The following is a 72,089-nucleotide window of genomic DNA, read 5'->3' on the forward strand; positions in this document are numbered from 1 at the left end:
AAGCACAAAATCTACAATCAGCTGTACACGGCGCCTGCGCCCTGGGTCCAGGTTCCTTCCCCACCATCCAAGTGGACCTAGAGGGGGTATAAAAAAGAGCAGAGTGAAGCGCCGTGGGCGCCGTGTACAGCTGATTTTCCCCTATTCATCTTCGGCTATTTCCGCCGGATGCTACTGCGCAGGCGCAGCGCCTGTGCAGTAGAGGGGGGTCCTTATCCGCCGAGCGGAACTTTCTCGGCAGAACTCCGGTATCAGACTATTCAAATGTTATATATTCTCACCAGCCCTGGGATTCTTTAAACAGACAAAGCAGCTATATACCGTACACACTAAAATATACAGTGCTAATCTGTTTGACCATACTCATGTGTCCAAACAAAACTAAAAAATTAACAAATAAATAACCTAAAGAATAATGTGCTTATATACATTATATTGTCAAAAGTATTAGGACACCTGCCTTTACACACACATGAACTTGAATGGTATCCCAGTCTTAGTCCGTAGGGTTCAGTATTGAGTTGGCCCACCTTTTGCAGCTATGACAGCATTAACTCTTCTGGGAAGGCTGTCCACAAGGTTTAGGAGTGTGTCTATGGGAATGTTTGACCATTCTTCCAGAAGTGCATTTGTGAGGTCAGGCACTGATGTTGGACGAGAAGGCCTGGCTCGCAGTCTCCACTCTAATTCATCCCAAAAGGTGTTCTATCGGGTTGAGGTCAGGACTCTGCAGGCCAGTCAAGTTCCTCCACCCCAAACTCGCTCATCAATTCTCTTTATGGACCTTACTTTGTGCACTGGCCCAAATCATTTGATGGAGGGAGGATACCAAGACATTTTGGACAATTTTTTTTGTGGGAACAGTTTGGGGATGGCCCCTTCCTGTTTCAACATGACTGCGCACCAGTGCATAATGCAAGGTCCATAAAGACATGGATAAGCGAGTTTGGGGTGGAGGAACTTGACTGGTCCTTACCTCAACCCGATAGAACACCTTTGGGATGAATTAGAGTGGAGACCTCGAGCCAGGCCTTCTCGTCCACATCAATGCCTGACCTCACAATTGTGCTTCAAACATTCCCACAGACACACTTCTATACCTTGTGGACAGCCTTCCCAGAAGAGTTGAAGCTGTTATAGCTGCAAAGTGTGGGCCAACTCAATAATGAAACCTACGGACTAAGACTGGGATGCCATTAAGGTTCATGTGCCTGTAAAGTCAAGTGTCCCAATACTTTTGACAATATAGTGTATATATATATATATATATATATATATATATATATATATATATATATATATATATATAGTATCTCACAAAAGTGAGTACATGCCTCACATTTTTGTAAATATTTTATTCTATCTTTTCATTTGACAACACTGAAGAAATGACACTTTGCTACAATATAAAGTAGTGAGCGTACAGCTTGTATAACAGTGTAAATTTGCTGTCCCCTCAAAATAGCACTGCCTTAACCCTCTTGGGCATGGAGTTCGCCATAGCTTCACATGTTGCCACTGGAGTCCTCTTCCACTCCTCCATGACAACATCACGAAGCTGGTGGATGTTAGAGACCTTGCGCTCCCCCACCTTCCGTTTGAGAGTGCTCCACAGATACTCAATAGGGTTTAGTTCTGGAGACATGCTTGCAGTTCATCAACTTTACCCTCAGCTTCTTTAGCAAGGCAGTGGTCGTCTTGGAGGTATGTTTGGGGTCGTTATCATGTTGGAATACTGCCCTGCGGCCCAGTCTCCGAAGGGAGGGGATCATGCTCTGCTTCACTATGTCACAGTACATGTTGGCATTCATGTTTCCCTCAATGAACTATAGCTTCCCAGTGCCGGCAGCACTCATGCAGACCCAGACCATGACACTCCCACCACCATGCTTGACTGTAGGCAAGACACACTTGTCTTTGTACTCCTCATCTGGTTGCCGCCACACACGCTTGACACCATCTGAACCCAATAAGTTTATCTTGGTCTCATCAGACCACAGGACATGTTTCCAGTAATCCATGTCATTAGTCTGCTTGTCTTCGGCAAACTGTTTGCAGGCTTTCTTGTGCCTCATCTTTAGAAGAGGCTTCCTTCTGGGACCACAGCCATGCAGACCAATTTGATGCAGTGTGCAGCGTATGGTCTGAGCACTGACAGGCTGACCCCCCCCCCCCCCCCTTCAACCTCTGTAGTAATGCTGGCAGCACTTATACATCTATTTCCCAAACACAACCTCTGGATTTGACTCTGAGCACGTGCACTCAACTTCTTTGGTCGACCATGGCGAGGCCTGTTCTGAGTGGAACCTGTCCTGTTAAACCGCTTTATGGTCTTGGCCACCGTGCTGCAGCTCAGTTTTAGAGTCTTGGCAATTTTCTTATAGCCTAGGCCATCTTCATGTAAAGCAACAATTCTTTTTTTCAAATCCTGAGAGTTCTTTGCCTAGAGGTGCCATGTTGAACTACCACTGACCAGTATGAGAGAGTGAGAGCATTATCACCAAATTTAACACACTTGCTCCTCATTCACACCTGAGACCCTGTAAGACTAATGAGTCACATGACACTGAAAATGGCTAATTGGGCCAAATTTGGACATTTTCACTTAGGGGTGTACTCACTTTGTTGCCAGCGGTTTAGACATTAATGGCTGTGCGTTGAGTTATTTTGAGGGGACAGCAAATTTAAACTGTTATACAAGCTGTACACTCACTTATTTAATTCATTAAAATGCAAATCAATTTATAACTTTTTTGAAATGCGTTAGTGCTCAGACCATACACCTCCATACTACAGGAGGTGGACAGAGGCTGCGGACATATTACAGGAGGTGGACAGAGGCTGCGGACATACTACAGGAGGTGGACAGAGGCTGTGGACATACTACAGGAGGTGGACAGAGGCTACGGACATACAGTCAGGTCCATAAATATTGGGACATGGACACAATTCTAATCTTTTTGGCTCTATACACCACCACAATGGATTTGAAATGAAACGAACAAGGTGTGCTTTAACTGCAGACTTTCAGCTTTAATTTGAGGGTTGTTACATCCAAATCAGGTGAACTGTGTAGGAATTACAACAGTTTGTATATGTGCCTCTCACTTTATAAGGGACCAAAAGTAATGGGACAATTGGCTGCTCAGCTGTTCCATGGCCAGGTGTGTGTTATTCCCTCATTGTCCCATTTACAAGGAGCAGATAAAAGGTCCAGAGTTAATTTCAAGTGTGCTATGTGCATTTGGAATCTGTTGCTGTCAACTCTCAATATGAGTTCCAAAGAGCTGTCACTATCAGTGAAGCAAGCCATCATTAGGCTGAAAAAACAAAACAAACCCATCAGAGACATAGCAAAAACATTAGGTGTGGCCAAATCAACTGTTTGGAACATCCTTAAAAAGAAAGAACGCACCGGTGAGCTCAGCAACACCAAAAGACCCGGAAGACCACGGAAAACAACTGTGGTGGATGAACAAAGAATTTTTTTCCCTGGTGAAGAAAACACCCTTCACAACAGTTGGCCAGATCAAGAACACTCTCCAGGAGGTAGGTGTAAGTGTGTAAAAGTCAACAATCAAGAGAAGACTTCACCAGAGTGAATACAGAGGGTTCACCACAGGATGTAAACCATTGGTGAGCCTCAAAAACAGGAAGGCCAAATTAGAGTTTGCCAAACAACATCTAAAAAAGCCTTCACAGTTCTGGAACAACATTCTATGGACAGATGAGACCAAGATCAACTTGTACCAGAGTGATGGGAAGAGAAGAGTACGGAGAAGGAAAGGAACTGCTCATGATCCAAAGCATACCACCTCATCAGTGAAGCTTGGTGGTGGTAGTGTCAAGGCGTGGGCATGTATGGCTGCCAATGGAACTGGTTCTCTTGTATTTATTGATGATGTGACTGCTGACAAAAGCAGCAGGATGAATTCTGAAGTGTTTCGGGCAATATTATCTGCTCATATTCAGCAAAATGCTTCAGAACTCATTGGACGGCGCTTCACAGTGCAGATGGACAATGACCCAAAGCATACTGCGAAAACAACCAAAGAGTTTTTTAAGGGAAAGAAGTGGGATGTTATGCAATGGCCAAGTCAATCACCATACCTAAATCCGATTGAGCATGCATTTCACTTGCTGAAGACAAAACTAAAAGGAAAATGCCCCAAGAACAAGCAGGAACTGAAGACAGTTGCAGTAGAGGCCTGGCAGGGCATCACCAGGGATGAAACCCAGCATCTGGTGATATCTATGCGTTCCAGACTTCAGGCTGTAATTGACTGCAAAGGATTTGCAACCAAGTATTAAAAAGTGAAAGTTTGATGGATGATTGTTAAACTGTCCCATTACTTTTGGTCCCTTAAAAAGTGGGAGGCACATATACAAACTGTTGTAATTCCTACACTGTTCACCTGATTTGGATGTAAATACCCTCAAATTAAAACTGAAAGTCTGCAGTTAAAGCACATCTTGTTCGTTTCATTTCAAATCCATTGTGGTGGTGTATAGAGCCAAAAAGATTAGAATTGTGTCGATGTCCCAATATTTATGGACCTGACTGTACTACAGGAGGTGGACAGAGGCTGCGGACATACCAAAAGAGGTGGACAGAGGCTGCGGACATACTACAGGAGGTGGACAGAGGCTGCGGACATGATAGTGTCCTCCTCACCGCCTCACAGTAGCCTCCTCTGCCCACCATCATATTACTTCTCCACATCAGTGTGCTGTATCCTCCTCTCAGTGCTGCCCTGACCCGTGGAGAGGTGAAAGGGCACAGGAGGAGGACACAGCACACTGATGATGTGGACTGGATAATTTTTCTGATGGTAGACAGAGCACATCAGCCTCTGTCCCCCTGCATGGCATGGCTTGTCCCCTTTTTACTACAATATCCCCCCACAGCTTCACTCTCCTCCTCATCATCACTGGCTGCTCGGCTCGGCTCCTCTGCCTATGTCGAGTGCACTGCAGCACAGGACAGAGTCGCCGGTCACCGTGGTCTCTCTCCATCTATTAAAAAATGGCGCTGGGCTGCGTAATTACATTACTGCGCATGCGCCGCCCAGCCGAGCGCCTACGAGCTTTCCTGAGCCTAGCCGGCATGCGCATTTGCCTGGTCGGCTCGCAGCCATCTTTTTTACGGGCTCCGGTGCCCGTAACGGACTTTAATGGGCAGCCTGAAAAAGGGTTTAAATTTACGGGCTGCCTGTAAATCTACGGGCCGTTGGCAACACTGCACAGGGGGCCGGGGGGCAGCAGGACCTGGATAGGAGGGGCGGTGGGGGGCTGGATATAGAGGAAACAATCCCTTCCATTTACATCCTGCAGCCACTGAATGCCTGCAGGAAGAAGAGGAGGAGAAGTGGGCTTTCAGCAGATGCAGGTGGAAAATAGAGGGGATCATTTCCCCTATATGCTGCCACCCCCCTTGTCCAGATGTACAGGGGTGTTGCACAATTGTGACACCTGTGACCCCTGTAGGTACTATGCTAATATTTGACTGTATACATACATGTTCTTGGTATTTTTTCATGACCAGAGTAGATCAGAGGTCACCTTCTTTATCACTCTGTTCAGACCACTTGCCATCCCCATACCCCCTAATAAGAAGACACACTAATCTAGAGTGAAGTGAAGCCATAACATCCTTTTATTATACATAACTGTCAAAAACCATGAATCAGAGAGAAGTACAGTTAAATCACACTTGTTTAATAATAATAATAATAAAAAGATAAACAGTAAACGTAATCAAAACATAGCCAGAGTTCAGGAACCGGAATGGATAGTCAGACAAGCCAAAACATCAGGGAGCCAGAGATGAGCGTAGTAGAACAGCAAGCAGGATCTGGAGCCAGAAGGAATGTCAGTCAAACAAGTCTTTAACAGGAACACAGGAGAGTGTCTGTAGAGATGTGGCCAAGGCGAAGGCAAAGATCATCTGGGCTGGATGGCTTAAGTAGGCAGGATTGAAGAGCAGGATATCAACAACAGGTGAGTCACTGTGGAGAAAAAGGAGCTGGCAATTAGCCAACAGCTGAGCGGCCAGCTTTGAGAAGGAAGGGCTGAGCCCAACCCTGACAATAACATACAATTTAAATATCAAAACATAACATGACAAATCAAATAAGGTTGCAGGTCATTGAAGGCACCAAATAACTGTACCAAATCCATGTGTCTGTGGCACCAGTTAGCTATGTAATGCCCCCAGGAGTAGGGATGAGCCGAACACTCCCTGGTGCGGTTTGTGGCAGAGCATGCGAACTGACAAAATTTAGTGCGAACATGGTTAAAGTCTATGGGACTCGAACGTGAAAAATCAAAAGTACTGATTTTAAAGGCTAATGTGCAAGTTATTGTCATAAAAAGTGTTTGGGGACCCGGGTCCTGCCCCAGGGGACATGTATCAAAGCAAAAAAAAGTTTTAAAAACGGCCGTTTTTTCGGGAGCAGTGATTTTGAAACAATAAAAATGAAGTATTCCTTTAAATATCGTGCCTGGGGGGTGACTATGGTATGCCTGTAAAGTGGCTCATTTTTCCTGTGTTTAGAATAGTCCCTGCAGCAAAATGACATTTCTAAAGGAATAAAAGTAATTTAAAACTGCTTGCAACTGTAATGTATTGTCGGGTCCCGCAATATAGATGAAAATCATTGAGGAAAATGGCATGGGTCCCCCTCCCCCATCACCAGGTCCTTTGGGTCTGGTATGGATAGTAAGGGGAACCCCGCACCCAAATTAAAAAAAAAAGGTGTGGGGCCCCAGGCCCTATATACTCTGAACAGCAGTATACAGGTGGTCCCCGGGTTACAAACAAGATAGGGACTGTAGGTACATTTTTTAAGTGTAGCTCCAGCCAAAAAATCTATTTTTAAGCTTTTTGGATAACATGGGGAAGGGTTATCACCCCTGTAACATTTGTTTTGCTGTCTGTGCCCCTGTTCAGAAGATTTCATCTCACTTTCTGTCCCAATGACAATTGGATTTTGAAAATTTTGGGTTATTAGGGAAACAAGGATTGATGATAAAGCATCAGTGGAGATACCTTTTTCCCATATTAACTCTTACAGGAGAGAATTTCCCTTCCTAGGGGTAGATTTCCTCTCACTTCCTGTTGTCTCCCTCCGTTTGTAGGTAGGAGTTATTTGTAAGTCAGATGTTTGAAAATAGGGGATCGCCTGTATATACTATACGGCCTGCCCTATGTACTCTGCGGAAAATTGGGCCTTAGGTGTTGGTGGTACCAGAACACTGTAAGCCCTCACAGTTACTCTTGGTGGGTGCTGGAATAGGCCCTGCTGTGAAATATTATATCAAGAATTGTAATTACATAAAAAAATGATTTTACTGCGCTATCCAAATGAAACATGTATAAGGGAATATACAATGTATGAAGTGAAAAAAGCTGCAACTAAAATGTGAGACACACACTACATAAATCATAAGAAAAAAGCTGCGCTGTGTAATAATAGCTTAAAAAAATGATTATAAAAAATTGATTATAAAAAATTGAATCACATCTAAATAAATAGAGATGAAACAATTCATACAGTATACTATCACATAAACATTTAAATGCAATCACCAGTGATATGTGCAAAAAGTAATAAAAAGTAAAACATAAAACAAAATAAAATAATAACAGACTCAAGTCCACTCCGATGGGCTATTGGAAAAAAGCCCACTAACAGAACAATCTTCCAAGTGATGACTTTGCAATCCTCAAGATAGTGATAACGTGCAACTGCAACACCATGGGGGGACCTCATCATCCCCTTCCTCCTCGTCACTGGAGCAAACTTGGCAGTATGCTGCAGCTGGGGGAACATGACCGCCAGTTTCTTGTCCTTCTTGGGCACCCCCTCTCTCTAGGCTCACGTTACTCCCTTCCTCAACCTGGGTACCATCATCTGAGCCTTCAAACCGCTGCGCATCCTCCTGCAGCATGTACCCGACACTGTGGTCAAATAGTTTGGGGGACTCCTCCGTGCATGATGGTGGGGCTAGGGAAGGAGTGACTGGAGTGACATGGAGCCGATGGAATAGGCCACTTTGGCAGCTGCATTGGCAGGCAAACTACTCTGAGCCTGGGTGACAGAGGATGAGGAGGATGAGGACGGCTTTGTTATCCATTCCACCAACTCTTCTGCATGTTGTGGCTCAATAACACGGCCAGCTGCAGAAAAAAAAGACAAGCGTGTCCCAAGGCCACTTGCTGAGGATGCACCGTGTCCACGACCAGCACTGTTGACTGTAGACACAGAGCCTGTTTGCCCTCTTTTAGTGGCCTGTGAGCATCTGCCTCTTCTTGGTGGCCTTCCGGACATGCTGTAAATTTTGTTTAGCAAAACCACACTACACTGTATTGTGTACTGTGTACACCACCAGAAAAGTAGTAGCAACTGCACTAGGGGTGCACGGTACTGTGTACACCATCAGAAGTGTAATAACAACTATGGGTGCACTGTATTGTGTACTGTGTACACCACCAGAAAAGTAGTAGCAACTGCATTATGAGTGCACGGTACTGTGTACACCACCAGAAGTGTAATAACAACTATGGGTGCACTGTATTGTGTACTGTGCACACCACCAGAAATGTAGTAGCAACTGCACTATGGGTGCACGGTACTGTGTACACCAACAGAAGTGTAATAACAACTATGGGTGCACTGTATTGTGTAGTGTGTATACCGCCAGAAAAGTAGTAGCAACTGCACTATGGGTGCACGGTACTGTGTAGACCAACAGAAGTGTAATAACAACTATGGGTACACTGTATTGTGTACTGTGTACACTGCCAGAAAAGTAGTAGCAACTGAACTATGGGTGCACGGTACTGTGTACACCACCAGAAGTCTAATAGCAACTATAGGTGCACTATATTATGTACTGTGTACACCACCAGTATACACTGCAGCTAACTGAATATCCTGCCTGCCTGCTCAATCTAAATCACACTCTCTCTCCGTCCACGCCAACAACACACTACACAGGGCTGGCGTGCAGGCAGCCTTATATAGTGTGGGGCGTGGACTTAGTCCCCCTGAGCCACAATTGGCCAAAGGCACCCTGCCTTTGGCCAATTATGGCTCTCTTAGCTGAGGGAGCTGGGATTGGCCAAAGCATGCAGTTCATGGTGCATGCTTTGGCCAATTATCTTACAGCAATGGACTGCAATCTCGCAGTGCATTATGGGGCGTTACGCAGCGCTGGAATTTTCCCCTAACGCCCCATAATGCTGGTTTTTCGACGAAACGGACAAACACCCGATGTTCAAGTCGAACTCATGTTTGACCCAAACATAAAGCTCATCCCTATCCAGGAGCAAAACACAGCCTTGGGGACTATTTAGATGACCTCAGACACATACGGACTAACTAGAGGACACCACACTTTAGATTGGTCCCCATCTATTTTCCCAAAAACACCAGATTTACACTGCCTTCAAGGCCACAAAAAGCCAACATCTGCTTTGACCTAAATCCAGAAGTGACCAGAGTTAAAAAATAGGGTGGGAGAGAGGGAGGGACGCTCACCTACGAAAAATACAGATCTCCAAATGGAGCTTACTTATTCCTCCCACATTGTCTGGTTCCCCTTTCACCTAGTCATGTAGTCCCTGCAATTATTTCACTTCCCTACTAGTGATGGGCCTGTCTTTTACGTCATTAATTATGACTCACAAAAGCGATTCGTTTAAAAGTGGATTACAGGCATAGTAAGCTAACCAGTTTGTCAGTAATATTATTAAAATAGGGAGCGTCCAGAAAAAATAACAAAGTATTATGCCTTTGAAGAGGTGTACCAAAAATAGAAGAGGAGTAGTGCCAATCATATGTCCTGAAGTTCATGGTTGTTTCAACACGTGAAGCTGCGTGACTTTTGATGTTTGATTGCAAAAACCTGTTCAAATCAAGGAATCTCTGAATACAGTAAACTGTAGGCCTCTATAGTATGTAATTAATCAAATAAGCAATAAGAGGGGGTACATCATCATCCTAATGTGACAATAGAAAAAGACCGGAGACCACCTTCAATGGTCACCCGCAAAGGAAAGAAATGGACTATCTCGGTTCCCATCATACAGAGTAGATAAAAACATTGGTAATATTTTAATAACACAAATGCTAAAAACGAATATATCCAGATATATTGATCAAGAAACATTTATCGCAAATTGCCAAAAATGAATTTAATGAATTTATACATAAAACCACACATAGCCCTAATAATGTGACACCCTCACTGATACATAGAAGCCAGAGCGTATTAACCTCTACATGTTTCACGGACACTACGACTTCTTCAGTAGGAATATTTTAAAGACATTGTCTGTAACGAACCTTAACAGTAAACCAAAAAACATTTTAGACATGGTACATAATACAAACATCCTATTACATGTGTCATATTGAGCATGTGTTCCTTAGCCACAGCCACAGTGGGAAGTGAGAGGAAATTCCTCCAAAGTTAGGGAATCCACGGTTGTCCCCAGGGTCATCACCAGAACTAGTGTTCCCATTGGAACATTTATCCTCTATCCCTGTTCTGGTGACAACCCAAAATTTGGGATTTTCTTTTGCTATCTGTGATAACGGTAAACATAACACATTGGGGGAGATTTACTAAAACTGGTGCATACACAATCTGGTGCAGCCGAGCATAGTAACCAATCAGCTTCTAACTTCAGTCTGTTCAATTAAGCTTTGACAATAAGCCCCCATTCACACCAAAGCTACGTGTCATGCGATTTGACAGGTCAAATCGCATGACAAGTGGCACCCTATTGTCAGCAATGACACTATTCAAATCAGTGCAACGCTGACTTTGCAGTGCCATATCGATTTGAAAAAGTAGTTCTTGCGCTACTTTTGGCGATTTTGGGTGCAACTTGCATAGACCTTTGTGCATGAAGCCACACAGATGTCTTCCAAGTTGCACTGACATCCGGCTTTGAAATCTTGCGAGTCCGCTGCAGCTTAACAGATGCACCCGCTCACACTGCAGGACTTCTAGTGAGTTCACATCATGTGGAATTGTTCTCTATGCCGGGGATATTGGGTACCGCTGTCTTACACGAATGTAAACAAATATATAATTTTTTTTCTTTTTCTTGATTTTAGCCTAGGTCAAAATCTGGCTGTATGCCCTTTTTTTACTTACATGGTGCCACAGCCCCAAGTATCTCCAATTCTTTTTACTCCTTTCTTGGGTCTTTCTTCATCAGGGCCTGCGTAGACACTTCCCATTTGATGTCCAGTGGCAGGGTCCTCTCAGGAGTCAGAAGAGGATGCCATTTATTGAAAAGTAGGTGGGGTAGGTGATATCCATTTTTAAACATTCTGGAGCAAAATGTTTCAAAGATTTGCCCTTTAAAACTGATTTTTCAAAACAAGAGGAGGAGGTCTTCAGATACCACTGCTAGCCTTTGATTTTTAGCCCGATTCTCACACAAAGTTACGCCATTCGTTGGCTATGAAGCCTAAAACACCAAAATTTATCATACCCCTCCCCAGTAGCATATACTTGCCTTCCTTTCACTTCCCTGCCGATCCATTTAACCGATGGGAGTGAAGGAAAGTCGTGTGTAAACTGCAATCTACTGGAGTTGTAGATTATATAAGACTATGGACTCCCAATGTGACAAGTACTGATCCCATGATGAACTATTGGAGGTTCTTGGAGACTTCTATTGATATCTAATGGTTTGCTCTTGAGTTGAATATGTTGGGTCAGCCAGTGCTGGCCAAATTGGCAGTGGCTTGAAATCTACTAAACTTTAAGATTATTTTCAATATGGTGGAATGGTTGATTTCAAACAATTTGGCAAACTTTTTAAATCTCTTTCCAGACTCATAGGCATCCACAGGCTTTTTTCTGAGGGCTTTAGAGAGCTATTTTTATCTTGGAATGATGACACCACACATACATCAATAGCAAAGAGAACACCAGACCCCAGATATCTAAGGTTTAAATAAGACAGGTTTTACGTGCTTTCTCCCCAAGGCAAATTTTACACTTGTGGTAGACCTTGTTGTCCTTCTGAAAAACAATCTGCAGTGGATTGCTTTTCAGAGGTGTTTGACAGCTGGTGAGGAGGCATTATATTGCAATATAATACAACTGCATTGCATGTGGTTGAATTTATTGCGTTTGGTTGGCAATACCTATAAGAGTATAATTTTTGGTGTGGCTGCACTCAAGTACAACCCTATCCAGCTGCCTTTGCAGCTTAAGGGGAGCGGTAAAAACGCAGCTCAACTGCCTATTTTTGCTGCACCTCCCCAACTGCAAGTGTATACAAGACCTTAGGCAGTTCTAATCATTGGCACCTAATCTGAACACTAGATTCTAATTTCACAGATTTGAAGTGGTGATAAATGTAGGGGTATACTTACTTTATCCATATGACAAACCTGAATTTTTCTTAACTTTAGATTATGGGAATAAATACACCTGGTCAATGTTTAATGTGTTGTTTGTTCAACTTTAGAAGTAAGATACCAAAACCCAATAGCTTCTACATGTATGTAATCCAACAGATGCTAAAGGGATGTAAACACGTTAACACGCAAAATTCTGGATGAACCCTCTGCAAACTTCTATATACCCTTTCTAGCAACTTTCAAAGCAAAGATCTCACTACATTCCCCAAAAATATGGAAATTGTCAGGTGCTTAAACTCTAAAGAACCTTATTTAGGTTTTAAGTAGATTGGCCATTTATGAAGACACTGTTACCTTGTCCATTAAGACCCCTTTCACACTGGTGCCGCGGCTGTGTTCGCTTTTAACCCCACTCCTGTATTGCGGCGCTTCTGAAGCGCTTTTCAGGGGCTTTGGAAGCGCTGCCCATTCATTGCAATGATCAGGGGCATTTTGGGAGCGCTGTATATATCGCTCCCAACCCACCCCAAAGATACTGCTTGCAGGACTTTTCCGAACGTCCCGTTAGAGCACCGCCCCAGTGTGAAAGCATTCATTGCAGAGATTAGGAGGCAGTTTTTAGGCGTTTTACAGGTGCTATTTCTAGCGCTAAGACGCCTGAAAACTGCCTCAGTGTGAAAGGGGTCTAAGGGCAAAGTGATAGTGTCTTTTCAAAGGGGCCTCCCAAATTTATTGATGCTCACTTTTTCTAGGGTCTAAATACATGACCATTGCTAGACCCTCCCATCCCGGAAGAAGATCATGCTGATTGGGCGAACAATGTCGGCTGTCACGACACCACGTGAGTGACGCTTTGTCATCACCCTTGATGCAATTTTGCATGTCTGCACATGCTCAATGGACTCAGTGCTCAATGATGGTTTTGCACAGTTTATTAACCCTATGTTTCACTATGGGCCATTGTGTTATTATACCTGACTTCACTGAATCTGTGCCTCCACAGCCCTGTATCCAGTGGGAAATCCCGGGCTGGGAAGACACACAGAACAGCATACTGTACAACCACTTTTACCTACAAGTAAGCCTTAATATAGGCTTACCTGTAGGTGCTGGAAATATCTCCTGTACGGTTTAGGAGGTATTTATAATATACGCGTGCGCTGATGTGCCCTTTCTAAGGCCCCTTTCACACTGGGGCGGTGGGGGCGTCGGCGGTAAAACAGCGCTATTTTTAGCGCTGTTTGACCGTTGTTTTTGCGGCTGTATTCGGCCGCTAGCGGTGCGGTTTTAACCCCCGCTGGCGGCCGAAAAAGGGTTAAAACCGCTCGTACAGCGCTGGTATAGCCGCGGTATAGCCGCGCTGTCCCATTGATTTCAATTGGCAGGAGCGGTTTAGGAGCGGTGAACACGGCCAAAGAGCCACATGCAGCCCCATCTATTTTCTTCAGAAGACACCTAGCACGGAGGGAGGAGCCGGATGTGGGCGAGGTCAGACTGCTAGGGATGTGTGACGGGAGCTCGGCGTCCCTCCAGCCATGATGCGGACCAAGAGCTCACGGAGTGAATGCTAGCCTTCCACCCCCTCATCACGGAGTGCCGTGCGGTGCATGCGGCAATCGCCCCCTCCCTTCCCCCCTGCGTCCCCTCCAGCTCCTGAGCCCGGAGGTAAGGTGGAGGAAGCGGTGTCCCCGAGCAGCTGCTCCCTGAGTAGCAACAGCATCAGCGCCGGCGTCAGCTGCAGCAACAAGTGATTTACAGCGACCACAGCGGGGAGTATGGTCGGATCCACCGCGCTATCCCCCCCTGGAGATAAAGCAGATAGTACACAGGAAGCGAGACTCACAAGCTGATGAGCGTCAGTGTGTCAGTGGATGGGCTGCTGAAATCTATGCTGCAGGTACAGAAGATACCAACAGGCTGACAGCAAGTAAAAGGGAATCTAAGCGCGGAAGGAAGCACCCAGGAGTTACAGAGAGGTAAAAGGAAAAAAAAAAAAAAAAAGGTGAAAAACTGTATAACTGGAGCCTGGAATAGGTAAGACTCTGTGTAACATTTAACTAACAAGGAGGGTAAGTAAATCCCTTTTTATGACTCATAAACGTATGGACACTCCTGTTTCTCCATTTCTTGTAGACCGCTGCCTTAACTGTGATATCATTAGCAATACAACGTGATGGATTCCATATATCTTATGTACTAAAAATGCAATATTGCTTACTTAGAGTATCAGTGAATACTTAGACATACCTGGAAGAGGGGTGAATGTGAAGGTAGGGGAGGTGGTGAGGGCGAATCTACAAGGATACCAGCACCCCCAGAGCCCCCCCAGAGCCCATCGCTTCTGGCTACACCCGGGGTTACATCCGGGGAGTGGGTTGTTAGATTCCATCCCCGAGCCCACGATTGTGTTAAATAAAGCATAATAAAGCATAATTAGCATAAATTAGCCCTGCAGTACACTTTTAAACCCGGGAATCCGGTCAGAAGTGCAATCAACGTACAAACAGGAGGAAGGCTCCCAAAAGACATTGAACATATTTCTGAGAGATCAAAGGTGGAACACATAAAACTAATAACAGGCAATTAGCTACACGGTCAACACCATTTGCGGGCAACCTTTCACCTTCTGGGTCAGTACACATCATTAGCCTGTCCCTATAGGGACCGGAAGAAACAGGGAAATGAGAGGCAAGTCAACAAGAGGGACTACGGCAAACCCTCCCAGGACTAGCTCGAGCCCTGGCACAATCAGGAGATACATGGTGAATGACGGTAGCAAGGAAAGCCCGAGCAAATCAATAGGGGCAACAGCGGCAACAGGCATAAAAAATAAGACACCTGATCGCGCAGGTAAAGCGGGAACAAGAAGACAAATGGCTGATGGGGATATAAGACCTTTAGGCAGTGATACAGGAGCAGAACTAGCAGTGGAGCCCCAGCAAGACAGAACACTTCCCACCAAGGAGGAAATAGCAGAAATGTTCGCCAGACTAGAGGTCTCAATCAAGGAGGAGATCAACATAGTGCATGAAAATATGAGCCACTTATTGAAAAGAGTGGAGGAAGTGGAATCCACAGTGGAAACACAAGGAGCCGAAATTCAAAAAATGAAGCAGCAGATGGAAGCAATGCAGGTTGAACAAAGAAATATCAAATATAGAATGGAGGACCAAGAAAATCGTAACAGAAGAAAGAACCTGCGGATTAGAGGCCTTCCGGAACCACAAGATGGAACAGAGAACCTCCCGCTCAAAATGGAAGAAATCTTTAATGATCTGATGAACCCAATGGAAGCTGGCCGAAAGCTCAAATTGGACAGGGTACACAGAATAAGAAAACCATCAGACATCAGGGGAGATTCACCACGAGATGTCATCGTGCGATTCCACAATTATGTGGACAAAGAACAAATAACCTCCAACGTAAAGAGAAACCTCCAGGCTAAATACAAAGACACAAACCTGCAAATATTCCAAGACCTTGCAGCAGAGACCCTCAATAGGAGAAGAATTCAGAAACCCCTCCTAGTAACCTTGAAAGCGCATGGAGTTCAGTACTCCTGGGGCTTCCCAGCCTGCCTGATTGGACGTAAAGAAGGCCGAAAGGCCGTGCTAAGATTCCCGGAAGACACGCAAAAATTCTGCGAACATCTAGAAATACCTCTTGTGGAAATCCCGGGATGGTGGGAGAAAAATACCAAAAATGACTCAATAGGGGAAACACCCACCTGGAGATCGTTAGAAACCTGTAGTGAACCTGTAGTAAATCAAATACAGAAAAAAGGAAGGAAAAAAAAAAAAAAAAGAAATGATGGTTCTAGGGAAGCGCCAGTATAGACATATAAGTAGCCTGGGCAGCAATGATGTAGTATGATCACGGGGCTGGTGGGGGGGGGGGTGGAGGGGGGGGACCGGGATGGGGGGGGTGAGAGGCACGAGGGAGGGAACCCCGGGACGGACAACAAACGAAAATCCCGCGTCTTCGACCAAACCCCGCACCGAGCTCAACCTCTGGGGGACAACCGAGGGGCCGGGTGGTAGAGGAGGGCCACGGTTATACCTTTGGGCTGAGTCTGGGCCCGCTATACCCCCAAAGGGTTGGGGAAGGGGGGGAGGGAGGGGGTGTGGGAAATGTGGGGTGTTCAGAGGGTGGGGGAGGGGAGGGTGACGGGGAGGGGGGGGATGGGGGAGGAGGGGGGTTGCAAGAGAGAGCCCAACGCAACCAATAATACTAGGAGCTTGTTTCTTGGAAGGTAAAATCTAAATAGGGGAAAGGGATGTCACCCAACTTAAAAATAATTTCTTATAATGTAAGGGGCCTGAGTGCCTGTATTAAACGAGCTAACATCTTGGGGGAATTGAAGTTTTTGAAGGCCGAGGTTGCTATGTTGCAGGAGACACACCTCAGTACCAAGAGGAATCAAATTATTTACTCCAGGGACTTTCCAGAGTGGTATTACAGTGACTCACCAATAAGGGGTGCTAGAGGAGTAGCCATAGGGTTCGCCAGGGATACGAGGTTCGAACTAGAGGAGAGACTGTCAGACCCGGAGGGGAGATATCTCTTCCTGAAAGGGAAAATTAACGGAAGGAAGTATTCTCTGGCGAACATCTATGGGCCAAATAAAAACACTTACAGAAGAGTAATGACTATACTGAGTAAATTTGAGACATTCAAGATGGGGAGAGTAATAGTGGGAGGAGACTTCAACCTATGTCTGGACCCAAAAAGAGACTGTACGTCCCGTACGCGGGGGAGAGGGGGAGTGTGGCCGGGGAAACTTAAGAAAAAATTACACCAGCTCCAGCTGGTAGATGTCTGGAGGATACAACAGGGAGACACTAGGGACTACACTTTCTACTCCCCCATGCACGGGACATATTCAAGACTCGATTTTTTTTTGATAGAACATAGGATGCTGGAAGAAACTGCAGGGGTTGCCATTGGTAATATGACCTTCTCGGATCATGCACCTGTGAGTTTATACCTAAGGGTAGGAGAAATTGTGACACAGAGTACAGGGTGGAGATTAAACGAAGATCTCTTAGCAGATACCCTAAAGAGAATAAAGGAGGAATTAGAATGGTTCTTTAAAATCAATACTCCCGGGGAGGTAAATGAGGCTACAATTTGGGAAGCCCATAAAACTTATATTAGGGGGATCATTATGATGATAGGAGGGGAAAAAAATAAGAGATTGAAAAATCAAAGGCTAGCCCTGACCAATGAGATCCATAAATTAGAACAACAACATAAAGCATCAGGCGGGAGGGCGGTCTGGACGAACCTACTCAAAAAGAGGGATGAGCTGAGGGCAACCCTAGAGCAGGAAACACGTAAAATGTATTATCTGGTCAAAAAAGAGAGATACATGAATAGTAACAAACCCGGTAGACACCTGGCAAGGGCCCTAAAAAAGAAGAAAACAAATAACTATATAGAAAGCATTAGGACCAGTTCGGGGGAAATCAAACATAGAACGCAGGATATAGCTAGAGCCTTTCAAACGTTCTATGAGGCACTATATGCAATAAAAGCGGGTCACTCTCGGGAACAGGATAAACATAGGCACGAGGCCATCAAAACGTTCCTAAAAGAGTCAAACTTAAAAAAAATCCCGGAAGAGGACAGCAACATGTTAGATGCCCCCGTGACCCTTCAGGAAGTCAAAAGAGCTATTCAGGATATCCCAAACGGGAAAAGCCCAGGGCCTGATGGACTGACCGCCCTTTATTATAAAAAGCTGCAAGAACCACTACTTCCCATACTGTGCTCCTACATCAATGGGATTGGGGTAAGTTGGGAGATGAGAAAGGAAGCTTTAGAAGCAAACATTGCCGTTATAAAGAAGGAGGGAAAGGATAGCACCTTGTGTTCTGGCTACAGACCCATCTCCCTTCTGAATATAGATACAAAGATCTACGCAAAGATCCTTGCAGATAGATTGAAAAGGGTCATAAAAGAGATGATCCACTCAGACCAAGTGGGATTTATACCAGGGAGGGAAGGGAAAGATAATAGTATTAAAACGCTAATGGTGACCCAAATAATGAAGGACAGGGGAGCCCCAGGCCTACTCCTGTCGATAGATGCTGAAAAAGCATTCGACAGGGTAGACTGGGGCTTTATGTGGAACACCTTGGAGGAGTTTGGGATTGGCGACAAAATGATTAAAAAGATCAAGGCACTATATACACACCCCACCGCAAGAGTCAAAATCAATGGTACCCTGTCTGGGCCCATTGAAATGCAAAATGGTACCAGACAGGGATGCCCACTCTCCCCGCTGCTGTTCGTGCTGACGCTAGAACCGTTGCTGGCCAAGATCAGACTCAGCCCGGATATCAGCGGTATAAAAATTGGGGAAGATGAATATAAAATAGCAGCCTTCGCAGACGACGTTTTGCTGTTTGTCACCCGTCCAAGGATCACCCACCCTAACTTACTAGCGACCCTTAGAAATTATGGTCAATTATCAAATTTCCGGGTAAACGCGACCAAGTCGGAAATAATGGAAGTGGTAGAAGATAAAGGAGGAGACAAGGCCTACCAAAAGAGTCTACCTTTCAAATGGGGGGTAAGGGAATTGAATTATTTGGGAGTAAAAATAACATTAACAAAAGAAACAATGTTCCAAGCCAACTACATGACCCTCCTCAATGAAATCGGAGTTGAGCTAAATAGATTTCCACGGAATCGACTGTCATGGGGCGGCAGAATAAACTTACTCAAAATGTCAATCCTTCCCAAAATCACATATAAATTTCAAATGCTACCACTGGCTGTCACACAGAGCTATCTGAATAAAATACACACACTGTTTCTAAAATTTATATGGAGGGGGAAGAAGCCACGAGTAAAGTACGCACAATTAGTGAATGGCAAGAAGAGAGGGGGTTGGGGAGCACCAGATATTAAAAAATACTACACAGCTGTGATATTGTCACGTATCTTAGAATGGGTTAATAACAATATGGATAAACAATGGGTGAAAATAGAGAACACAAGGAGTGGAGTAGATTTGGGAAAAAATGTTTGGATACCACCACAATTTAGAAAATTAAATATAAAAATATTTGATATCACGAAACACGTTTTAAACACTTAGGATAAGATATACATTAGAGAGAAGTGGAAATATAACTCGCCGCTAGTCCCTCTTAGGGGCACGGATTATTTCCCGCCGGGGAGGGAAAATGTGGCTGGAAGATGGATCCTGAGTGATGATGTCCAGCTTAAGGACATCACCAGCCAGGGAACACTGTGTACCTACCAGGAACTCAAGGCAAGAGACACCTGTTTTGCCATGGATAGCTGGAAATATAGGCAGCTCAAACATTTTGTAGAGTCCCTCCCGCAGCCAATAAGATCAATAGAAGACCTCTATCCACTTGAGAAAGTACTCATAAAGAAAAGTAGGAGGGGAGGAATGTCAAGGATCTATAAAACCCTGATAGAAATGGGAGAGACTGAGCGACCAGGATTTCTTGGGAAATGGGAGGAGGATATAGGAAACAAGATTAGTGATAATGAGGCGAGGAGAATCCTGAGTAGAGCTAATGGCACATCAGTAAATTACAGGATCGCAGAAATGAACTTTAGAGTGTTGGCTAGAATGTATATCACCCCGGACTTAGCACATAAAATACAGGATGAGACGTCGCAGTTCTGCTGGAGAGGGTGCAGAGAAATAGGGACTGCTGCGCATATTTGGTGGGCGTGTCCAGAAATAAGAAAATTCTGGGAGGAGGTAAGGGAGATTATATACATGATAACCAACAAGAAAGTGCCAGATGACCCCTGGGTGTGTCTGCATCACGGCAGCAATATACCTTCTAAAAATTACCGGAAAATCTTGCTGCCGCATCTTCTTAATGCAGCCAAGAGTCTCATCCCTAGGCACTGGAGGAACAGTAGGAGACCATCAATGCGGGAGTGGTTCGACAAAATAGACGAAACCTATTGCATGGAGTACTTAAGATATAGTGAAGGACTGGAGATGGAGGAATATGAGGAGACATGGAGAGACTGGGTTAGGTTCAAGGCCTCAAACCAGGCAGCTGAAGTATGGGAGGACAAAGCAGAAAACACACCCTAAATAAAATATATAAATAAAGAAATAAGCCATGTACCTTGACAGGCTCTGGAAAAACCAGAAACAGCAGAAATAGATCAACAACAGTCTGAGGTTGCGTTGGGTCTCTCTCTCCCAAATAAAAAAAAGAAAAAAAAGAAAAAAAAAAAGGAGCGGTGAACACACCACTCCTTCACCGCTCCAAAGATGCGGCTCGCAGGACTTTTTTTACCGTCCTGCCAGCTCACCGCTTCAGTGTGAAAGCCCTCGGGCTTTCACACTGAACAAACAGCGGAGGCTGTTTAGGGGCGGTTTGCAGGCGGTATTTTTAGTGCAATAACGCCTGCAAACCGCCCCAGTGTGAAAGGGGCCTTAAGGAATCATGCTGTGACTGGCGGCTCCCGCGCTCGTGCGTGGGAGTGACGTCACGCGACACAGAGCGGGAGTCCACGGCCCCAGAAGGAAGAGGGGTGAAGATGGATGTTTCCAGCCAGCGGGGACAGCGGTGACATCGCAGGCTTCGTTTATAGGTAAGTGACACATAATGGGCTACTATGAAATACATAGTAGCCCATTATGCTTTACCTTTGCAGGGAAATAAAGAGGAAGTAAAACCCATCAGGGTTTTTTTCCTCTTTAACCTCCCTGGCGGTTTTCCCGAGTGTGGCTCGGGGTTAAATTTCAGTACCATTTGCGGTAACCCCGAGCCACACTCCGGATTGCATTGCAGGATCTAGGTGCTATATACTTACCTTTTCCCCAGGATCCTGGTGCGATATACTTACCTTGTCCCTAGGATCCTGCGATGTCCCCCCGATGTGTCCGCGGGCTCTGTCCTCCACCCGATGCCTCTCTGTGCTGGGCTCCGTTCCCTGCGAGCGTCGCGATGCACGGGGGCGGAGCCTGGCGGCAAATTGAAAAAATTGAAAGATCATAATACATACAGTACACTATAATCTGTAATTACTGTATGAAATTATTTCACACCCCTTTTATCCCTAGTGCTTTGTCCAGTGCCCTGCATGCAGTTTTATATGATATATACTGTTCTTTCTGCCTGGAAACTGGAGATTGTCCATAGCAACCAAAAAGTGTCCCTTTACATCAAAAGAGGTTTTAAACCAGCTAGAAAACAGTGATAGTAAATTAGAACACTTGCAGATTTGAGCGATAGTGAATCGTGGGGAAATGTATTTTATTATTATTATATTATTATTTTTTAAAATTATTTATATTTATTTATTATATTATAATTTATGATTTTGTGTTTCAAACTTCATCATACCCGGGATATCTACTAGACTCTTGTTTGGACAGATTTAAGTGTGTTATTGCTAAGAATTACAGGCCTACAATATAAAAAGCCAAATTTCTATGCAAATTAATTGTACCGCTTTTAGACGCAAAAATCTGACATAATCATACCACCAGGGAGGTTAAGTGCTTGCTGTTTGTAAAACGGTGACCCAAGGATCCTTTTTTTTGACTGATATACTCATGGAGTCACACATCCGCACATTTGCTTATATGAGTCTGAAACCTGGGCAGTAACTTCAACAATTGATCAGACATCCTGTGAATCTTTATTTCACTAAACAAAGCCAGTGTACTACTCTATGGGCTATGATTGTGATATGTGTTTGTGAGCGGTTCTGAATGTTGCAGCTGCATTTTGAATAGACAACGTTGTCTTTTTTTTTTAACTCTTTTGGCTGAGGTGCTGGTGCAAATTACCATTTGTAATTTTTGTATGAAAGTTCCCTTATCTTAAAGCGGAATCCCACTGCTGACTTTTAAAATATGGACACGTACCTGTCCAGGGCGCCCACAATGTCCTCACCCAAAGCCAATCTGTCCCTCGGCTCTCGGGTGGAGGTGTCGCCATCTTCGGTAAGGGAATCAGGAAGTGATTGCAGCTTTCAGCTTCACAGCCTGGTTTCCTACTGCACATGAGCGAGTCACGCTGCGCATCCTCACTGGTCCCTGCTGTGTTCTGGGACCTGTGTGTCTCCCAGAAGACAGCGGGGGGGACGGGGGAGGGGCTGGACATGGCGTAGATCACCGCGGAGCCTGCGGTGATCTATGCCCAGAATTGGGAGCAAATACTTGGATTATACAGGTATATGCTCCCTCCCCCCCCCCCCCCCCGGAAAGGTGCCAAATGTGACACCGGAGGGGGGGAGGAATCCAATCAGCGGAAGTTCCATTTTTGGGTGGAACTCCGCTTTAAGCTGCATGGTCCTTAATAATCTCTTTTAGGTGAGGTACTTCCCCACCTTGTCCTTTTTGTGTTTAACTCCTTGATTACCTGGATCACACCTTGACTGGTGAGTCAGCGACTTTAAAGCGGATCTCCACCCGATTTTACAACACTAGCTGCAGAGGATTACCGCAATGTCCTATTGACAAAACGGCACTTTTTTTTTTTTTTTTTTTTATACTGTACCTTTGTTGTTGATAGTATCTGTGTCTTCCAGGATGTACAGGCTGCGGATAGGGGCGTGTTTTCTGCGGCTAAATCGTCACTTCCTCTTAGCCGCACTGGCTCCTGGGAGCTTGTGTCATTGTTCCCAGGAGTCAGTGCGGCGGCTTGTTGCGAGAGTTATCTCGGGATTTCAATCCTGGGAGTGACGTCATTGCCATCAAAACGGGGCGGGACTTCCTATGACGCCGCTCGTTGTGATGGCAACTGGAGCTGTTGACGGCGCTGCGATGTCAATCTACTGCGCATGTGCGAGATCAGGAACAGAACGGGCGGTGCATGCTGGTTGATCAGCAGCACCGTATCCCGGAAGAGAATGCCTGTGGGCTTCACATGCCCACAGGCAAGATGACAACCGTCTGGATCGTAATTTATAAGTTTCTTTATTAGGAGAAAACGGACAGCACTCATCTTTAAAAACCGAACAAGTGAGTTCTATATTCATAGAGCATATTCATTGTCATTTTGCCAAAAAAAAAAAATCTCTGAGATAGTGGAACCCCGCTTTAAGGGACGCTGTGCTTGCTCATATATTGAGCTTTTCTGCGTTTATACCCTAGTGAGTTACTGGCAATCTTTTGTTTTTTGCAAAGTAATAGTGTCTTTTTAAAGGGGCCTCCCGAACTCATTGATACTCACTTAGCTTGATGTCCCTCCACCTTTTCCTTCCTCCTTTGTATTTGGTGACAATACCTGGCTTTTCTGGAGGGATGGCACAGTGTTTAGTTTCACTCCCCCCCCCCCCCCCCTTACTTGTATTTGCATAATAGTCTGGGGAAGTGATAAGGGAGGATTCAAGAATTTCAGGCTTAATCCCTCTATGACAATATCTAGACATGACTATTGTGCAAGAGGTGATTAAGCATAATTTTAATTGTGCCTGTGGCTGTCTGTACACCCTACCAAGGTGTTGAGATTTGCTGCGCCTGAAATGACAGAAATATGAAACAAGTCTGACTTCAAAGAGAACCTATCACCATTGTTCTTTAATATGTCCTCACACAGCTGTTGAGTACTGCTTCCACATTGCAATACATCAAAGAGCAAATAGGCCCCTACAAATGGAAACTGGAGGGAAATGTCCAAGTTGTGAATAGCAATCACTCTGCAGCTGTTAAACCTGTGACCACACAAGCATTGTATGACTCAGATTGCCAGAATTAAACAAAGACCTCATAAATGTTACTTCATATAGGGAAAGGTAGGAGAAGCTTTCTGTATAACCTGAATCTTCCAGTCAGGATGTTTTGTAATTCACAAAATGATAATTGAATAAGGTGTACACCTATCAGCCCTAATAGTATGACCACCCACCAAAACCTGTCGAGTCATGGGCTCCACTAGACCTCTGAAGGTATGCTGTGGTTATCTGGCACCAAGCCATCAGTAGAAGATCCTTTAAAGCGGAGGTCCACCGACCACTTTTTTTTTTTTTTTCAACCATTCAGACATTTACATAATCACAATGTAACACTCACTTTTTAGGTGAACTATCTCCCCCGATGTCCGGTTTCGAAATAAAAACAAAGTTTTAAAAATTGAGGATGGCCGGTTCCATCTTGCTTGTGGGCATGTGAAGCCCACAAGCATTAACTTCCTGGATGCAGTGAATGCTGAGCTACCAGCATTCACTGCTTGTTCCCGCGCATGCTCAGTGTTAATGGCGAGGAGCGCCATTAACTTCCAGGTTGCCATCACAATCCCCACTAAATCCTGGGAATTCTGACACTTAGCTCCCAGGAGACAGTGCGCCGCCGGGGATGAAGAAGATACACGCCTACTCCCGCGGGGGTCAGACACAGGAAGTGCCACAATAAAGACTGCTAGAAAGGTAAACACACAGCAAAAACATGTTTTTTTTTTCATTTGCACATCTGTTCAATGCAGTGATGGGATTAAGATAAAGTTAATAATTTGTGTGGACTTCCGCCTTTAAGTTCTGGAAGTTGTGAGGTGGGGCCTCCATGGATTGGACTTGTTTTTCCAGCACATCCCACAAATACTCAGTTCAATTGAGATCCTGAGAATTTGGAGGCCAAGTCAACACCTCCACACGGCTGTGTTCCTCAAACCATTCTTGAATTTATCACACTAGGCTACCATCTTCTACTGCTCCAAGGTCCAGTTTCAATGCTCACATTCCCACTGTAGGCACTTTTGGCTGTGGATACAGGTCAGCATAGACACAATAACAGGTATGTGGCAAGAAACTGCACTGCACTGCACTGCACTGCGTGTTCTGACACCTTTCTATTAGAACCAGAATTAACCTTTTCTGCAATTTGCACTACAGTAGCTCCTCTATTGGATCAGGCCACATGGGCCAGCCCACGTGCATCAATGAGCCTTGGCTGTCCATGACCCTCTCCCGGATTTCCTTTTCCTTCCTTGGACCACTTTTGGTAAGTTCTACCACTACAGACCGGGAACATCCCGAAGAAGTTGCAGTTTTGGAGATGCCCTAATCCAGTCGCCCTTGTCAAAGTCACACAAATCCTTACGCTTGCAGATATTTTTTTGCTTTCAACAAATGAATCAACATGTTCACTTGCCTAATATATTCCACCCAATTTCAGATGCCACAGTAACTAGAAAATCAATGTTATTCCCTTTACCTATTAGTGGTCATAAGGTTATGGCTGATTGGTGTATGTATAGCTAGAACATGTCTTGGGGGTTTGTAGAGAGTAGGTAAAGGTTAGGTATCAGCGTATTTTTTACTCTGTTATCCTATAGAGCAGAATTCCCTTTAGGCCTCTTTCACACGGGCTGTCCGATCCGGTCTGCCTGTCAATTTTTTAGGCGGACCTGATCGGACCCTCTAGTCTCCTCTATGGAGCAACAGATGTCAGTGGACACATGCCTGTTGACGCCCACTGCCATCCAATCCGATCCTGTCCGCCAAAAATAGATGGATGGTGGTCCTATTTTCCATCCAGCCGGCAGATTGGATGGAAACTGAGAGGCGGTCCATTTCCATCCAATTGACCTATAGAGGGGAGTGGGATTGTGTCTGTGTCTGCTCTGCACAGTGGAGCGGACAGGACCCGTCATCCTCTTGCTCTGCGAGGATCAGCAGAGAGATCACCCGCTGAGCAAATGGATTCCGCTTACCGGGGGCGTCCGTGTGAAAGGGGCCTTACTTCCTGCCCTAGAGATATTAAAGGAAGGGAGAGGAAAGCTCTACAAAATTAGGGATATTCCATTCTTAGGGAGTTGTTGATGAAACAGGCATCCCCACTGAATGATTTCAGCACTATTCCTGTTCTGGGAGCAACTCAGAATTTGGCATTTTTGCTTACTTACTGTCCCGGTAATAATAGTCACCAGGACAAATAGAGAGAGTGAAACCCCCCCAGCGGGACACAGACAGCAATTAAAAACCTAGCAGGGGTCCTAACCCCCTCAATACTCTACCCAAAACAATAAAAATTGCTGTTGGCCTGTGTTATACATAGTGGAAGCTCTGAGTAATCTTTTACTATTATGAATAAACATACATTCATAATAGTGGCTTTGTGTTGGCTGTACCTCCTCCATGGGAACATCCATAATTTGGGCTTTAAAATGGCAGTGGAGCTACAGCATTAGGCATTTAGTATTAAGAGTGTGTTTAGGAGATAACATGGCCACAAATCTGAATGGAACTAAGTGCTATAAGAACTTGGTCCCCCTGGGAAGCGAAATATATATTTTTGTAATTCAACTGCTTCCCATCCGTGCCATGGTAAAATGACGGACGGGAACCCTATGGTTCTGGGAGGATGTCATATGACATCCTTCTGAGAATGCGCCTCGCGTGGCTGATCCTGAGCGATCTGTTACCTGCTGTGTTCAATTGACATAGCAGATGACTGATCAGTGTACCGGTCCGCTGCCGGTGCCAGGTGATCGCTGTGACCAATCCCAGCTGAACACATGACAGCTGTAAAGAATGAATGGCTTCCTTTCATGCCAGTCAATGTATACAATTGTGCTGCTAGCTGTGACTGGTCACAGTGATTACATGGTACAGACAGAGCCAATCACAGCCCATTTGTACCATGTGATTAGCTGTGGATAATCACATCTAATCACAATACAGTGTCATTCAGTAAAAATATTTTCTTATAGCAGTGAAATTTACTGCCTTTAAGCAATCATAGTATGAAAAAAAAATCCTGATTAATTCGTAACTCTCCAGTGCCAGCAGCACTCATGCAGCCCCAGACCATGACACTCCCACCACCATGCTTCACTGTAGGCAAGACACACTTGTCTTTGTACTCCTCACCTGGTTTCCACCACACATGCTTGACACCATCTGAACCAAATAAGTTTATCTTGGTCTCATCAGATCACAGGACCAGGTTCCAGTAATCCATGTCCTTAGTCTGCAGCAAACTGCAGGCTTTCTTGTGCATCATCTTTAGAAGAGGCTTCCTTCTGGGACCACACATATGCAGACCAATTTGATGCAGTGTGCGGCATATGGTCTGAGCACTAACAGGCTGACCCCACCTCTTCAACCTCTGCAACAATGCTGGCAGCACTCATACATCTATTTCCCAAAGACAACCTCTGGATATGACACTGAGCATGTGCACTCAACTTCTTTGGTCAACCATGGCGAGGCCTGTTCTGAGTGGAACCTGTCCTGTTAAACCGCTGTATGGTCTTGGCCACCATGCTACAGCTCAGTTTCAGGGTCTTGGCAATCTTCTTATAGCCTATACCAGGGATGGCGAACCTTGGCACCCCAGATGTTTTAGAACTACATTTCCCATGATGCTCGACTACACTGCAGAGTGCATGAGCATCATGGGAAATGTAGTTCCAAAACATCTGGGGTGCCAAGGTTCGCCATCACTGGCCTATACCATCTTCATGTAGAGCAACAAGTATTTTTTTCAGATCCTCAGAGAGTTCTTTGCCATGAGGTGCCATGTTGAACTTCCAGTGACCAGTATGAGTGAGAGCGATAACACCAAATTTAACACACCTGCTCCCCATTCACACCTGAGACCTTGTAACACTAATAGGGCGTACACACGGTCGGACTTTGTTCGGATATTCCGACAACAAAATCCTAGGATTTTTTCCGACAGATGTTGGCTCAAACTTGTTTTGTCTACACACGGTCGCACAAAGTTGTCGGAAAATCCGATCGTTCTAAACGCAGTGACGTAAAACACGTACGTCGGGACTATAAACGGGGCAGTGGCCAATAGCTTTCATCTCTTTATTTATTCTGAGCATGCGTGGCACTTTGTCCGTCGGATTTGTGTACACACGATTGGAATTTCCGACAACGGATTTTGTTGTCGGAAAATTTTATCTCCTGCTCTCCAACTTTGTGTGTCGGAAAATCCGATGGAAAATGTCCGATGGAGCCCACACACGGTTGGAATTTCCAACAACACGCTCCGATCGGACATTTTCCATCGGAAAATCCGACCGTGTGTATGGGGCATAACGAGTCACATGACAGCGGGGAGGGAAAATGGCTAATTGGGCCCAGTTTGCCAGAGGTTTAGACATTAATGACTGTGTGTTGAGTTATTTTGAGGGGACAGCAAATTTACACCGTTATACAAGCTGTACAGTCAATACTTTACATTGTAGCAAAGTATAATTTCTTCAGTGTTGAGGGGTGTACTCACTTTTGTGAGATACTGTATATTAGTTCCTGGTTTTACACTTGCACATTATTTTCTATATATAGAACACATGCATATTACATGTTAAATGTATATATAAAAGTAGTGGTATAGCATTTGTAGGGAGGTGTTGGTATATACACTGATAAGGAGTCCATCATCATTAGATTGCAGAATTTCTTTTGCGATTGTGGAATTTCTATAGATTTGAGCTGCTATTTTGTTTGCTTTGACTATCCACTAGTGATGCACTAGGACTGAGCGGCAGCACTCATAATTGAAATCAACAATTATCCATTTCGTTGGCGCTGACTTTCCTTTCCTCCTCGTGATTTAGGAGCGGCTTCCCTTGTGGACGACACCCATGCATGCCATTCCTCTGTAGTGTGCGCCGTATTGTGTCACAGGAAACAATCATCCCAGTTTGGCTTTCTACCAACTGCAGTGAACTTGCATGGCGATTTTCTCCAACCCTTCTCATCAGAAGACGCTCCTATCGAGGTGTTAACTTCCGTAGACGGCCTGGACGTCTCTGTGAGATGATTGCAGTTCCATCTTTGTTAAATTTTTGTATCACTTTACAATATTCTGACTGCTCTGCAAAGCTTTACTTATCTTCTTGTAGCCTTCACCTTTCTTGTGTAAAGAAATAATTTTCTTTCTCAGGCCTTGTGACATTTCTCTTCTATGTGGTGCTATTGCTGACAGCATGAAATGGGAAGAGGTTTTCTTTGTTAAGTAATGCCCTTTTATAAGGCTATTTTCACACTGGGGTCACCCGCTCTATTTAGCGGCGCTTTAACGCTGTTTAAGCAGCGATTTTCGGCCGCTAGCGGGGCGCTTTTAACCCCTGCTAGTGGCCGAAGAAGCGGTTAAAAGCACCTGTGTTCCGAAGCGCCTTTCAATGAGCAGGGCGTTTTGGGAGTGCTGTATACATTGCTCCCAAACTGCCCCAAAGATTGCGGCTTGCAGGACTTTTTTCTTACATCCCACAAGAGCACGCAGGCTTTCACACTCCGTTTTCAGGCGCTTTACAGGGACTATTTCTAGCGCTAAAACACCTGAAAACTGCCTCAGTGTGAAAGGAGTCTAATCAATTGTCTGGACACCTGTTTAACCACTTGCCGCCTGCCATATAGCAAAATGACAGCGGCAAAGTGGTTTAAATATCCTGACTGGACGTCATATGACATCTTCAGGATATTAAGCTGCTGCGCACCGATTGTTGTTGTGGTGCGTCAGTCTGACACACCGCAACTACGATCTCGGTAAAGAGTCTCTGATGGAGACTCTTTACTACGTGATCAGCCGATTCCAATCACGGCTGACCACAGTGTAAATAGGAAGAGCCCGTGATCGGCTTTTCCTCACTCGTGTCTGTCAGACGCGAGTAAAGGAGAGCCGATCGGCTGCTCCTCTGACGGGGGGGGGGGTCTGTGCTGATACCATCCACCCCCCGAGGATGCCCACACTGAACCACCAGAGACACCACTAGGACCACCAGGGATGTCACCACCAGATATGCCACCCTAGACCACCAGGGATGCCAATCAGTGCCCACAATGGGCATCACTGATTGGCAGGCATTATTGTTTGGCACTGATTGGCATCCATCATTACCATACATTACAGTACATCAGTGCCCGTCAGTGCAGCCCCATCAGTGAAGGAGAAAACTTATTTACAAAGCTTTGTAACTGAAACAAAAAAAAACTTTTTTTTTTGCAAAATTTTCAGTCTTTTTTTTTATTTGTTTAGCAGAAAATAAAAATCCCAGAGGTGATCAAATACCACCAAAAGAAAGCTCTATTTGTGGAAACAAAATGATAAAAATTAAGTTTGGGTACAGTGTAGCATGGCTGCGCAATTGTCATTCAAAGTGCGACAGTGCTGAAAGCTGAAAATTGGTCTGGGCAGGAAGGTGTAGAAGTGCTCTGTATTGAAGTGGATAATGAATAAACTAGACTCACCTGTAGTTGAATTCTTGTTATTAAGAATTTGTTCTCTAAACTTTAGCTTTGCTCCTAAGACTTTCATTAGACTGTACTCATTTTTGCAACATGTTCTTGAATGAATTTCTTAGGAAAAATACTTTGTGTGTGCAAATTAAAAAATATTGGTTGCAATCAATGACCCGCATTTGTGGAAGTATTTTGTAGTATAGTGTCCCACAGAAAATGTTGATTCTGAAAGGAAAGTAAAGGTTTTCTGACAAATCTGTAGGAGTGTACTCATTTATGCTGAGCACTATATATTGCCACTTAGCAGTCCCTAGATGCAGTGCAGTAGTTTTTTTTTTAGGCTTTTTTCCTTTATCTTCACCTGGTGATCTGGCCAGTGATCTTCTCCTATGGAGAAGCAGTGTAGATGGGCTTTAAATGAGTGACTAACTAATTAAAGCAGATCTCCAGTGAACACTTCTTGAGCACTTACAGCATACATTTTTTTTTTCTTTTGGGATAAAGATTTTTACTATATGGCAAAAAGTGGAGCGTTGTAAGCACCTCCATCAGGGTTAAATCCTTTATCTCAACCCTTTAACTCAGACAGACTGCATTATATATGCAGCATCCGCCCCTGAGGAAGTGTGCTAGACACAAAACGTGTCGGGCATCTAGGATGTAGATATGCCTGCACATAGGAATCAATTCAGACTCACTATCCACAACCCATGATGTTTACATTATTTACATACTTTTATAATATTCGTATGTACCGTTCAGATGACATGTCTGTGTAGATATATGAACATTTACTGATTAATTTTATGCCCAAACTTTTGCAGACGCCATTTTTTTGTTTTCTGTAATTTTGAAAGTGTAAATGATGGAAATAAAATCTAATTTTTTTTTTGACATATTATAAGAATGTCTAATCTGTAATTTGATGCCATTTGGAGATTTTTCCATCATTCCTTGGCTTCGTTATGCACATTAATACACATTTTTACCTGGGGTGCCCAAACTTTCGATCCCCACTGTAAAGTCCCAACCTCCTTTTTTTTTGTGTATCTGAACCAGAGATGGAGGCACGTGTCCATATTTGCATCATATATGCCATTTTTTATTTTGCCCATGGTCCCACTTTAATGGGAATTTTAGGCCCCTTTCCCACCGGTGCGCTTAAAAACTTGGTATGCTTTTCTCAAAAAACATACATCGTGTTTTTTGGTTGCTCAACTCCCAGCATGCACCTGTAAAACATGGAAACGTGTGACTCAAAAAGCACAAAAAAAATTAATTAAAGCAACTGCGATGTGTTTTTCCACATTTTATTCCCTAGGGTCTCTGCTAAAATATATATAATGTTTGGGTGTTCCAAGTAATTTTCTAGCAAAAAATATTGATTTTAACTGAAGAAACAAGTGTCAGAAAAAGATTTAGACTTTAAGGGCTCTTTCACACGGGGCGGATCAGTGATGATCCGCCCCGTGAACACCCGCTTGCTCAGCGGGGATCGCTCCGCTGATCCCCGCTGAGCAGGAAAATGACAGGTCCGTTGCTGCACACTGTGCAGCGACGTACCTGTCAGAGCGCCGCTCTCCCCTATGGGGGATCGGGTGATGATGGACCGTAGAGACCATCGTCACCCGATCCAAAAACGGATGGAAAAGTAGGGTTTTCCTCCATTACACTTTTCGGATCGGAGCGGGTCGGATGTCAGCGGACATGTCACCGCTGACATCCGACGCTTCATAGGAATACATGTATGTCCGTTTTTCATCCGAAAACGGAAGGATGAAAGACGGACATACGGATCCCCCGTGTGAAAGAGCCTAAGTGGTCAAACTTCTTGCATTTACACGTTGTTTAAAAACTTGGCAGACTGCCTGGATTTTTTTCTTTACACACAGAAGTTTCCCTTTGATCTAAGAAGGAAGAGTTATACAAGGTTTCTTTTTAAAAACGTGACAGACTGCCCGAATGCTTTCTTTTGTCTGCTGAGCGAGCAGAAAAGTCTCTCCACTTGTTATATGAAAGAATCGGCAAACTCTGCAACAGAGATCGTCAGTGGGGTTGAATCGAGATCACGATTTTTTAACGATTAATTGTGCAGCTCCACTTTACATAACAGTAAAAATAAAAAGCCATAATAAATAATAATAAAGCCATACCCAAAAAACAAAAAAAGAAACATGGACGACAGTTTGTTGTTGCAATCAGTTAGTTGTTTTAGTTAGTATTCATACATTTGTTAAACACGATCAAATATGTAAACACTTGATATGACACGTTCTTACAACATTCTGAAAATAAATTATTTAAAGAGATTCAGTTTCATGATTAGCTGGTTATAATTCCCCGACCAATATTTTCCCATTAATTGTACACTGGCCATAAAGAAAACAAAAAAAAAAACACAAACACACATATCTTGCTAACATACATTATAATACTGACACAAGTGAGTACTGCATGAAGTTTCACAGATATATATAAAGGCGCATAAAAGGTTCATGCTCTGTGTAATGGTCCAGAACAGCCTTTCTCAACCTTATTAGCAAGTTGGAACCCCTGAAATAATTACTGTATCTACAGCCAACAGTGCATTAGTTTAAACACGAAGGGTATATTTAAAAAAAAAAAAAAAAAGTAGCATAGCAGTTCGCCCAGTGAAAGTGCATGTTTATTCACTCCATGCAAAAAAAAGAAAAAATATATAACTAGTGTTATTAGGCTATTTCACATGCTGTGTGAATGTTTTTCATGGATTTAAAAACAGAAAATACAGCATTTGGCCACTAAGGAAGGCACTAAGTAGCATAGGAATTTTCCATGAAACTTGACCCCATCTAGTGGCCTAATATGGGATTGCCCATTTTAAATCAATGAAAAACATTTAACCAGCACAGGAGTGAATAAACATGCATTTTTTTTTGTGCCCAAGGCACATTTATTGGGCGAATTGCTATGCACATTGTTTGTCTTTTTTATAAAAACATCCCGAAGCTGTGGCATAAGAATTCATAAAAGAATAAGGAATGTGGCATACTTAGTGTATATGACACCCTGGGCTGCTTTATACAACAGTATTTTTTGCTGGTCAGTGAAAAGTTACTTTAAATTGGTGATGAATAGGAAAAATGTTCCTTCTATTAATTGTCAGTAGGAAGAATACTGCTTACAGTGGGCATCAATGAGGAGATCGTCCCTCTTACAGATTAAAAATATAAAAAGGCATAAAAAGCAAGGTAAGTGCTTATTGCTAAAGGTACCCCTAGCAAGCTCTGGAGGAACCCTAGACTTCCACTGAACCCCTGTTGAGAAAGGCTGGTCTAGAATATATCCAAATATAAAAATCCTTTAAAAAAAATGTTCATAATGCTATATGTAAAGTTTCTAATGGACAGAACTTAGGCAGGTATAAGGCTAGCGTTGAATGGGCTTTAGCTCGCTTCAAGCGAGTTTTGCTTTCCATACAAATCCAAAAGGAATGAAAACCCCATTGAAGCAAAACAGAAGGAGGTCAACTGCAATTTCAGATAATTTTAGATGGTTTCAGAAGCATCTAAAACGGATATCAAACTGATGTCATTGACACAAGCCCAAAGCCCTTCAACAATCAATGAAACATACATTCTGATTTGTTGATAAGGGTTAATGTACATTGCACATTGCCATCTAGCTTGCTGAACAAGGCCAAAGATGTTATACTTTTTATTTGAACGTAGAGAATATCTCGATAAATATTTTGCTGAAAAGTGCACCACCATGCCTAATTTATCATATACTGCTGACTTTTTCTATGCTGGGCTGCCCAGAGCACACTTTTATTTCGTATTCTATGTAGAAGAGCTCCCAGTATTAGCAAGGATACAAAAATCTCAGCAGAAAATAAACAAAAAAACTTTTTAAAACATACAAAACAGCATTTCGAATTATAAATTTCAACGCAAAAATCATTTCAGGATACAAAAACCACCTTTATACAAATTCTAACATGCATTATAAAGCTGATTATTTATATAATATATATGTATAATAACTGGTTAACACACCAAACATAAAACATATGCTAAGCTACTATCATGTACTGACACATAAAATCATCGGGCTGTAAAGTATTTTGTTCTCAGGCAGAAAGGTACAATAAAAATGAAACATATATAGCTATATACACACACAGCAGTTAGGCCGGTCATACACGGTTCGAATCTCGACTGGCTTAGCAGGAACCGGCCAAGATTCATACGGTTAATGGGCAGGCCGAATGTACCAAGCTGATCGACTGATCAACTTGGGAACAACCAGCCTGCTGGATTTGCTTGCGATTGTTGCAAACGGATGCTATAGCCTCTAGTGATAATCATGGGCTTCTCCCTGCGGGGATGGCTTCCCCAGCACGGAGAAGACAATTGCTGATTCCCCTGATAACACCGTCTGTGTTGATGGAAGAATTGTGCAAATTTCCTGCAACCAGAAATTTGCACCATGTATGGACTGCCTTAGTGTATTAGCCTGTGCGTGAGAGCTCACTTATGTGCTGTTGGCAGTTGTTTGGTATAAGTTATTCAGGCACATGTAACAATGGTTGTCTATGCTAGATGTCACCTTTGGGTATCAAAGAACATCTGCCATGAAATGCTGAATATAGCTATGGGCAAATCTTAGCAGTCTCAATGAGCTAGTCAAGGCAGTCTTCAACCAGCAAAGGTGCCAGAATTTGTAGATAACTACCTCCCCTAAAGTTATGGTAGATGGCTCTGGAAAATTACAGAAGAAGACTTTGAGAGATGTTGTCAGTAAGAGCTGCACACCCACTCAAGAAGTGATTGACTTTTTAACAGAATCTGGGACAATCCCTTTAAAACCCTATTAAATTCCACTAAGTATGCCATTTACACATGGCTTGCTGCCAAACCCCAGTTCCACCAGGTATGCCTAGGCCCCAGTGGTCAACAGTGCCTTCTCCTTGTAGTCTAGGATCATATGGGAGCTCTGACAACTAAGGCTGGGTGAGCTGCAGGTTGTTGGGACCCCAAGGTGCATAATGCAAGTGAACTAGTAAAAAAAAAAGGGGGCATAGGGGCCTGTGAGCACACCTTGCCTTGCCATAGGTGAGTGAGTGGAGCTACCCCTTAATTACAGAACATAGCCATGACAGAGAACTTACCCGGACAAATGAAAGGGAGTGATGACTTTACAATAATATGCATAATTATTGTAGGTCTAGTATTAGCATAAACACAGCATTTTTTTAGCCTACTGCCTTTCAATACGATTACTAAACCAGATGTTGAAGCTGATCATAGATACAGCACCAATAGTGATTTTTCACCTAAACAAATCACAATTTTCTAAGTTATCTAATCATTTTTGTATTTCATTTTGTATTTTAAAAGAGGATGAAAGGGATTTAATTGGTGGAGAAAATTGGTTATATTCTAGGTACAATCAAATGTGTAAACAAATGTTTTATGAAAGAACTGGATCACTGGGTGTATGGCCAGTAAAAGAGATGTGGAACTTCATCAATAGGCCTGTACATGATTAAATCCTAGTTGTAATTATTTATAAGGTCACGGTTAACTGAGCATATGAAGTGTACCCTGACCTGATCAGCGGTCTTTCCTGTGTTTCAGATTCAGATTTAAGAGGCCCTGTCATCTGCCAAAGAAATCTTGACAGTCCCCTAAATAATAAGTCTGTTCTGCTGATCATTGCTCTGTTGAAGCACTAGAGTCTCTGCTGGAATCTTCTGGCAGTGCTGAATGCCTGTGCCCCCTACGTCGTTGTTATGTTCTGTAGTAACATAGGGGCACAGCATGCAGAGGGCGACGCAGGCATCCAACACTCTCACAATTGTCAAATGCTGAAAATTCAAAAGCTGCGTACACGCGAGCGGAATGTCCGACAGAAAAAGTCAGACGGGAGCTTTTCATCGTATATTCTGATCGTGTGTAGGCCTCATCGGACTTTTCTTTTATTTTTTGGAAAATTCTGACAGACCTAGAAATAGAACATGTTCTAAATATTTCCCACGAAACCAATTCCTATCGGGAAAACCGCTCGTCTGTATGCTGTTCCGACGGACCAAAAACGACGCATGCTCTGAAGCAAGTACGAGACGGAAGCTATTGGCTACTGAACTTCCTTTTTCTAGTCCTGTCGTACGTGCTGTACGTCACCGCGTTCTGGACGGTCGGACTTTGGTTTGACTGTGTGTAGGCAAGACCGCTTGAATGGAATTCCGTCAGAGAAACCTTTGGAGTTTATTCCGACGGCAAAACCGGTCGTGTGTACAGGGCTTAGGACTGTATCAGTTCAAAAGAGTGAAGGTCACAGCACGGACCACTACAAAGAGATGAGCATAATACCTATTTCTTGCAGACAGTTTTCTGTATTTTTTTTTCTCAGCAGTGTTGTTTTAAGGGAAACAAAAAAAAAACTGTTAAAATATTAACGACTCGTTAACACTGCCTGTACGCTAAACTCTCAGTTTTAGTGTCACTTTTGCCTGCAGTGAGCTGCGTTGAGCAAGCGGTGGGCATGGTTTATTTCTTTATTTTATTTGAAGTGCTCAAAGTGACAGTTCATCCCTGTCTCCATGCAGTATGGTGGCATGCGGTGTCATCCAGTGCGCGGCAGAAAAATGCAGCATTTCTAAAAAATATCCGCACACCACACCAGCAATATTTTCTATGTGTCCTTGAGGTGACTGGCTTTAATCCAATGCAGAAAAAAAAAAAAAACACAGGCCACCGCACATAGTGTGAATGAGCCCTTACGAAAACAATTGTAATGGGACAAATTAGCAGTGCTCGATGAACACAACAGAGGATTATTGCAGGCACAAGGAAAGTGTCTGCAGCAATATATACAGAACTTTTTAAAATTTCACTAGCATCTGGCATCCTCATGCAAAAAAAGTATCCAAAGGATGAATAGTTTATTTTTTATTTTTTGTGCTTTTTTTTGTGTTAGAAAACACTTAGTGTTAGATATTTTGCATCTACAACGATTACATTGCAGAAGTTAATGAAAAATAGCACCACTCACATGCTCCTGTCAGATATACGGGCCCGTTCGAACACTGCTGCTGGTTGCTGGGTCACTAACAAGAGTATGTCAAGCCTGACTATATGCCCACAAATGTTTCCTGGGATAGCACACTCAATATAGTGAATCACAAAACAAATGATCACAAAATTACTTCAGCTGGCTCTTCACCCATCAGGAAAGCCTCTCTAACATGTTTCACTCATTAAGGGCTTAATCGTGTGTGGTCCTGGGACACATGCAGAAGTGTTTGAATACCATGTAGCTAAAGAATATTTAAGGGTTTTATGACATAAACATTTGTTGGGTTGAGCTGTGTAAATCATAAGCCAGAGGGTATGTATAGCACTCGGATCAACCAGTGACTTTAACATCCAATCAATGGAGTTAACAATTTAACATGATTTTCCTGCTTCATTATTATAAGGATGTATAATATCTGGCTTATTTTGTAAACAAAACAAATAAAATACAGCCAAATTGTATAAAATGTTGGTCAGAATACATCGGGTTTTTTTTTTGGCGGACCCAATCAGACCATCCATTGCCCTCTATGGAACAATCGGTCTACCCATGTGAAAGGGGCCTAATGCCGCGTACACACGGCCGGACTTGCCAACGGGCTAAACTCAGTCGGCATTTCCGACGGAAAGATTTAGAACATGTTCTATACCTGAGTCCATTCGAAATGCCGACAGAAAAAGTCCGATGGGGCATACACACGGTCAGAATGTCTGACCGAAAGCTCCCATCTGACTTTTTCTGTCGGGAAGTCCAGCCGTGTGTACGAGGCACAAGAGTACAAAAATTTATGGTGTACATCAATCTATAAAAAGCAAACAAATTTCATCTTACATGGGGTAGCTTAAAAAGTAATTCCACATTTATCTTCTTAAAAAAAAAGGTCTACTCACTCTCTCCCTCTCTGTTTTTCTCAGGAGCTGGCAATCTTCCAGGTTGAATGGCAGTCAGTAATCCTGGACTAAACATCACTCATGCGTCATTACATGGACACTGCTTAGTCCAGGAGGAAGAACTGTCACTGCTGGCGGAGAAAAGGAGGAAATGTTGTGCTCATAAGTTTATATACCCTGGCAGGATTTATAATTTCTTGGCCATTTTTTAGAGAATACAAATGATAACACACAAACTTTTCTTTCACTCATGATTAGTGTTTGGCTGAAGCCATTTATTATCAATCAACTGCGTTTACTCTTTTTAAATCATAATGGCAACAGAAAACTACCCAAATAACCCTGATCAAAAGTTTACATACCCTGGTGATCTTGGCCTGATAACATGCACACTAGTTTTGACACAAAGGGGTTTGAATGGCTATTAAAGGTAACCAGCCTTACCTGCAATCTGTTTGCTTGTAATTCGTGTGTGTATAAAAGGTCATTGAGTTTCTGGACTCCTGACAGACCCTTGCATTTTTTATCCAGTGCTGCACTGACATTTCTGGATTCTGAGTCATGGGGAAAGCAAAAGAATTGTCAAAAGATCTGCAGGAAAAAGGTAGTTGAACTGTATAAAACAGGAAAGGGATATAAAAAGATATCATAATAATTGACATTGCCAATCAGCAATGTTCAAACTCTAATCAAGAAGTGGAAAATTAGGAGTTCTGTTGAAACCAAACCATGGTCAGGTAGACCAACTACAATTTCAGCCACGACTGCCAGGAAAATTGTTCAGGATGCAAAGAAAAGCCCACAAATAACTTCAGGTGAAATACAGGACTCTCTGAAAACATGTGGTATGGCTGTTTCAAGATGCACAATAAGGAGGCACTTGAAGAAAGTTGGGCTGCATGGTCGAGTCGCCAGAAGAAAGCCATTACTACGCAAATGCCACAAAGTATACCGCTAACAATACACCAAACAGTACAAAGACAAGCTTCAAACCTTCTGGCACAAAGTCATTTGGAGTGACGAGACCAAAATTGAGTTTTTTGGCCACAATCATAAACACTACATTTGGAGAGTTAACAAGGCCTATGATGAAAGGTACACCATTCCTACAGTGAAACATGGAGGTGAATCGCTGAAGTTTTGGGGATGTGTGAGCTACAAAAGGCACAGGAAATTTGGTCAAAATTGATGGCAAGATGAATGCAGTATGTTATCAAAAAATACTGGAGCAACATTTGCATTCATCAGCCATGAAGCTGCACATGGGGCATACCTGGACATTCCAACATGACAATGATCCAAAACACAAGGCCAAGTCAACCTGTCATTGGCTACAGCAGAATAAAGTGAAGGTTCTGGAGTGGCCATCTCAGTCTCCTGACCTCAATATCATTGAGCCACTCTGGGGAGATCTCAAACATGCAGATCATGCAAGACAGCCCAAGAATTTACAGGAACTGGAGGCTTTTTGCCAAGAGGAATGGGCAGCTCTACCATCTGAGAAGATAAAGAGCCTTATCCACAAATACCACAAAAGACTTCAAGCTGTCATTGATGTTACAGGGGGCAATACACGGTATTAAGAACTGGGGTATGTAAACTTTTGATCAGAGTCATTTAGGTAGTTTCTGTTGCCATTATGATTTAAAAAGAGTAAACACAGTTGATTGATAATAAATGGCTTTAGCCAAACACTAACCATGAGTGAAAGAAAACCTTTTGTGTTATCATTCATATTCTCTGAAAAATGGCCAAGAAATCATAAATTCTTCCAGGGTATGTAAACTTATGAGCGTGTGTGTGTAAAAAACTGGAAGGCATAGGGGAAAAAACTTGTGTTCCACTTTAATGAAAGATCTTTTTCTGATTGGTTGGAATGGGTTACTGTACACTGCACCTTTTCCTTATTAAAAGTTTCGCTTAATTTGAGAGCATGCTCAAACTATTCAATATTTTTGTTAGATAAAATGTAATAAAATCCAGACATAAAATAAATATACCCATCACCAACTGGCAAGACTTGATGATTCCGAATTTGTGGTCCACATTGAGGTTCCACGAAGTGGAGTCTACTTATTTTTTAAAGCTCCATGCACTTGTGTTGACTACATTGTAGTACGTTTTCATAAAACAACTACAATCCTTATAATATCCAATGACACACAATAAGGATAAGGCTTTCACATGCAGCAGGACAAGCCATGTAGCTTCAGAAGACACAAGCTCAGGATGGTAAATAGAAGGTCACGCAGTCTGTTAACCAAAGTTTTAGTTCCTTGATGGTTAAAATTCTGTTTACAGTCATTTCCATGAATGACATTCATCCTTGTGCTACAATTTCTGAATCATCACCTGGAATTTACCTATAAAAGAAAGAAAGCCCAGCCTCAGACAATATAATTAGTAACATAGTCCTGGCTTCCGATATATATTTACAGTAAACTCAACAACAACAGCCTAAGATTGTTCTAGAGCCGGCATGTTAGATGAACACTTTTATAACCCTAATGAGGTGATGCAGAGACGTGGTGTCCAACCAGTTCTCAGCTTTACACTCTATATAATCATTATTATCCAGTTCAGCCATTACACTGCTAATGATTTATTTAGGATGTTGATTAATATCACACATGTGACTCAATCACCTGCTGGGAGTTTTGGGTGTCCCTGCCAACCTTTGTGTGTATCTCGTCTTCCCCCATTTGCACTATTCTTAAAGTGGATCTAATGTTGCAATAGTTTTTTTATCTTAATGCATTCTATGCATTATGCCAATTAATTACCCGAGTCCTACAGCGATCCAACTATGTGCCGCTCTACAGTTTCACTCTCCCCTCTCACAAACTTGGCTGAGAGCAACAGGGGCCATTGGCTCTTGCTGTTGTCAGTCAAATCCTGTAGGAAGGAACTGGGATGCAGGGCCGAGCTACACTGTGTGTGTCTATGTACACACATAACCTGGCTTCAGGAGTGCACCCGCATGTGTGCCACATTACTTTACATCTACTTTAATATAAAATAAAATAACCCATATTCAGCAATATTTAAACACTGAAATGTCAGTTTCAGGTGGACTGGCCCTATAACCCTTTTAATGCCACCAATGTACAGTATGTCAGGAAGAGGGTTTGGTTTTACACAGCTGGTAGTGCATGTAAGTCTGACACGCCAAATGTTGGCTTTCAGGTGGAAGATATTGGGCTGCAAACATAAGAGATTTGTGCTGTAAACTGACAACTTAGGAGTTGAGCACATTTCCGGTAGACCAACAGGTATTTTCTTGTACTTGCAGGGCCTTTAAAGGGGATTAAATTTGGGGAAATATACTTAGGGCTCGTTCACACCATATGTGCAAGAAAGCCGATTGGAACTGATGGGAAAACCGCAGAGAAATCGTTTTCACAGCAGTATACATGTTGCAGATCCCTGCACAGAAAAAAATCTGCACGTTACACCAGTGTTGGGGTGTAAACAGGGCACATAGAGAAGTGTTTTTGTTTTCTTTTTGTGCCCTTGCAGAACGCGTACAGAAAAACTGATGTCTCTGCACCATGATGTGAACGAGGACTTATACTGCAAATATATATATATATATATATGGCACAGTGGTCGTGGGTTTCCTCCGGATACTCCGGTTTCCTCCCACACTCCAAAGACATGCTGGTAGGTTAATTAGATCCTGTCTAAATTATCCCTAGTATATGAATGTGAGTTAGGGACCTTAGATTGTAAGCTCCTTGAGGGTAGGGACTGATGTGAATGTACAATGTATATGTAAAGCGCTACGTAAATTGACAGGGCTATATAAGTACCTGAAATAAATAAAATAAACACAAATATATTTATTGCCCTGACATACACATTAAAGTATAACTCCAGAAGAGAAGAGAGCAGGCCACATCTTGACTTTGTAGATTAAAGTTGAGATTTGCTTAAAGCCTACCTCCAGGTTTCTTGTGACGTTTGGACCACGTTGGCCCAAGCGAACCATTTCCTTCACTAACAGAAGCACCTGCTGGGACCTTTGTATAAACAGTATGCAGCATCAGCTAGATACGTATACAGCACTGTGTTATCGGCAGTGGGATGGAGACTTCCAGTCCCATTCTCACAACAAAATCAAGTCGGGCAGTAAATTCCTCAGCCATTCACAGGAAGTTTTGTATTTCAGTAAATATTGGCTGAAATATCTGGGGATAAAAAATATTGTCCGAGATGGAGATTGTGATGTCATCCACCCACCTCTCCACTTCAGCTAATTTGTTAATGAAATAAAAAGGCTTCCTAAAAATGACTGAACAGTTCTCAGCCCGATTTGATTTTGTTCCGGGAGCAGACAAAAATGTCTCATCCCGCTGCCAGAACAAAGTTCTGTATAACGAAGGTAACTGATGCTACATACAGTTTATACAGAGCTCCCAGCAGCCACATTTGTTAGTAAAGTTAATAGTTCCTTTGGACCAACTTGGTCCAAATTAACCATTAAAAGTGACAAGAAATCTGGAGTTAGGATTTAAGAAAATTTCCACGTTTTGCCTACAAAGTCAAGATGTGGTCAGTTCCCCTCAATCCTCTCTTCTGGGTCTGATTGACACTGGAATCTGGAATGAGTTAGTATGTTCCCATGTCTGAATGGGGTTTCCACACACACACAATATAATTCTCTACTGTACTTAAAAGAATAAACTTCATTTGTTTGGAAGGAACAATAAACAGACTGTTAACTACAAAATTGGGAGAACGCAGCCACATTATAAATGGATGCATGTGTCCATCATTTGTATTTGGGGATACCTTACGAAACATCAACTGTGTCACAGGGATACAAATAATCAGTTACAGTTCATGTTTAGGGTAAAATCCTTTCAGCCCCTCAATACTACCAGCTGCCCCCCATTCCCACTGCAGGTCCACACTTACCTCCTCAGATGACTGTGACCTCCTGTACTGTCTGCAGCCCAGCTGGTAAAAATCTAGACTTGAATGTTGCTACTGCAGTACGGATATGTCAAGCCAATGAGGGAGGCTGCAACCATTAGAAGAAGTAAGTATGGAGCGAGTGCAAGGGTAGGGGGAAAACAGCTGGTTGTATTGAGATGGCTAGGGAGGGGACTTGGGAGGATTTTGGACTTGTCCTTTGAATTGTTCTTGATGTGAACTGCCTTCCATCTTCATAACATTTACATTGCTAATAGGTGACCTTTAGACACCTTTCAGCTAGACCCAATTTGCTCAGACAATACTTTAAAACTTTAACAATAGATGGTTTTGCGTAAGCTTACTTACATGCTGGCATTACTGAGACTTCGGCCGTTACAATACTTCTTATTCCTAAATTTGATAATCCACCTCGGATTAATCCACAAGTAAATGCCAAATACTGCAAGAGATATGACAGTTATATAAGTCACTGCACAGATCTGACTTAAAAGAGAATTCATCAACAAAAATCTTTCTATAAGATTATATATATATAATATATATATATATATATATATATATATATATATATATATATATATATATATATATATATATATATATATACGGGCGGCACAGTGGTCGTGGGTTTCCTCCGGATTCCTCCCACACTCCAAAGACATGCTGGCAGGTTAATTAGATCCTGTCTAAATTGTCCCTAGTATATGAATGTGAGTTAGGGACCTTAGAGTGTAAGCTCCTTGAGGGTAGGGACTGATGTGAATGTACAAGGTATAAGTAAAGCGCTGCGTAAATTGAGGGCTTTCCGTGGGGGCACCTGATGAAGGTGAGGAGCCAAGAGCACCGGCGGGGGAAACAACCTCACCTACTGTAAAAAGGGGACAGACACCACCCAGTCAGGGCCAAAGCTCCAGCATTGGGTCACCAGCTGACTTCAGGGGTATACCTATAAGAAGAGGTGAGAGGGAGCTGCTACTCATCTTGGAGGTTTAGCTATCATTTGGTTAAGTTTTTTTTTGTCTTAATTCATGGTTGACTTACAATGAAATGACACCTGTATGAGTGTGATCTCCTAACAATGTTAATACCATTGCTTGGTACTGGGTATTATGTACATTTTGTACATTGTTTTCAGAAAAAACACAGAAGAAAAAATAAAAAAAAGGTTAAGCATCTTTGTCATAAAAATGTTTTCCAGCAAGCACAGAATGTTTTTTAAATGATCAAACTACCAGTCTAAGCCCAAAGAACATTAGATTTGTAACTAGAAAGAGATACGTTAAGGAAAAAGAACTGGAAGAGAAGAAATTCCCCTTGTTTTTCACAATAACCTACAATGTTAATGTACAACTCAAATTGTACTAAAAGTGAACCTGACCTAGCATAACATGTTTCTAACTTTATCATAGTGCTGCCACCTTGTGGTGTTTGCAAGTACCAATGTCAGCCCTTGGATTAAACTCTTTGTAATTATTATTATTATGCAGGATTTATATAGCGCCAACAGTTTGCCCATCATTTTACAACATGAGGGCAAACAGTACACTTACAATACAATTCAATACAGGAGGGATCAGAGGGCCCTGTCGTTAGAGCTTACAATCAAAAAGGGAGGGTCAAGTGCAACAAAAGGTAACAGTGGTGGGGGGATGATCAGATGGAGAAAATAAAAATAAAGTTGTTAGGTGTGGGAGGGATAGGCTTCTCTGAAGAGGAGGGTTTTCAGGGATCGTCTAAAAGCATTAATAGAGTAGGAGATAATCGGACAGGTTGGGGTAAGGAGTTCCATAGGATTGGAGAGGCTCTGGAAAAGTCCTGGAGGCGAGCATGGGAAGAGGTAACCAGGAAGCTAGAGAGCAGGAGGTCTTGAGAAGAGCGAAGAGAAGGATTAGGTTTGTATTTAAAGACTAGGCTAGTGATGTAGCTGGGGGCAGAGTTGTGGATGGCTTTGTAAGTAGTTGTTAGTATTTTTAATTTAATTTGTTGGGTGAGCGTAAGCCAGTGGAGAGATTGACAGAGAGGAGTAGCAGACACAGAGCATTTAGTAAGGTGGATGAGTCTGGCAGCAGCATTCATGATGGACTGAAGGGGGGATAGACTATGTAGAGGTAAGCCAATGAAAAGGGAGTTGCAGCAGTTGAGGCGAGAGATGACCAGGGAGTGAAGTAAGAGCTTTGTTGTGTCATTATAATCATGAATACAGCATTAAATGTAAGCAGAGTAAGCAACTAAATTGTATTTGATAAAAGCCTCTTGCAATCCCTGTACAGCAGAGCTGAACAGCAGGAGAGAAAAGCAACACAAGGAGCCAATTTGGTGCACTGCAGTGCAAGAAGCAGGCTGATAGGAGGAGACACATGAGCTCATTGGTCTGCTGCTGCTCCTTTCAGTCTCCAGTCACAAGATGGGAGGTGGGAAGGGGACCTGAAAGGGAAAATGAAACTGCAGCATAGATCAGGTTCCCTACTCTACCAGGCAGACCGGGAAATCTGTGTAAACCTTATGACTGGATGGTCAGAATTTCAAATGCTTTGGCAGGTAAAACAGCCCCCATATGTGGATTTAATTCAAGTAGTTGGTTGTTTATCTGGAGTTCAGCTTTAAATCCTGCAATAAACTATAGGATTCCAAAGATACAGTATATTAGAGGCCATTTTAAGAATCATAATTTTTGACAGATGCCACAGCCATTTATCAGTAGTAATTAGGGGAGACACAAAGGTTGCTCAGTAAAAAGATTACAAATGCAGCATTTACTATGTACAGAGTAATCAGGCCTTTACCTTAGGTGCATGTTCCAAATACTGTTTTCCTGCAGACATTTGAGTTATAAGGCGGAATTTGTTGTCCTGAAGAACATAGATTCCCTATGACAAAAAAAAAAAAAGTGTAAATGATAAGCAGATATAACAAGAGGATACACAAATAGTATACATGTGGGGGATGTATGGGCCTATACAAAGAGAAATAATTGTACAAATCATATACTGTATAGTAATACTCATTCTACCATTGAGCATATTAGATGAAATCACTGAGGCTCCAGAATGTCCTGGTACAAGAAGGATAAACTTTTCCTGCGAATGGCCCATAGCAGATTGGTGGTCCTGTCCCGTGCCATTGACCCCATTATCAAAACAGCAGAGAGAACAATTGCCTGGTCCCAGAGTATCAGTCCAGATTAAGACTAGAGACACATTGCTCCATTGCTTCTCCCTAACTGAACAGCAAGACTTTGCAGTTTTTAAGCCAACAAAGGATGGAATGTGTGAGCGTTCGCTCTTTATTTTCTTTATCTTTATCTCATTCAGTATATAAATCAGTGTAGCGCAGCAAGATAAATAAAACATAAGAAAGCTCCACCTACTGAAGAAGTCTATCACGTGGCGACACGCGTTTAGGGGAGGACTAGAGTTCTGTGACTTTTACCAGAGTCTCACCTAGCGAGGTGGTGAGCCAGATTTGTTGATATATACGAGTTTATCTTTTTATTTCTTGTAAGTGTATTTTAAAAGCGGGGTTTAACAATAAACTATCTAGATGGAATACACTACGTTTTGTCCTTTCTACTTCATTCTATATATAATCTGAGGGGAGTTGTGAGCACAGGATTCTATATCCCAATAAGGAGGAGAGAAGGATTGGAACCATCTGTCCGGGTAGCGAGGAAACAGTAGCCTGTTCCTATCCACACTGAGCTCTGTGAGGACGGAATCCTTATCCAATTAATGAGGAGAGGTGGAATGGAGTCCTATGTCCGGAGTGAGAGGAGAGAAGAGCAGGCAATTTGCTTGGTGGAGGATTGTCACATTGCTTTGTGATCAGGCACAGGACACAATGAGGGAATATATCTATTCATGGAGGACTTTTTTTCACTTATTTATTTTGTATTTTCTTATGTATCTTATTCACTTTTACATATTATTATAAGTTTTATTCATCTTGCTGCGCTACACTGATTTATATACTTAGTGTACTGTATCTGTCTCCTAGGGTTCTCTCTTATACATGGTGAGGGGCTTCAGGGTTTATGACTGATATAATGAAAACAAACTGGTTTTTTTCCCCAAATCTTGAAGTGGAACTCCAAGGAAAAAAAATAACTTTTTTTAAACTTGTGATAGGTCCAGATAAGTTATCTGTAATATTTACCAACAATGTCCAAGTGGCATGCTAAAAATTTCTGTTTTATATTAGCCATTCACAAAATTCCTTGTTTTCCTTTACTGAATACAAAGCGTTCTGTGAATGGATGAAACAAGATCCCATAGTTAACCCACTCCTCCTCTCATCCAATTACTTTACTGTAAAGCAGAGCTCATAGAGGTGGAGGGAAATGCAGGAAAAAGAGACATTCAGGTGTGCTGCAATGCAATCCAATAGGAAGTACACAGTGACAGAGAGATGAGCTCATTAATCTGCTGCTTCTTTTCCTGTCCAGTCACATTGGGGTTTAAATACTAAAGCTGGAGAGTTCAAAATCAGGCTCACTTCTGCATAGAAACAAATCAGCTTCTAACCTCAGCTTGTTCAATTAAAGCAGAGTTCTGCTTAAAAAAAAAAAAAAAAAAATTAAAAGTCAGCAGCTACAAATACTGCAGCTGCGGACTTTTAATAATCAGACACTCACCTGGCCCAGGGTCCAGCGATGCGGGGCGAAAGAAGCCCAGCTCATCTCCCCCTCCTCTCTGCGGTGCCAGCATTGTAACTGTGGGCGCCCGGCTGTGGCTGTAAAGCTGGGCACCCCCTGTGCATGCGTGAGACGTGCCGCAAAGGGCAATCTGCGACCTGTGACATGTCCCAGATGATTGCTGAGAGGGGTGGGGAGAAGTGATCTCCCTTCCGGTGCCGCAGTGCGCCGGAAGTGGAAGCTGGGACCCTCTAAAAAGAGGGTATCCGCTCCACCCCCCAAAAAAACTGACATGCCAAATGTGGCATGTCAGGGGGTCACCTTCACTTAAAGAGGAAGTTCCATTTTTGGGTGGCAATAAAACCTGGAAGCGGATTGGTTTCTATGCAGAAGTGAGCCTGACTTTGCACTCTCCAGCTTTAGTAAATAAACCCCATAGTGAGGGTGGAAAGAAGACCTGTAGGTGGCTGTGCTGTGGGGCACAACTGTGTGAATGTCAGAACTGGGTGGGCAGAAATTGAAATCAATGGACTGGCCAATTAACTCTTGTATATGTATTTCATCTACAGTATGTATTTAGCAGACTTCCTGGAGTTCAGGTCTAAATTGCTACAGGGATCCCTGGATCATTGGCTGCTACAACACTGCATCTGGGCAGTTTAGAAATAGGAGGACTGGATATCTGTGCAAACATCGGCTCTTGGGTTTTCCACTTGTGTTTGACGTAGCTACCCAGCTGGAGCATGCAATGTGTACTCTGCAGTCTAAGCAAACAGAGTAAGCTTACAATGGAAAGATCCACAACAAGGATAAGTGAGGGCCCCTTGTGTCTCACCTGGTGATTGGTCCGCAGATTATCAATTTGCTTTTTGAATACTGTAGTCCAGAAGTCTTTGCAGACAAACTTCATGATGTCCAATTCATCTTTGAACCTTGCTGTGTCTTTGGTAAACCTGATAGGAATGGAAATCCATTTGTACAATAAACATTTTTAGAAGCAAGGAGTGGTAGATGTGACAGTAGATGTGACAATGTGATTTTACAGTGAAATCGGAATAATAAGAAAACAATATACATTTCTATCTCTTAGCTGTAAGACATTTCCTCTGAAGTGTTAATCACAATGTAAGAATTCTTAGTAAAGATGGGGAAGCAGAACTATTGTTTCTCTGGAATCGGTCACTGCTGACACCGTAGAAGCAGAGATTTCATTACTTCAATATATACAATATCTGCTCTTATAGACATCCTATTCCAGCCTTGTGAGATCTCATCAGAAACATATAAAACACTTGCAGTGCCTTAGGCCTCATACACACTGGATGCTTCAACCATCTCTCCAAGACGCCTTTCCTCCTGGCAGCGGTGTTTTGGCAGAAAACCGCTTGACACATGTAAATGCATTTAGAAACATCAGGCACTTTGGGCATTAAAGTGGTTGTATACCCGCAGGACAAAAAAAAATTACAAAAAACAAAACCCTGTAAGGCAAGGGCATAATGAGCTAGTATACAGAGCATACTAGCTCATTATGAAATACTTACCTTAGAACGAGGCGTCGGTATCTCACCCGGTCCACGCCGAGGGAGCTGACATTTTGCCCTCTTTGTGTCTTCTGGGATGACGTCACTCCCGCGCATGCGGCGGGGTCCGGCAGCGCCTGCCAGACCTTCAGCTGGGCATTTACGGCGCATGCGCTGCTGACGTCAGAGGCTGCATGCAAAGTGCATACCTCCTGAACCATCCAGGTTTAGGAGATATATTCATTTTACCTACAGGTAAGCCTTATTATAGGCTTATCTGTAGGTAAAAGTTCATAATTTGGGTATGCAACTACTTTAAAGTATACGTAAACCCCCATTCCGTAAAACAACCCATTCAGTTTAACCGCTTGAAGACCATATACTAGATATATATATATATACACAGCGGCAAGGCAGCTCTGCTGTGCAAAATCGTGTACCTAGTACGTGATCCTCCACCTCCAGGTCTGGGGCGCCCGTGCCCCTGGAGGACTACTCCCGCTGTGATTAGGCACAATGGGAGCTGATCGGTAGGTGGAGCTGATCAGTCAGGTGAATGTTCCATCAGCCTCACACCAGGAGGACTGATGCTCTTTTAGAACCCCTCCTTGCCCCTTTCAGCGGGGGTAATTTATAGTGTCTGACTGCTTACGATCCCCGTATGTTGCACAGAGCTGGTTTGTATTCGGCCACACCTGTATACGTCCTGCTGAGTTGAGTCTGATGTCCTGCTGGAATACATCATTATTTTTTGCACCGGATGCTTTTGTATACGATTACTTATCTTGTGCACCCTTTTCTTCCCCCTGAAGAAGGAATATACAAAACATTTCCGAAACGCGTTGCGTTTTGGGTTCAGCTGTGAACACCTTGAAGCTTGTTGGGCCATTAAGCCATCTTGGCCGGCTCAGTGCTACAGCCTACCTCACAAATTGGGTGCTTGTTTTGTCTTTTTGTATTTATTTGTATCATCCTGCTATGCATCTATGCCTTTTATTCTCCCTCTTTTGGGAATTGCTTTTACATTAAGCGACTAATAAACTTTGTTATATTATTTATACCTTTGTAATACTCTTTCACACACCCCCAACCTGCCTATAAAGTCCACGCTGGGGTAATTTCCCTTCTAGCTGATTGGCAGGTACGGCGATGTCCACCGGCACACACCGATGTTTTGGTACACAGGCAGATCACTGTTCTGTCACTACAGAAGGTATGGATCCTGTGTTCCTTTAAAGCGTGGGGGGCGCCAATCCATGGTGCATTTAACCCTTTGATCGTCCCTGATGTTAACCCCTTTCCAACTAGTGTCATTAGCACAGTGGCGGTGCATATTTTTTTAGCACTGATCACTGTATTAATGTCACTGGTCCCCAAAAAGTGTCAGTTAGTGTCCTGACTGTTTGCCACAAAATCACAGTCCCACTATAAGTTGCTGATTGCTGCCATTACTAGTAAAATGAGTAGATTGTAAGCTCTAACGAGCAGGGCACTCTGATTCCTCCTGTATTGAATTGTATTGTACTTGTACTGTCTGCCCTCATGTTGTAAAGCGCTGCGTAAACTGTCGGCGCTTTATAAATCCTGTATAATAATAATAATAATAATAAAATAAGTAAATAAATAAAAATATCCAATAGTTTGTAGACTCTATAACTTTTGCACAAACCAATCAATATACACTTATGGTTTTTTTTTTTTTTTTTTAACCAAAAATATGTAGCTGAATTGACCTAAATTTATTAGGAGTTTTTTTTATTGCAGAAAGTAAAAAAAAAACAAAAAAAAACGCAGAGGTGATCAAATACCACCAAAAGACAGCTTTATTTGTGGGAAAAAAAGGACACCAATCTTATTTGGTTACAGCGTCGCACCACCGTGCAATTGTCAGGTAAAGTAATGCAGTGCCACATCGCAAAAAATAGCCTGGTCATGAAGGGGGGGGGGGCAAATCTTCCAGAGGTCAAGTGATCATTGGGGAGGAGAGCAGGCTGAGTTACCAGCACAGCTACAGTACTGACCACGCTGTGCTCTCCTGCTTAGTGTGGTCATTTTTTTTTAAAAGGAAAGCAGTGGGACTGGCAGGAACACCAGGGATTTTACACAAAGGAAGCAATACAGAGAACAGGATACTTTCTCATACAAGTACATGGTACAGCAGGCCCATATCAGGAATATGAAAAGTTGGGTTTACATATTTTAATTCATTTCATTGGCCAAAATAATAATATATTCTGGCCATTAAAGTGATTTAATGCTCAGGCTATGTTCACACTATTGTTCACACTATTGCAAATTGGATGTGGGTTTCTTCGCATCCAATTCGCAAATTCGCATGTCAGGAGATTGTGAACGGCTCTCACACATCCAGAGCAGCTCCAGAGCAAATTGCACTGGAGTACTGTGTGTCTTCTGGTCCATTTCAGGTCTGAATTCAGCCAAAAATTCACACTGAAATGGTGAACGGGGATGTACCGGGCCCCTGCTGTGAGCAGCTCCGGGCGGCAGTGTGAACCCAGCCTTCAGCACTAAAAGCATAATGGAAATAAATGTGGCCTGTCACAACCATGTCAAAACAATGACATGCCTCCATCCCTACATATTACATAAAAAGGAAAGAAAGAAAATGGGACTTTGCATGAGGCATGTCAATGTGTATACTACCGCATAGAATATTGGATCTATCTGCATTGATTTGGCATCTCAATCCCATAGGATGATCCATGATTGTAAAAAATGTATGTATCAATCATATTCAAAAAATAGTAACCATAAGAGATTTACTTAGCAAATACATAACATATTGAATACAAGTAATCGATGGACATAAATGATGTGATGTGCAATTACCGTGCATTTTACTCCTGACGATTGGCTATAACGCCATGAAACGCGTTGAGTTTTCAAATACGAGTGTCGAGATATGCTCTCCCAAAGATGCACTTTTAATATCAGTGCTTACTATTTGTATATGTACTATGTGAATTTAATTTATATGTTCTTTAATTTGTATGAATTATATTTATTCATTCTTTATTGATCAAATCATTTATGTCCATTGATTACTTGTATTCGTTATATTATATATTTGTTAAGTAAATCTCTTTTGATTACATTATAATATTTTTTGAATATGATTGATATTGATACATTCATTTATTACAGTCATGGATCCTCCTATGGGATTGAGATGCCAAATCAATGCAGATAGATTCTATGCGGTAGTATACACACTGACATGCCTCATGCAAAGCCACATTTTCTTTCTTTACTTTTTAAGCATTAAAAGCATATTTAGACGCGTCAAGCCTGCCAATATACTGCTGTTCCTGTGCTGGCAGTGAGGTTTTTTTTCCTGCCTCTAACCACCTATGTGTGTATTGACACATAAGCCAACATGAAGAGGCATTTAGAGGCAGGAAAAAAAAACGCCAGACGCCCCTAAGGCTCCACTCACACCTAGGCGTTTGAAATCACAGACGGAATCCCCGAGATTCTGCCCACAATTCCAAATCGCGGCAAAACGTGGGACGTTTTTGTGATACCATTACTTCTTAATGGCACCCCAATTTGCGGTGCGATTTTGCCACACCACAAATTGCAGCAAAATTGCACAATCAAACTAGCGGGAGGCATGTCGCCGCGCCCCCCCCCCCAAAAAAAAGTTTGTTCTGGGAGACATACATCCCGCAATTTTGACCCGATTTGTCCCTTCGCAAAATCGCATTGCGTGTAGAACATGGACAAGTGGGTGAGCACAGAGTTGGGATTTCTGACAAAGATTTTACTGTATCCAAGATGTATATAGGAAGTCAGGGACTGACCTACCCAACCAACCGCGGCATATCACTTAAAGATCACTTTTAGCCCCGAATTCACATATATGTGGTGCAGGAAACGCAGTGAATCCCGACTGTTTCCCATACTGCGCTAAAATCGCACTCTGTTCATGTGTCAAAGTTAAATGAATGACCCCCCCAAAACAGATTGCAAAAGGCAGTGCGATTGCAAGAATCAAATCGCATGGGTGTGAATACCCATGCAATCTGATTCCAGTGCGGCAAAAATAAAAAAATAAAAAGATGCCTGCACCATTTTTGTGCAGTGTGGTGCGAATTGAGTCCATACAAAATAAATGGGCTCAAATCGAACTGCAAAGAATCACATGTGGTTTAAATAGAAATACGGTGCGATTCCTTTTCGAATCACATGCAATGTGCGGCACAAGTGTGAACCCAGGCATAGGTGCGCTGACCCCTTAGAACTTCATCTGGCTCCAAAAACAGTAAATAAACCCAATTCCACTCTGGTCAAAAAAAGTCACATCAGTGCTTACCTCTCTATCAATCCCTGCCCTACGCGGAATCCCATGCTCTCCAACTTAGTGATGCATTTTCCATTCTCCTGCAAGAAAAAAAAAGAGTGTAGCAAAACCTCAAAAGCCAAGTACAAAAATAAGATATTTCAAGACATCTTATCTTCTAATGTACAGTTTTGAATCCATTATACACTATATGAAAAAAAAAAAAGTGTGTGGACACCCCTCCAAATGATTGGGTTCAGGAGTTTCTCGTGAAAAGTACTGTTCATGCTACACGTTGGTACGATTTGAAATGCGATTTGACATGTCGAATCGCATGTCAAAACGGCACCAATGGCACAGTTTTAATCGGTGCGATGCTGCATTTGCAGCGCCGCACCAATTTCAAAAAGTAGTTTCTGTACTACATTTTGCGATTTCGGGTTGCGATTTACATTGAGATCTGTGCAGAAACCTGAACAGATGTCTCTGAAATCGCGGCCGAAATCGGACTGACATGCGGGAGTGAAATTGTGCGAGTTCAGCTTCATTCCCGCAGCTCAGTGTGAACCTGGCCTAAGCCTGGGTTCACACTATAGTGAAGCGGGAACCAGTGCGATTCTATCGCCGGTTCCTGCATCTCTCCCACAGGCAGTTCACACTGCCCTCTGTGAACTGGTATCAATACAATGTTAATGACACCCCCAGTTCAGTTCACAGATCGTAGTGTGAACTGTGAACTCGCACAGGAATCACATCACATGGGTGAGAACACCCATGCGATCCGATTCTAGTGCAGGGGAAAAAAAAAACTCCCTGCATGATTTTCGTGTGAATCCAATACGAGTTCAGCCATACAACTGTACGGCTGAACTCACATTGCACAGACATCGCATGTGATCGGCACCGCAGTGCGGGTGTGAATCACATGCGATGTCTGTGTTTGCACAAGTGTGAACCCGGGCTTAAGAAAATTGTGCGCTTCCAACTTTGTGACAACAGTTCGGGGGAGAGGGAGACCCTCTTGTGTTCTAGTAGGACTACTCCTGTGTACAAAGCCAGCTCCATCAAGACGTGATGTGACCAGTTTGGTGTGGAGGAAGTCACGTGTCCTGCACAGAGTCCTGACCTCAACCCTACTGAACACCTTTGAGATGAATTGGAACGCCAATGTAAGCTAAACCAGAGAAGAATACCCCCTTATTGGCACTTTATCCAGTCATTGGCACACTGCCTGCATTTCACACAGGCGCAATGGGGCTGTCTCGAGTGCGCATCCACCGGCGTTCGGCACCGTCATATAAATGCAGGGGGACATTTGAGCCTTTCTGAGCACAGAAACATGGAGGGCACCCACACATCGGACGTCCTGAGGTAGGTTCATACCATGCGGAGACACATTTATAACCCCCGGATTTGTTCCCCCTGGGTCATTGCATATATTTATTTAATTTTCACATGGTCCCACCTAGGACACATCCACTGTGCGATGGTTGGAGATTCATCTGCCCGTTGTGTAGCCTTTATCACACAAGCTCCAACGATCGTCTGCCCTAAGTAGATCCGCCCAATACAGATTGGTAAATATATTATCTCTCTAAACATTATTATCACAGACACTCCCCATATGATGGTATCTAGTACACATTCTGCCATTGGTGATTTGGTTCACCTTTCCTTCTCACTTTGCTCACTTACGGTCGGCCCCTTTTGGGTGATCACCACGCCTTGCAGTCTCTCCCCGGAGAATCTTTTTATATATTGTCACAGGGTCTCATGTCTGTTGAAGAGGATCCTCTCTCCACAAGCGAGGGTTCCTTACCAGAGCCTTTTTCCTATCACATTTTGCACTTTTTATTTATTTTATTTTAGTTCCTCTTTTTTCTTTCTTTTTTGTCTTCCTGTTCTTCTTTGTCCTCTGTGGGAATATTACAAATTACACAACACTCTTCCTATTCTTTAACGCTATGCTTTATTTGACCCTGGTGCCTTGAGTGCTGCTTGAACACAGAGTCATTCCACTGGGTATGTGTCATTATGGTTTTGTATTCTCTTATTTAGAACTCCGATTCATTTTTTCATGTTTATTTCTGTTACCCATTTTTTCATATATGCTCATTCAATTATTTTTCTGCTTTTTGGGTTTCAGTGGTTTTACACTGTTCACGTTTAAAACGTGATGTTCTTTTTCTGATGTACCTCTTTATATATTTTTAGAACCTATACGTTTGTAAATCATCTTCAACTCTCAAACCCCTGATGAAGGTATCAGAATCCTGGAAACGCGTCGGGTATTGGGGTATATCACCTCTAGGAGAGTATTTATAACACGATCATTATTCATCTGTATATCTTCGATTCTGTCTCTGTATGGAATGTATTTTTATATGTCGTAGACGTTTGTACGTCTTTTTTACTGTATACAATTAAAAATATATTTTTTAACTCAAGAGTTGGTGGTCTGTCAAAGTCCCCATAAGGGGGGTATTCTTCTCTGGTTTATCACATTAGTGATGGGAACACCATACTCTTCATTTGGTATGATGGAAGCCTCTTCTTTCCTAATGTAAGCTAAACCTTCACATCCAACAGCAGAAAGAGAACAAGAGAGCACAGATCTACTGCAATATAAGAGTTATATTTATTTAGAGTAAAAAAAACAAAACAAAAAAAAAAACGAAACAAACAGTAGTAACAAAGTAACAACTCCTAATCTTGCCGATCATCCAGAACTGGGGGGGGGCAGCCTGGTGCAGCCCACAGGTGGGATCAGAATGATGTTCTAGTAGCTGTCCAAGGGACTTCTCAGACAGGACCACTCTCAGGGCAAGCCGTGATCACCGTCTCCTGAGAGCCCCTCCATAAGGAAGGGGGACAGGCTGTCAAAGTGAACTCAAAACCAAAAATGTAATATATTGCAGCTTACCAATTATTAGATGTGGTGGCTGCATAAGTTATCTTTTTTTAGGCCTTTTTCCTCTATTTTTCCCTGGAGATCCAGCCAGTAACCGGACCCCCCCCCCCATACACACACTCTGGATAGCAGCATTGTTAGTCTGGGGAAGCGAATGTTAGATGTACTAGCAGATTTAGATACACTAACAAAAAGAATTCAAACTCACACAGCAGTTCCACAAGCAGTTACCATGAGAGTTTCATTTCTTTTGGGATAAAAGGTTTTACATTTACACATATTACACCTCTGGCTGCTGCACCATTTCAAACATCTTACTTTTAGGCTTTGTTCACATGTGCAGCTAGGGGGCGATAAAACCAGGTGGTTGAGCTGTGGTTTTACCTCACCCCCCCCCCTCAGCCACCCGCCTGAACTTGGGCAAGCAGCTGCTGCAAAAATTAAACTGTTACTAAACCCAGGGCCCTGCATTCACTATATCTGGTCTCCCACAGTACACAGAACATGGAAATGCAATTATTTTAGTAAATATAAACTGCTAAATACTTTTTCTCATCAGCGGTATATAGCAGTCTTGTGACTTCTATCGGTGTCTGGTTAAAGCTTGTAGGAGGAGTTTAAATTCTCCTCTGACTGTCCTATGAGGATGCAGGACCCCTGACCCTCTGTCTGGACAGTGCTGATTGGCCCTGTGCTGATCACATGCTCCCTCCCAAGATAAAAAAACCTCTCTAATAATACACACCAAACTGAGCATGTGCAGCTTGCACCATAGCCTCTGACTTATCAGGAGATGGGTTGGGGACAGTGGAAGAAGGTATAGATACAGTGTTGCATGACTGAGTAATTGTCATTCAAAATGTGAGAGCACCAAAAGCTGAAAATTGGTCTGGTTAGGAAGGGGGTTTAAGTGCCCAGTTGTCAAGTGGTTAAGTTCCACAGTGAGTATAACAAGCATGCTTTACTGCATATACAGACTGATTTTACTGTTGTGGGTTTAGTAACACTTTAAAACACGTTGCATTTGGTGGGTGAATGTGATCAATGCAAGTCTATGGGGCAGCACCGCAACCACATGCAATGCGCAGTAGAGTGGCATCTACAGGGTTCAATCAGGTGGTGAACAGGCGACATAGCTCCTCCTTACCATCTGTAAAATTACCTCTAAAAGGCGATTTATGGCAGATCGTTCTTCACAGGGAGCTGCATGTGTGAACAAGCCTTCTCCTGTCCAATCATCCAGCACTCAGATTTGTAGTCCCAGCTACAGTCCACAGATTACCGGGGACACTCACCACCTCCTCCATTCAGAAAAAGGCTTGCATCCTTTTCAATGAATACAAGGCGTCCTGTGATTGGAGAAGATGGCAATGTTGACTTGCACTGCCTCCAATCACAGGGCGTCTTGTATTCATTGAAAAGAATGCACAACTTTTTCTGAATGCAAAGAACCAAAAATGATGTTCAGCTTTACACATCTTTGGAAGACGGCGCAGACTGGGCAGCGGGGTTGTTCCTCAACATTTCTGGTGTAAGCACCCAATACCTGCAACATGTCATCTTTGTAAATCTAACCAGCCACAATAAAAGCTGAGTGACAACACACACACATAGGAGGCTTACCACTTCGCCCTGCTCGCCCGCCTTGTACACACAGGACACGATCTCATTGTGCAGCAATAAGAAGAGAGCCTCCTCCGCCATGTCCTGCTTGTTCATGTAGTCTGCCGGCTGACGAGCATGCGCACTGTGCTCGTGCCCGGTGATCGTTGTACAGAACGGCCGCACAGATCACATCAGCCTGACATCCTCCGCTCTGTCTGCACCGCTCGCGCGTCACTTCCGTTTCCGTTTGGGAAAAACAGCTGGAACAGCGGTATCCATGGAAACCAGTACACTGCAGCTGTCAGGAGTGATAGAAGCAGTGCAGATAGAGAACACAGAGTACAGCAGGGAGATCAGGGCGCTGGGCACAGGGATTGGCCGGGTTTGCCTTTAACCTGTTCATGGCCAGAACCTTTCCAATTGGTTTGTTCCTGGAGTCCATACCTCCCAACTGTCCCTGATTTGGAGCAATGTCCCTCTGTCCCTCATTTGTCCCTCATTTTGGTCTAAACTATATAGTTGTATATAAAATGCACTTTTTATCTATCAAAAAGTGTCCCAGTGCTAAACCTTTCATCTGATTCCTACATTGCTGCATTAGTAAATTCCAAAAACCAATATAAAGGAATAGTAGTGGTAAAAAAAGCACTTGTGGGTTTAACCAATCTTGTTTTTTTGTCCAATTTTCCTTTAAGGGGGCGTGGTCAGGGGGCGTGTCCTATGCCTGCATACTTTTGCTGATAGGAGTCCCTCATTCCCATCTCATCCCTATTATTGGCTGCTCAACACAGCCCGCAAAGCCTAATTTTCGCATTAACACTAGAATGTGCGCACTTTTATGTGTTCCAGATTTATTTCAATTGGCTGTCAAATGCACAGGAACACACAAACAAAAATAGCGCAGGTGCTATGTTTCCAAATCATGCCGCAAACAAACTGCATGGTACTGTGCTGTTTGGTGGTCGCCAACATGCTGCGTTTGCTACATGCAATTAATGGCACCCGCGTGCGTCTTGCAAGGGTGGTGCCTTTATGTGTGGTGTGAGAAATGCGCACAAAATGTGCCTTTCCTGCGCTGCGTTCTAGTGTAAACTGGCCCTTATAAACAAGAATAACAAGAGAAAAAAATAGACCTATGTGATTCTACTCTCAGTATCATACCTCCCAACTTTTTGAGATGGGAATGAGGGACACCTATCAGCAAAAGTATACAGGCATAGGACACACCCCTTGCCATGCCCCCTTAATGGAGAATTGTACAAAAAAACACGATTGGTTAAACCCACAAGTGCTGTTTTTACCACTACTATTCCTTTATAATGGCTTTTGGAATTTACAAATGCAGCAATTTAGAAATTGGATAAGAGGTTTAGCACTGGAAAATAATTTTTGATAGATAAAAAGTGCATTTTATATACAACTATATAGATCAGACCAAAATGAGAGACAAATGAGGAGGAAAGAGAGACAGAGGGACATTGCTGGGGAATGGCAGGGATTCCGTGCAGACCACCTGTCAAAATTAAAGAGATATCAAACCCAAAAGCAAACATTTGTTATTGCAGCTTATTTTTCTTAGATGTAATGACTGAATTTGTTTTCTTTTTTCAGCTTTTTTTCCTTTATGTTCACACGGTCATCTGGCCAGTAAAGTTGTTTTTCAACAGAACACGCTGTCCTACAGATGTTGCATTTGCAGGTTTGAGACAGCATTTATCACTGACAATGGTTCTTACAATGATCAGCTTTTATTTATTTATGTAAAACCTTTTATTAAATAGCGAAACTGGTTTTAGGGACTTTAAATGAAGGCGTGACCTGGTAAGGCCAGTTCTTCCATCCCTCGGGACTTTAAATGAAATTGTGGCCCGGTAGGGTCACATCTTTCCATCCCTGTCATATTCAAAGGGGGGAGAACAAGGGGGCGGGACTTTGAGTGAAACATGTGGTAGCAAAAGCGTCATTTGGTGGAACATAAAAGGAGTTTATTGGTTGCCATCAGATAAAAAGCAAGGTACATTGATAAATATGCATATACATGGTGGTAATGCATGGGTAATACAATACATCTCAATCATGACTTGAATATCACAAGAATTAGCAAGCAATATTATATATCACAAGAAATGGCAAGCAACAACTTTCCAAAGTGCACCAAAAATATCATAAGGGTAAGATTATAAAATATAATAATGCCTGCAGAGACTCGGGCCTCTTGGATCCTTAGGTAGGGTATGTGGTTTAGCTGATAAGGCTATATGGATATAGGGTAGCAAGGCGTATGGCAGCTCTACGCGTTTCGTGGCTGAAGGGCCACTCGTCAGGAGCCAGCACATGATGTTTCTAAAAGTAGAGATATTGGCATTAACTTAAATAATGATTAATAAAATCAATGCATAGGTAAGCGGGGGTGAAACTAGAAAAGCCCCCAAACCCAATGCATTCTAACTTACTCGAATTCAGAAAAGATGGAGGTGTGGTGTCGGGCAGCACGAGCCATCCTGGAAGTGCCACCTATGGTGGCACTTCCTGTATCCTTTCACCTATTCCTTCCATCACTTTGCAGTGTCACCTTTCACCTTCACCTCCTCCCCCCTCCCCCCACTTTCCCCCTTTTTTTCACCCATTCATGCTTCTTAATTTTCCCCTGTTAACACCTTAGCTTACCTTACTTTTCACCCCACACCTAGGTTGCCTGGTTCCGTGCCCGCTCTGGTTGGCGCCTTTGGGGCGCCGCTGCTGGTCTGCCCGCTGCGGCTCCCGGTGGGGAGTGCGCCTGGATGGCTCGTGCTGCCCGACACCACACCTCCATCTTTTCTGAATTCGAGTAAGTTAGAATGCATTGGGTTTGGGGGCCTTTCTAGTTTCACCCCCGCGTACCTATGCATTCATTTTATTAATCATTATTTAAGTTAATGCCAATATCTCTACTTTTAGAAACATCATGTGCTGGCTCCTGCCAAGTGGTCCTTCAGCCACGAAACGCGTAGAGCTGCCATACGCCTTGCTACCCTATATCCATATAGCCTTATCAGCTAAACCACATACCCTACCTAAGGATCCAAGAGGCCCGAGTCTCTGCAGGCATTATTATATTTTATAATCTTACCCTTATGATATTTTTGGTGCACTTTGGAAAGTTGTTGCTTGCCATTTCTTGTGATATATAATATTGCTTGCTAATTCTTGTGATATTCAAGTCATGATTGAGATGTATTGTATTACCCATGCATTACCACCATGTATATGCATATTTATCAATGTACCTTGCTTTTTATCTGATGGCAACCAATAAACTCCTTTTATGTTCCACCAAATGACGCTTTTGCTACCACATGCTTCACTCAAAGTCCCGCCCCCTTGTTCCCCCCCCCTTTGAATATGTAAAACCTTTATCGGCGGGTGTGGGGTCTGGGCAGCAGCTCCAGGGTGGCGGGCTTCCTCTCTAGCTCCAGCCACTTCCTCCCTGGATCCATGTCAGGCATCCAATAGGATCAAATCAGATATATACGCAGCGCTTCCAAAAACTAAATAAATTATATGCAAAGTGCAAGTGCTACACAAAGTGGATAAATATACTGAAAAAACATACAGTGGTATACTCAATATCTACCCACTGTAAAAAGTGACAATAGTGCAATATATAAGGAATATAAACAATATAAAATAAAACATATGTATATTGCTTGTGATAAATAAATGTGCATAAAAATCAGGAATAAATGAATACGTTTATATAAAGTGATAACGTGCATCCATGTGACAAGTAAATATATAAATAATAAAAAATGTCCACGGAATTATATGTAAATGATCCACTAATAGGTAGAAACTCAAATCAAAGTGCTTCTGTGTGTTTGTGCACTATCCAATTATGCCAATACAAGAGTGCTCCAAAGTCCATGCGATTCAGCTATTGCTGTGAGGGTGATCCAAATGCAAACTGCAGTGTTCTCACTCAGGTGCTCCCCCCTAAGTAGTAAGCGCTCACCTCAGAGCGTTGCCCTTAAGCTTAGTCAATACACGCTTTTGAACCACCTATGGGTTCAGCAATATAACCGGAATCCTGGACTGGTCAGGTCTATGCATCGGTACATTAATGGAAGAAAAAGGATTGATAGTGTAATATTGCATAAACAGTTTATTAAATCACAATAAGAACCCCACACAGGGTACTCACATCAATCAGGCGCGTCAGTGTGCCACTCTACATCAAGCGGGAATGTGTGGGAATACTGGATCGGTATCGGGATGGTATGATGTTCCTTCCTGGCAGTTCACCTGCCTAACGTGCCGTCCTGTCCCCTCCCCATTTTTTTTATTATTTATATATTTACTTGTCACATGGATGCACGTTATCACTTTATAGAAACATATTCATTTATTCATGATTTTTATGCACATTTATTTATCACAAGCAATATACATATGTTTTATTTTATATTTTATATTGTTTATATTTCTTATATATTGCACTATTGTCACTTTTTACAGTGGGTAGATATTGAGTATACCACTGTACGTTTTTCAGTATATTTATCCACTTTCTGTAGCACTTGCACTTTGCATATAGCTTATTTAGTTTTTGGAAGTGCAGCGTATATATCTGATTTCATTATTTCTGCATGCTTTATGAGACATGCACTTGCAGCTGTTCCACGGTGTAATTTATGATTTTTTTAGTTAGTGGAGGCTCATAGGACGTTTTATATGTTAGTGTTACTTATCCAAAAGGATCGCCTGACGTTTTGGGCAGTCGGGAAACAGGTCTCACACCTGCTTTCTGATTGGCGGGGAGAAGATTTAGTGTGAAAATAGCAAATTCATTCGCTAGTCACACAGCTGGGTGGGATCGGGACGCAGTACTCTCTACCCCAAGCCCACCCTTTTTTTAAGCCTATTAGAGCCTCTGGCTCTAATCATGTGCTTCAAAAAACAAACACACACACCCCCCCATAGGAATTCCGGGCGCATGGATAGGGAGGGCAGCAGCGGTGTTAGGGGGGCGGCACCCGTGTGCCCACAATGCACGGGCCGCCACTGCTATAAAGCATTAGCTGGAGTTTGGCTTCAATTTGTTAGTGCGTTTACATCTGCTAGTACATCCAACACCCCCCCCCCTCCCCCCAGACTGACAATGATGTTGTCCAAAAGTGCCCCCCTGTGATCCTTCATCCACTCTAATACAGGAGGTGTGTTACTGGATAGATCACCAGGTGAAAACAGAAGGAAAAAACCCAAGAAGAAAAACTAATGCAGCCATCACATCTAAGGATTGGTAAACTGTAATATATTACATTTTTGGTTTTGGGTTTAATACCACTTTAAAGAAGAATTCCAGGTATGAATATTTTAGGCACAGTAACATCGGTACTGTAACTCTGTATATACCATACCTGGCTGGTCCCACTGGAAGCAGAAAATTACTGACACTGCTACTCCAGTGATCTTCATTTGCTTCTGGGTCCTGTGCTGAGCGGCTGGCCTGCTGCATTCTAAACACAGGAGGTTGGCCACTTGGGCATTCAGAGAATGCTTTGCATTCTCTGAATAAATGCAAAGTGTTCTCAGATTGCCCAAGTGGCCAACCTTCTGTGTTTAGAATGCAGCAGGCCAGCAGCTCAGCACAGGACCCAGAAGCAAATGAAGATCACTGGAGTAGCAGTGGTGGAGGTGGAGAGGCGGAGTGGTGACATCACTCCCTATGCCTCGTCCAATCAGAGAGTACTTTGCATTAATTTAGAAAATGCAACGTGTAGCCAGGTGCCTTGCTGGCTGTGAGATCCCCCGCAAATGCTTAGTATCGATACCAATACCAACCGTATCGCTACAGAAAACCTATCATCAGAGGCGGCTCTCTAATTAGGCGAAATAGGCGGTGGCCTCAGGCCTCGCAGTCATAGGGGCCTCGCACAGCTGGCTAGTTTATCTAGTTAGAGAGCCGCCTCATTCAGCAGCAGAGATCTCCGTCCTGAGTCCCCTCGCCCTGCTATAGGGAGAGATAACAGGCTGCGAGTGAGATGTGTGATCATAGCTCACATACATCTCCGGATCACAGACAGGGAGAGCCGCTCAGTAGAGCTCTGACAGATCTCCCCCCTCCCCCTGCTGCCCGCACAGCCAGACAGAAGAGGAGAGAGAGCTTCTGCTCCTCCTCCCGCCCTCTCCTCCTGTGTCTGCCCCGCCCACTCTCCTCGGCAGTGTTCTCTGTTCTGCCTCAGAGAAGGGGATGTGTGGGCGGGAAGATTCAAGCTGAAGCCCAGGAAAGAGAAAAGGACAAGGGGAGTCTGATCCATCCATCCATCCAGTCCCTCCTGCCTCCCAGTGAGTACACTGATGTAGGGGATGCTCTTCCTTCCCTTCTTCCTCCATCCCCCTCTCTTTCTTTCTATCCATTCTTTTTGTCTCTTTCTTTCTCTTTCCTTCATTCTTTCCCCATCCCCCTCTCTTTCTTTCTTTCTTTCTTTCTTTCTTTCTTTCTTTCTTTCTTTCTTTCTTTCTTTCTTTCTTTCATTCCATCTTTTCTCTTTCTTCCTTCCTTCCATCCTTCTTTCTTTCTTTCTCCATCCCCATCACTTTCTTTCTTTCCTTTCCATCTTTTTTTCTCTTTTATTCCTTTCCATCTTTCTTTCTCTTTCTTTCTTTCTTTCTTTCTTTCTTTCTTTCTTTCTTTCTTTCTTTCTTTCTTTCTTTCTTTCTTTCTTTCTTTCTTTCTTTCTTTCTTTCTTTCTTCTTTCTCTTTCTTTACTTCCATCTTTCTTTCTTTCTTTCTTTCTTTCTTTCTTTCTTTCTTTCTTTCTTTCTTTCTTTCTTTCTTTCTCTCTTTCTTTCTTTCTTTCTTTTTCTTTCTTTTTCTTTTTCTTTCCTTCTTTCTTTTTTCCTTTCTTTCCATTTATTTTGTCATTCTTTCTTTTTCTCTTTCCTTCCTTCTTCCTCCATCCCCCTCTCTTTCTTTCCATCTTTCTTTCTCCTTTCTTTCTTTCCTTCCATCTCTTCTTTCTTTCCTTCTTTTTTCCTTTCTTTCCATTCTTTTTGTCTCTTTCTTTCCTTCCTTCTTTCTCCACCCCTTTTCTTTCTTTCTTTCTTTCTTTCTTTCTTTCTTTCTTTCTTTCTTTCTTTCTTTCTTTCTTTCTTTCTTTCTTTCTTTCTTTTTTTCTTTCTTTCTTTCTTTCTTTCTTTCTTTCTTCCCATTTTTCTTTTCTTCCATCTTTCTTTCTCTTTCTTTCCTTTCCATCTTTCTCTTTCTTTCCTTCATCTTTCTTTCCTTTCTTTCTTTCTTTCTTTCTTTCTTTCTTTCTTTCTTTCTTTCTTTCTTTCTTTCTTTCTTTCTTTCTTTCTTTCTTTCTTTCTTTCATCTTTCTCTTTCTTTACTTCCATCATTCTTTTTCCATCTTTCTTTCTTTCTCTTTCTTTCTTTCTTTCTTTCTTTCTTTCTTTCTTTCTTTCTTTCTTTCTTTCTTTCCTTCTTTCTTTCTTTCCTTCTTTCTTTTTTTTCCTTTCTTTCCATTCTTTTTGTCATTCTTTCTTTTTCTATTTCCTTCCTTCTTCCTCCATCCCCCTCTCTTTCTTTCTCTTTCTTTCCATCTTTCTTTCTTTCTTTCTTTCTTTCTTTCTTTCTTTCTTTCTTTCTTTCTTTCTTTCTTTCTTTCTTTCTTTCTTTCTTTCTTTCTTTCTTTCTTTCTTTCTTTCTTTCTTTCTTTCTCCACCCATCCCCCTTTATTTCTCTCTTTGTGACAGCCTACCAGAATAGGTAGGATCTGTGAGAGCAGCTTCCCTGTGCAGCTCTGCTTGAGGAAAATATATCTTTATTATGCCCACTTACCTACCCCCTGTACTGTCCACTCCCCTATACTGTACCCTCTTAATACAGTTCATAATACAGTGGGGCCTCACGTCTAAGTTTTGCCTAAGGCCTCACAAAGTCTAGAGCCGCCTCTGCCTATCATATCCAGCCGCTCCTGATGGGGTAAGCACTACAAAAGCATTCTCTGAATGGTGCCATGTTGAGTGGCCAGCCTCCTGTGTTCAGAAAGCAACATGGCAGCTGCTCGGAATGGGACCCTAAAGCAAATGGAGATCACTGGAGTAGCTGTGTCTACTTCATTGATTTCCAGCTTCCAAGAGCATCAGCCAGGTATGGTATTTGCATAGTTACATCAGTCCAAGCTGGACAAATGTAATTATGCATAAAATATCCATAAATGGAATTCTTCTTTAATGACAGCCTGAAAGAAGCATTGCTGTATGGATCCTCCTGCATGTGCCAGTGTTTACATCTGTACAGGGAAAGACACATAGCTCTCTAGATAATCTGCTTCCAGGGCTGTGTGTCCGTCCCTGTACAGGTGTAAACACTGACATGTGCAGGAAGATCCGTATAACGCTGCATCTCTCAGGCTGGCTGCACAGAACAGCAGTCAATTCCTGGACCCATAAACACGAAGGTTCGGGACCTGTGTGAATAAGGCTAAAGTAACATAAAGTTAATAATGATCCTTAAAGACCTGGAAGAAGTGTGTACATCAGTGGTCTCCAAACTGCAGCTCGGGGTCCGGATGTGGCCCTTTGCTTGCCTTTATCTGGCCCTTGGGGGACTATTACTTCCACTGACACCAATGACGAGGCACTATTCCTCCCATTGACGTCAATAATCGGGAACTATTCCTCCCACTGACGCCTATAATGGGGAACTACTCCTTCCACTGATTCCAATGATGGGGAACTATTCCTCCCACTGACGCCAATGATGAAGAACTATTCCTCTCACTGACGCCAATGATGAAGAACTATTCCTCCCACTGATGTCTATAATAGGGAACTATTCCTCCCATTGACGCCAATGATGGGGAACTATTCCTCCCATTGACGCCAGTGATGGGGAACTATTCCTCCCATTGACGCCAATGATGAAGAACTATTCCTCCTACTGATACCAATGATGGGGAACTATTCCTCCTACTGACACCAATGATTGAGAACTATTCCTCCTACTGATACCAATGATGGGGCTACTATTCCTCCTACTGACACCAATGATTGAGAACTATTCCTCCTACTGATACCAACGATGGGGAACTATTCCTCCCATTGACGCCAATGATGGGGAACTATTCCTCCTACTGATTCCAATGATGGGGAACTATTCCTCCCATTGACGCCAATGATGGGGAACTATTCCTCCTACTGATTCCAATAATGGGGAACTATTCCTCCTACTGATTCCAATGATGGGGAACTATTCCTCCCACTGATGCCAATGATGGGGAACTATTCCCCCCATTTACGCCAATGTTGGGGAACTATTTCTCCTACTGATACCAATGATGGGGAACTATTCCTCCCACTGACTCCAATGATGGGGAACTATTCCTCCCACTGATGCCAATGATGGAGAACTATTCCTCCCATTGACTCCAATGATGGGGAAGTATTCCTCCTACTGATTCCAATGATGGGGAACTATTCCTCCCACTGACGCCAATGATGGGGAACTATTCCTCCTACTGATACCAATGACGGGGAACTATTCCCCCTACTGATACCAGTTGCCCCAGTGATGGACAACTATTCCTCCCACTGACGCCAATGATGGACAACTATTCCTCCCACTGACGCCAATGATGGAGAACTGTTCCTCCCATTGACGCCAATGATGGGGAACTATTCCTCCTACTGATTCCAATGATGGGGAACTATTCCTCCCACTGATGCCAATGATGGTGAACTATTCCTCCTACTGATACCAATGATGGGGAACTATTCCTCCTACTGATACCAATGATGGGGAACTATTCCTCCCACTGATGCCAATGATGGAGAACTATTCCTCCCATTGACTCCAATGATGGGGAAGTATTCCTCCTACTGATTCCAATGATGGGGAACTATTCCTCCCACTGACGCCAATGATGGGGAACTATTCCTCCTACTGATACCAATGACGGGGAACTATTCCTCCTACTGATACCAGTTGCCCCAGTGATGGACAACTATTCCTCCCACTGACGCCAATGATGGACAACTATTCCTCCCACTGACACCAATGATGGAGAACTGTTCCTCCCATTGACGCCAATGATGGGGAACTATTCCTCCTACTGATTCCAATGATGGGGAACTATTCCTCCCACTGATGCCAATGATGGTGAACTATTCCTCCTACTGATACCAATGATGGGGAACTATTCCTCCTACTGATACCAATGATGGGGAACTATTCCTCCCACTGAGGACAATGATGGACAACTATTCCTCCCACTGGCGCCAATGATGGAGAACTATTCCTCCCACTGATGCCAGTGATGGACAACTATTCCTCCCACTGACGCCAATGATGGACAACTATTCCTCCCACTGGCGCCAATGATGGAGAACTATTCCTCCCACTGACGCCAATGATGGGGAACTATTCCTCCCACTGACGCCAATGATTGGAAACTATTCCTCCCACTGACGCCGAAGATGGGGAACTAATCCTTCCACTGTTGCCAACGATGGGACGATATTGCTCCCACTGACACCAGTCATGGGGCACTATTCCTCCCACTGATGCCAATAATGGCGCGTTTTTATAGACGCCAGGACATTTTCTACTCCCACTAGCCACAATGCGGCCCCTCTAAAATCTGAAGGATAGTAAACTGGCCCTTTGTTTTAAAAGTTTGGAGACCCCTGGTGTATACACTGAACAGTGTACAGTAATGGCACATATATTACAAAGCCATCCACGTAGCATGTAAGTGGAGGAATAATCAAGTAAAAAACATGCATGTATGACTTAGTCAACAATTGACACAGATATCTTTGTAATGGTGACCATACAGGCTTCAATAAATGATCAATTTCTTTCCTGAAAAATTGAATTTGATAGGAATAGTAAATCTATAGTGGACAACCCATTCAATCAATATTTCACACAGAGAAGTTGATTTAATCACAAGTTATTGATCACATTTCTGTTCCCATCAAGTAATTGAAATGCAATAAAATTCATGATCAAATTATCTTAGTGCTGCCGATCACTGCAAAATGAATGAGACTTTTCTTCCCTGGCTGATTGGCTCAGTTTGATCAAGCCTGATCTACGTAAATCAGTTCTAGATCGATCAAAAGTGAAGTTAGGGCTATTTGATTGTTAGTGGGCTCAATCATTTAATCAAAATACACATCCATCAGATAGTACAATCAAAGCATGTGTGGCCAACATAAAACATGATTGCATAAACATGCACAACTTCCAGCCTGTATATACTGCAACTACACTGTATATGCAGAACTGTATAAGACCTAATAGTGATATCGCACAAAGTGCCTCCCTAATTTTTACCAAAAAAATTGTGAATCGGTAGAAAAACAGGGCGCTGTCACACTGCTGCGCTGCGATTTGACTGCAGTGGGGGTGCAGTGCAGTGTACCTGCATTTTTTAATGCAGGTTACACGTGCTTTCCCATTGACTTCTATTAGTTTGACTGACTGTTTTTGGTGCATTTTCTGAAAGCACCAGAACTAATAGAAATTTATAGGAAGCCGCATGCAACCTACATGAAAATTGTGGGTACATGGCGCTGAAACCAGGCTGTGCCAATCCGCAGCATGATAGTGTAAAAGCTCCCTTAGATTTAAATCTCATGACTATGCCAGGCAGCAGAGAACTAAACAGTTTAATGCTAAATTCCAGGATTGAATTTTATTGCATGCTTACATGGTCAAAATTGAACATACCCATGGGACCACTGTAGTTGCCACCACTACAATGACTGCAACTGTCTTCTGGGTCCCATGCCAAGCAGATGCCCTTCTTCACAGTGAACACAGGGGGTCACCTGCTCAGCACAAACACCTTTAACAAGATGCCTTGAATTTGTCAAAAATGTTTTCATTTTTTTGTTGTCTGACTTTACTTGATGGAGATTATGATGTCACAGCCCCGCCTCTCCATCTTATTCAATTAGAAAATGCTTTGCATTCACTAAGATGAATGAAAGGCATTCTGTCAATGCTACCTGGGCTGAGTGGGGGACCCCCCTGTGCATTGCTCCCAACTGTCCCTGATTTTGAGGGACTATCCCTTTGTTCCTCTTTCCTCCTCGTTTGTCATTTCTGGTCTATATAGTTGTATATAAAATGCACTTGTTATCCTTCAAAAAGTGTTTCCCAGTGCTAAACCTTTCATCCAATTTTTAAGTTGCTGCATTTGTAAATTTCAAAAGCCATTATAAGGAATAAAAAAAAAAAAAAAAAGCATTTGTGGGTTTAACTAATTTTTTTTTTGTATAATTCTCCTTTAAGGGGGCGTGGCAGGGGTGTGTGTAGGGTTGCCACCTGTCTGAGATTCACCCGGACAGTCAGGGTTTTGAATCTTGTGTCCGGGTTTCAGGCAGACTGAAACCCGGACACATTATTCAGACCGGCTGTGGCTCCCCAAGTAGCCAAAAAAGTCACACACAAATCTGTTGCCACCCGGGAGCTGCGGGTGGCTGTCTGGGGGCAGATTCGGCATCACTGGAGGGGGCCGGGCGATGATGTCAGCAAAAGCAATTTGGCTACACCCACTGTTCACTGCTGCACGCTATGCACACCGCATTTCTACTATCCTTGGGGCACCCAAAGGTGTCCCAGGCCCCTAAAGTGTTCGGGTTTGGCTTAAAGAAAAGGTGGCAGCCCTAGGTGTGTGTCCTATGCCTCCATATATTTGCTAATAGGCGACCCTCGATCCCATCTCAAAAAGTTGGGAGGTATGCCTGTGGTTACTATGCAGCATGGCAGAACCTCAGCATTGGACGCAAAAGATCACTGTTGTAGTGGACTATTACAGTGATTATCTGTTTCTACAGGTCCCACAGGTATGGCATACGCATACTTATATTAATGCAAGCTGAATCAATATAACTACTGTATGTAATAAAATCCATTCCTGGAGTTCATCTGGCCAATTGATTAGGCAGTATAAAGTGTAATTTATCCTGAAGGATGGAACACTTCTTCTATAATGAGGATTAAGTGATTCCGGGAATTATTGGATAACCAATCAGCCCTGTACTGTCATTGATCATCCGGTCAGTGAGGGTCCCTAGTCTGTAGACTCCTTATTTATACCTAGTACACCCCTGATCTACATCCACTCTATGCCCAGCTTATGCCCACTAGACTTTTTGCAGACTGCTGCCTAAAATTCAGCATTTTTAGTCATGCAGAGGGGTTGATTTACTAAAACTGGAGAATGCTAAATCTGGTGAAGCTCTGCATAAAAACCAGTTTCCAGTTTCTTTTTGTCAAAGCTTAATTGAATTAACTGAAGTTAGAAGCTGATTGGCTACCATCCAGGGCGGCTCCAGATTTTGCACTCTCCAGTTTTAGTAAATCAACTCCATTGTTTTTTTTTTACTGATGTAAATGCAAACCATTGTTGTTCTAATGAGCCTGAACAGTGTGTAAACAAGCACTGTGTATAGATCAGTAAAAAAAATACAGAAACCTGTGTTGTCGCTTGCTTAGAATTTGACGCGTATATATGTACAAATACATGAATATGCCACCCTCCCTTGATTAAAAAAAAGATAGAAAAATGTTTACGCTGGTGTATGAATACACACAAATACACACAAGTTCTATGTGGCCTAGCCTCATGTTTTTTTCTGCCAGGAATGTCTGATATTCATACATCAGTTCAGTG

General features: G+C 42.9%; 1 protein-coding gene across 2 annotated transcripts; it reads right to left on the reverse strand.

Annotated features, from left to right (window-relative positions):
• Window positions 1-5,633: 5,633 nt before the first annotated feature.
• TRAPPC6B (trafficking protein particle complex subunit 6B) lies at window positions 5,634-58,668 on the reverse strand. Of its 2 annotated transcripts, none has more exons than XM_073609753.1 (6): window positions 58,435-58,668; window positions 53,934-54,001; window positions 48,910-49,027; window positions 46,228-46,311; window positions 43,790-43,883; window positions 5,634-6,008 (listed from the first exon to the last, which is right to left on the reverse strand). In XM_073609753.1, the coding sequence occupies exons 1-6, from the start codon at window positions 58,528-58,530 to the stop codon at window positions 5,962-5,964; spliced, it is 507 nt and encodes a 168-aa protein (XP_073465854.1). In that variant the 5' UTR covers window positions 58,531-58,668; the 3' UTR covers window positions 5,634-5,961. The 2 variants fall into 2 exon arrangements, with proteins under 2 accessions (XP_073465854.1, XP_073465855.1); XM_073609754.1 differs by lacking the exon at window positions 5,634-6,008 and adding an exon at window positions 32,737-40,866.
• Window positions 58,669-72,089: the final 13,421 nt, after the last annotated feature.

The sequence above is a fragment of the Aquarana catesbeiana genome, linkage group LG13 (assembly GCF_042186555.1).
Source record: "Aquarana catesbeiana isolate 2022-GZ linkage group LG13, ASM4218655v1, whole genome shotgun sequence".
NCBI classification, from domain to species: domain Eukaryota; kingdom Metazoa; phylum Chordata; class Amphibia; order Anura; family Ranidae; genus Aquarana; species Aquarana catesbeiana.

Coding starts and splice junctions, on each gene's coding strand:
- TRAPPC6B (XM_073609753.1), bottom strand. CDS start 58,530: ATGAACAAGCAGGACATGGCGGAGGAGGCTCTCTTCTTATTGCTGCAC. Junction 43,884..46,227: donor ATTTGGAACATGCACCTAAG/GTAAAGGCCTGA, acceptor TATCTCTTGCAG/TATTTGGCATTTACTTGTGG. Junction 6,009..43,789: donor AGTCTCAGTAATGCCAGCAT/GTAAGTAAGCTT, acceptor TTTTCTCCACAG/TGACTCACCTGTTGTTGATA.